At 39.7% G+C, this 67662-nt stretch overlaps 1 protein-coding gene across 2 annotated transcripts; it reads right to left on the bottom strand.

Moving 5' to 3' along the window:
• Positions 1–22151: 22151 nt before the first annotated feature.
• On the bottom strand, positions 22152–54016 carry itih5 (inter-alpha-trypsin inhibitor heavy chain 5). Of its 2 annotated transcripts, none has more exons than XM_017696920.2 (14): positions 53789–54016; positions 53659–53703; positions 46863–47026; positions 44186–44299; positions 40999–41258; positions 38661–38830; positions 36021–36137; positions 33870–34041; positions 31088–31400; positions 27751–28388; positions 25864–25914; positions 24471–24587; positions 23455–23832; positions 22152–23060 (listed from the first exon to the last, which is right to left on the bottom strand). In XM_017696920.2, exons 1-14 carry the CDS (start codon positions 53912–53914, stop codon positions 22753–22755), a joined length of 2973 nt encoding a protein of 990 aa, XP_017552409.1. In that variant the 5' UTR covers positions 53915–54016; the 3' UTR covers positions 22152–22752. The 2 variants fall into 2 exon arrangements, with proteins under 2 accessions (XP_017552409.1, XP_017552410.1); XM_017696921.2 differs by having other exon boundaries at positions 27766–28388.
• Positions 54017–67662: the final 13646 nt, after the last annotated feature.

Below are 67662 nucleotides of genomic sequence, written 5' to 3'. Positions count from 1 at the left end.
TTGGAAACAGGTGAGTGTCATGATTGGGTATAAAGGGAGCATCCCTGAAAGGCTCAGTCGTTCACAAGCAAGGATGAGGCGAGGTTCACCACTTTGTGAACAACTGCGTGAGCAAATAGTCCAACAGTTTAAGAACAACGTTTCTCAACGTGCAAGTGCAAGGAATTTAGGGATTTCATCATCTACAGTCCATAATATCATCAGAAGATTCAGAGAATCTGGAGAAATCTCTGCAAGTAAGCGGCAAGGCAGAAAACCAACATTGAATGCCCGTGACCTTCGATCCCTCAGGCGGCACTGCATTAAAAACCCACATCATTCTGTAATGGATATTATCACATGGGCTCAGGAACACTTCAGAAAACCACTGTCAGTGAACACAGTTCGTCGCTCCATCTACAAGTGCAAGTTAAAACTCTGCCATGCAAAGCGAAAGTGATATATCAACAACACCCAGAAACGCCGCCGGCTTCTCTGGCCCGAGCTCATCTGAGATGGACTGACGCAAAGTGAAAAAGTGTCCTGTGGTCTGACGAGTCCACATTACAAACTGTTTTTGGAAATCATGGACGTCGTGTCCTCCGGGCCAAAGAGGAAAAGGACTGTCTGGATTGTTATCAGCGCAAAGTTCAAAAGCCAGCATCTCTGATGGTGTGGGGGTGTGTTAGTGTCCATGGCATGGGTAACTTGCACATCTGTGAAGGCACCATTAATGCTGAAAGGTACATACAGGTTTTGGAGCAACATATGCTGCCATCCAAGCAACGTCTTTTTCAGGTACGTCCTGCTTATTTCAGCAAGACAATGCCAAGCCACATTCTGCACATGTTACAACAGCATGGCTTCATAGTAAAAGAGTGCGGGTACTAGACTGGCCTGCCTGCAGTCCAGACCTGTCGCCCATTGAAAATGTGTGGCGCATTATAAAGCGCAAAATACGACAACGGACACCCCGGACTGTTGAGCAACTGAAGTTCAAGTAAGTACATCAAGCAAGAAAGGGAAAGAATTCCACCTACAAAGCTTCAACAATTAGTGTCCTCAGTTCCCAAACGCTAATTGAGTGTTGTTAAACAAACAACAAACAATAAAGTTTATCCATTTGAACATTAAATATCTTGTCTTTGTAGTGTATTCAATTGAATGTAGGTTGAAAATAATTAGCAAATCATCGTATTCTGTTTTTTTTGTTTTACACAACGTCCCAACTTCATTGGAATTGGGGTTGTATATGAATTTCATACAATGTGCAATATTTGAAATAGGAATAATAATATAGATGTTAAAAATATATGCTTAAAATATATAAAAGTACATAGTACTGCACAATTTAGAAAAGTATATGGTACTTAATAATATAGTATAATATTTAATTTAAAAGCATACGATAATACTGTATAATGTAGAAAGTATATAGTACTTAGCACTGTATAATACATAAAAGTAGATAGAAATTGTGTAATGTATACAATGATATGTTTTATACTGATACTTCATGCTATAGAACATTTAAATGTATGCTTCTTAATACTGTATATTAAGTACTGTACATTATATGAAGTTATAAGTATAACATAAAAATACTGCTTAATAAAAGTACCTATAATCAATATGATATTCTGCATATGCTGCATTTTTGCCTTATTGCTTTTTCTTAAAATAAAATCCTTTCTCGGAATGACATTGACTCTGTAAGCGCTATGTCAACTCAGTGATAACCCTGACCTGTGATTCTATCCCATAACAACATATACAGACTCCTCTGCACTTTCTCTCATCTCCATAGCAACAGAGCGTCATTATCACATGATGGTCCTTTAAATTGATCTTCAGCCTAAGGGTATAGTTGAGAAAAGTTCAGTGGTGGACGAAGTACACAAACCATGTGCTTGAGTTAAAGTAGAGGTACCCAAGGTAAAATATTACTCCAGTAAAAGTAGAAGTTCCTCCCTTTAGACCTCCACTTGAGTAAAAGTACAAAAGTATATGCCTTCAAATGTACTTAAGTATCAAAAGTAAAAGTACTAAAAGATTAATTATGGCTCAAGTGTCCTATTATCATTCTTGTAAGAAGACTTGCTTCACTAACTCATTTTAGGTGAAAATACTCCAGTGTCACTCTTGGTAAACCAATCCTTTAATAGAATGTCATTAATAAGTCTGACAATGATGTCTATTAAAATTATCATAAGCACAAAACACTGAAGGCAAACAGTTTCCATTAGGTAGAAATGAGAAAGCTAACCTCACTCCCTGCAAACTATCAAATTATAGACCTATCTCGAATCTCCCCTTTATATCTAAGATTTGGAAAAAGCGGTAGCAAAACAAGTAAGCTCCTATTTCTATAGGAATCTTATACAAAAAAATTCAGTCTAGTTTTAGGCCACATCACAGGACAGAAACAGCACTAGTAAAAATTGTAAATGATCTTTTATCATTCTCTGACACAGGAAATGCATCTTTGCTAGTCCTCCTTGATCTTAGTACAGCATTTGACACAATAGACCAAGCTATCTTACTAGATAGACTAGAAAACCTTGTAGGGGTAACAGGAATAGCTCTTTCCTGGTTCAGGTCATACCTCACTGATCACTATCAGTTTGTTAATGTAAAGGGTGGATTATCTGTCCTTGTAAAAGTAAAGTATGGTGTTCCACAAGGCTCTGTTTTAGGACCTATATTATTCACAATATATATGTTACCACTGGGCACCATTATCAGTAAATGCAGCATAAATTACCACTGCTATGCCGATGACACTCAGTTATATATATCAAGCGAACCAGATGATAAAATTAAACTTAGCAAGAGTGAGGACTGTATAAAAGAATAAAAGACTGGATGTCAAGTAACTTCTCCTACTTAACTCGGATAAAACAGAGGTCCTGCTTCTTGGTCCAAAAGCAGCTAGAAACAAACTGTCTAACTTAACACTTAAACTTAACAATTTCTCAGTTGCATCAAGCTCATCTGTAAAAAATCTTGCTGTCGTGACAAACCATGATCTATCCTTCGACACACATATAACCAATATTACTACAATAGCCTTCCTGCATCTATGTAATATTGTTAAATTAAGAAATGCATTAACTCTACAGGACGCAGAAAAGTTAGTTCATGCATTTATTACTTCAAGGCTAGATTATTGTAATGCCCTGCTGTCTGGATGTCCCAGCAAAAGTTTTAACAACCTTCAGTTAGTCCAGAATGCTGCAGCCAGAGTTTCACAAGAACCAGAAAGTTTGACCATACTAGCCCAGTTCTATCAGCCCTGCACTGGTTACCAATTAAATTTCACTTTGATTATAAAATTCTATTACTGATTCTAAAGCTCTAAACAGACTTGCCCATCAGTAACTGCGTGAACCAACCATCACGCCTACTTAGATCACAAGGTGCTGGGTTACTACTGGTACCTAGAATTAATAAAGCTTCAGGGGGGAGAGCCTTCTCATACAAAGCCCCCCAGCTTTGGAATAATCTTCCTGTTAATGTTCGGGACTCAGGCACAGCCTCAGTTTTTAACTCTAGGCTAAAAACTTACTTGTACAGTCAAGCCTTTGGTAATTAGTCTTCCCTGTCAGATCTAGACCTGCCGGAGTCTCTGCTGTTCTGTTAATACTGTAATCCATGACCAGTCACTCATTACAGAACTAACTCTGTTTGTTTTTCTTTCCTTTCTTTGCTGAGTTGAACTGCTGCCCATAATGTGCGTCTGATGCTGTTGCCTCTTCTGCCTTGATTGGGTGCCACTGTTCGCCAACCATCTGGACCGGCTTGACCACCATTGAGCTTCTTGCTGTACAACGCTGTGCAATCCTCACCTCAGGTGCTGCCGCTGCCGCAGCATAATCATAAACTAATCAAATTCACCACTGCCCACCCGTTTTCCCGCTTTGTACTATAGTACTTTACACTAACAATGTTTGCTATCTGGTGTCGAACAGAGGAGGATGGGTTCCCCCTGGTTCCTCTCAAGGTTTCTTCATCTTGCCCTTAGGGAGTTTTTCCTTGCCACTGTTGCCACTGGCTTGCTCATGGGGACTTAGACCCAGATTTTTTTTTCTTTCTTTCTGTAATACTGATTGTTCTGTAAAGCTGCTTTATGACAACACCTGCTATAAAAAGTGCTGTATAAATAAACTTTGCTTGCTTGCTCTGAAATAACTATTTACAAACAAGCAAAGTTTCAGTTTAAGATTCAGTTTAAGATTTGCATCTGATTTACAAAAAAAAGTTAGAAGGTTTATGGATGTAGTTAAGGTGGACATGGACCTGGTTGGTGTGAAAGTAGAGGAGGCAATGGATAGGGCAAGATGGAGGCAGATGATCCGCTGTGGCGACCCCTAAAGGGAGCAGCCGATAGAAGAAGAAGTTTAATAAAAAGTTGCTTTAAACACAGGTTCACAAATGAGTTTTCCTTTAGTATATTGCATCTGTAAGTCCCTGTTCATAAACATAAACTAGCCAAAACAAATTTACTATAAAATGAAATTGTGTTTGTATGAATTCAGAAAAAAGACACACATCTGTCACAACTGCATATGTGTACATATTTCTATATTGTCGTCTATTTACACAAAGTTAGGTTAGTTCATTTATCTTGAATAGACACCCAAAGGTTTAGGCCACTGCACTGACATTGAACCTTACAGTTGCACTGGGTTGGTATGTCAAACAGGTCAAAACAAGCTCAAATTTCTCATCATATAGTGGAGTAAAAAGTAAGATATGTGACTTGAAATGTAGTGAAGTGAAAGTAAAAAGTTGCTCCAAATGGAAAAACTCAGTAAAGCACAGGTACACAAAAAAACTACTTAAGTACAGTAACAAATTACATTTACTTTGATACTGTCCACCACTGAAAAAGTTCTACTTGTTATTTAGTTATGACATGTCACATTTTATTAATTAGATAAAGACAACCAGAAGTCCTAAATAAACTGGACTGAACTGTTAAAAGAACTTTGCAGTGCTTCGACAAAAGACTTGTGTAACACACTTGTGAACAGGAGAACACTGGCTTTCAGAAATGATCGCTGTTTGATGAACATGTGAAAAAAATCTATTTTAGTTTCTTAGTAGTTTCTTATACATAACTCAAATAAATATAAATTGCACAATAAAATGTGCTGAAAAATGTCACATTTAAGTGTGTTGTCTGTAGACCACGTGATAACATATTTTCACTTGTAACCTGACTGGGGATGCTCAAATGTTTGCATATCATCAGTGCTTTAGTCCTAGTCAGTGCTACTTTCTCAGTGCAGTTTTTCACAAAGTACATTTGGTGGCCTGGAACATGCACAGTAATTCATAAGCCAAACGACAGTAAGCCTGTGACCTCTGACCTTTCTGAGGTTGTGCATTACCATGAATGCGCACTCAACCTGTCAATCATTAAGCCTTTGACAGCAGTCAGTAAGAAGAACCAGTAAGAGTCCATTTCCACATTTTCACAAAACTTTATTGAAATATTGTAAGCTTCATGTATCACATAAAACACATTTTTTTTTGTTTCTTTTTATGTATTCAAATGTTTTATTTTGTAGTCATTTTCATGTATATATATATATATATATATATATATATATATATATATATATATATATGTTGTTTATTGCTGATGTATCTTTTGTAATTTTCATTGACTTATATTTTCCATTGACTTATTTTTCCATAAAAAGCTGTTACTGCTAAAAAGCTGCTGTTTTGAGTCTGTACTGTAAGCTGAGTGGAGTGTGTGGCAGACTCAGCTTGGCACTTTATTATTTTCGAGATCATTTCCTGCCTCCACCCAAACATGCTGATGTTTTCGCAGAAGTGACTTCCTCATTGCTCTTCCGGAAATTTCCCGTCTCTGCTTACATCACCACTCTTACAAATATACAGAAAATTTTGGTGCGTTTTGAAGCTGAACCATGAGCTCATTAACTGCATGTATTATAAAGTCCTAAAGTTTAGCATATACTTTTAATGTTGTGCTACATTTTTGTACACCTCTGGTCAAACTGCATGTCCTCCACAGGAAGCAGACATCTGTACATCTAAATGCACAGTTACTATTTTAACACAGTGGGAAAAAAATAAAACAAAATGTGACAGGTGCAATACTGCGCTTCCTTGAGTAGAGGTGACAAAATAATTTAATGAACAATTCAATCTTTAAATCACTCTCATATATTGTATTAATGATATTTGTATGTATTTTAATGTTTTTTTTAATGAGAAAATAAATTTTTTCTAAACTGCACATTATATACTGTTGGAAGAAAAACTTGTATCTCCATTTTTGTCGTTTTTCAAGTTTTGGCATTTTTGAACATTTGAAAAAGAAATTAATAATCTGCACATATACAAAACCATAATTTGAAGGGCACTCTTTATTGGGAGGTGTCTGTCCCAAATTGTGAAAATAATATAAAAAATGTGGGTTTTTTTTTAATGAATTTTTTTTGAGTAAAGTAGATTTTGTTTTTAATTATCATGAGTTTAAATAAAAAAAATTTAAAAACCTCAAAAATGAAAAACAAAGCTTTCTCACGTGTTCACATCACTCCTGACATAGTCTATGGACAGAGCCTTATTTCAGCCACACCCCTACATTTTGCAGCAGGAAGTATGACTGCATCCCTGATCCTCATGGCCACAAGGTGAGCAGTTAGTCATGCACTGACTAGCATTTTTGAGTTGTGCTCAAAATGAGCTAAAATGGTCACTTTTGAAACATGTGGCAAAGTTTTTCAGTGACAATATGGAAGATTCAATCACTAATTACAATGCAAAACGCTGCTGTCGGAAGAAAACCTTGTATCTCCAAAATAGTAACTTTACAGGAGAAGGAAAAAACATACTTCATTTTCAATGTAAGTCAATGGAACCAGAATTTTTCCCATATCAGTTTGGGCAATTTATTTTAGGCCACTCATCACAAAATTTACAAAAAATGTAAAGAGTAACAGATACTTTCAAATTATGTCAAAAACTGAAAAATGCCAAAAATGGAGATACAAGGTTTTCTTCTTAAAGGAACGAAAAGTATTTTAAAGAAAAAATACAATGTACAGGGTATTCACAGCAAAAAAGATTTTAGTTCAAAATCGACATCAATTAAAAGTCTTGTGTGTTTCCACTCTCACTTTGAACTAATTTGGTAGAACAATCCATGCATACACACACACACACATTTATATAAATATATAATGTTACATAATAAAATCTTCTTCTTTCGGCTGCTCCCTTTAGCGGTCGCCACAGCGGATCATCTGCCTCCATCTTGCCCTATCCATTGCCTCCTCTACTTTCACACCAACCGTCTCCATGTCCACCTTCACTACATCCATAAACCTTCTCTGAGGTCTACCTCTTCTCCTTCTACCCGGCAGCTCCATCTCCAACATTCTTTGACCAATATATCCACTATTCCTCCTCAACACATGTCCAAACCATCTCAGCCTGGCCTCTCTGGCTTTATCTCCAAACTGCTCCACCTTCACTGTCCCTCTGATCTGCTCATTTCTAATCTTGTCCAGCCTTGTCACTCCCAACGAAAATCTCAGCATCTTAATCTCCGCCACCTCCAGCTCAGCCTCGTGTCTTTTAGACAGAGCCACAGTCTCCAAACCATACATCATAGCAGGATGCACTACTGTCTTGTAAACCTTCCCTTTCACTCTTGCTGCTATCCTTCTGTCACACATCAGCCCTGACACTCCACCCACTCCATCCTGCCTGCACCCTCTTCCTCACCTCTTTTTTGCACTGTCCATTGCTCTGGATGGTTGACCCAAGATATTTGAAGTCATCCACCTTTGCGACCTCTACTCCTTGCATCTTCACCTTTCCACCTGCCTCCCTCTCATTCACACACATGTATTCCGTCTTGTCTCTACTGACCTTCATTCCTCTCCTCTCCAGTGCGAACCTCCATCCCTCCAGATTCTCTTCCACCTGTTCTCTACTCTCACCACAGATTACAATGTAATCTGCAAACATCATGGTCCATGGAGCCTCCTGCCTGACCTTATCTGTCAACCTGTCCATCACCATTGCAAACAAGAAGGGGCTCAAAGCTGATCCCTGATGTAACCCTACCTTCACCCTTCACCCTACCTTTTACCTTCAATGTTACATAATAAAATGTTATTCTGAAAAGATCTTAATGCTTGGCCTACTATTATTAGTACAAAATGTACATAATTATCAATAACTGTACTTTATTATATGGCTAAATTTAATTTATTGACTTGCAAGTACATCAATAGCTTGTCTCTGAATGCTTATGCATTACATGTAATGTGACTTAATGTGAAAGTGTAATTCATTAAAAACCTGCATTGTAATGCTTTAAAGGCAAATTCAAAGCTGAGATACAAAGATACAAACATTCACTCACTGAATTTAAAAGCACAAAGGTGCCAACAAATTTCTTAATCTGCATTAATCTGGTTTGCTAACTGCTTACGTCATGTCCCTCAGCCTGCTGATTACATTACATTTGTGCTGTGATAAATAAATCTGTGCTCTGTGTTCACGTTTAGTTTAAAAGCCTCTGCACTCACTTAACATGTGACTGATATGGGCTGATATCGGCATTTAGAGAATGTAAGGTCAACATTGCATTTGATTACAATACAATATAACAATAACAGCACAGACACTGCAATTGACCTTTGAGGATCTGATAAGATGTGTAATATTCCTTGCAGGTTGCAGTTCAATATGCTTTTTAATTTTGTTACTTCACATGTACTTACAGTATCTGAGTAAATTATATTTTAGAAGTTAATTACATAAGTATAACATAAGTGTTTATTTGCTAAAAACAGAATAAATACTAATAATATTAATACAATAAATAGTGATTTAATGCCTTTCAATTGTTTAACTGCTAACAAATATTGTCTGTGTTACAGCCCAGCATAAATTGTAGGTAGTAAGTACCTGATTTATTCAACCAGTTATTCATTAAACTATCAAATTTGCTGCTGCAGGAATTTAACAAAGCCATATAATGGCTGGTGGCACCTGAGAAATCTGGAACCAAACTTGTGTTCGTTTAACTAACTCACAGTATCTACTTATAAATAAGATCTACTTACAATCACTGGCCACTTTATTAGGCACACCTTGCAAGTAAAAGGTTGGACCCTCTTTTGCCTTCAGAACTGCCTTAATTCTTTGTGGCATATTTTCAACAAGGTGTTGGAAACATTCCAATTTTGGTTGGTTATTTGAGTTCCTGTTGCCTTTCCATCATCTCGATCCAGTCTGCCCATTCTCCTCTGACCTCTCCCATCAACAAGGCATTTTCGTCCACACAGCTGCCGCTCGCTGGATATTTTCTCTTTTTCGGAGCGTTCTCTGTAAACCCTGGAGATGGTTGCGTGTGAAAATCCCAGGAGATCAGCAGTTTCTGAAATACTCAGACCAGCCCGTCTGGCACCAACAACCACGCCACGTTCAAAGCCACTTAATGCTGATGCTCGGTCTGCACTTCAGCAAGTTGTCTTGACCACCTCCACATGCCTAAATGCATTGAGTTGACATGTGATTGGCTGATTAGCTATTTGTGTTAACAAGCAATTGAATACACTTTATTGTACACCTATTGTACCTGGCCATTGAGTTTATATAATTACTATTTCTTATACAGCAAGATTTATGTATTTATGTATTTAATTTACTGCATTGGTGTTTGTATGTATTATAATATGATGTTTAAACAAGCAAAACCACATTTACTGTCCATATAAGTGGTTTTAATCAATTTTCTTTAAGGTGAATTTCATCTTTTTCTTTTTAATTTCTGCATAATTACCCTGTTGAGATGTAAACAAAGTCATTTACAGTGATTTGATCTAAAATACTTTGTTCTGGAAAAACTTGGGAGTCAGAGATGTTCACAGTGTTTGTGATAGGAAAACTGTGAAAAAAGATGACCTGAAATGGTTAAGAATACACTGTCTGATGTCTAATGATTGAAAGAATAGTTTTGCAACAGAGTTCTGATGTTATTCGTTTGTGGCCTCTTTTTTCCCCCATCAGTTTTTTTTTTTTTTAATTCTGTCTGTGTTTATGCTTATGAATACATTTGTTTTGTTCATGTTTATAATTACACAGCTAAAAGACATTGTGTGTGTAAATATGTTCTGGAAGTATATTAAATAAAGAAAACAACAGGGCCTGAATGCTTGTTTCCCCCCCTGGTTTGTTTGCTCAGTTTGTAACTAAACAGTGCAAAAATTAGAAACACTTGTATCTGATAACTGTGCGTGCAGTTTTTGAGGTCCACATTTGTTGTAAATTGAACACTGTGAAGAAACACACATAGGTTTGAACGCTCCTGGTGGGTTTCGTTCATTTTTAAGTGAAAATAAGTTAAAACATCCTCTAGACTTAAATATGTATTTACAATAAATGGCCATTTGCACAGGCCACCATTTACGTTTTAATATTTAAAATATGTTACATTTAATAAATACATTGTAATTTTGCGTTTAAATATGCAGAATGGTGCTCTCTATAAAGGATTTGCACTTATTTTTACTTAGAAAATCAATAACATACACTTTGACTGGGGGTGCCTAAACTTTGATTTTACCACCAGAGTGCGCTGTACATCATCATTTTCTTCTGAAGGAGAGGGCTGAGGGTTGATGTATGGGTCTTCATATGCCCCTCCTCCAGACAATATGGATACAAACAATAAGAAGTCAGGAAGTTCCGGATAAGATGCTTTTCAATGGATTTACTTAGAAATAATATCTCTCCTCTCTTTAACTTCTCTCTGTGTCTCTCTGTTTCATTTTGACCCTCCCTCTATGTCTCATATAGCTCCCACCCAAAATAATCATACACTATGTGTGCATGTGGGCACTTGTGTGCAGGTGTGTGTGTGTGGGTGTGTGTGGGTGGGTATAGGTGTGTGTGTTCTGGAGTTAGATCAAAGCTAGACGTTCCTGCCCGTAGAACAATAGAAAGCCTTTTAGGCCGGGTGTAGGGAGTACGTGGTGTGTGTGTGTGTGTGTGTGTGTGTGTGTGTGTGTGTGGGTGGGTGTGTGTGTGTGTGTGTGTGTGTGTGTGTGTGTGTGTGTGTGTGTGTGTGTGTGTGTGTAGGTGTGTTTCCATATAGATGGTTATTAGGGGTGAGGAGTTATAATTCAGCATATGTATGCAGGAAACTATGCATTATGTCAATAGAATCCAAAGAATCCTGCAGACCCTCTAGAAGCCATTCTGCTGGTGGAATAGAAGTTGAGTTGAATATTTGTAATTATTAATGTAATAAAAAATAAACTCTTTTCAGATTAACTTGGCACTCTTTGTGTGAAATGCTGTGGCACTGTGTTTAGCTACTGTAAGAGATAGTATACAGTTAAGGTGTCACAATTATTTGAATAAACCTTAGTTACTCATTTTAAACAAAAATAATCAAATGAACTCTGACCCAGATTGAATCAGCAGAGATTAACTGGAAGTCAGTGAGAATGTACTTCTGTTTCTCTCCTGTTTCTCTCTCTCTTACAGAAACAAAGCTGGATTTCCCACTCATTTGTGTTATAGATTTTTTCCGCGTAGAGTTCTTGTCTTATTCCTAAGTCCTTTTGAAAGTTTGCTTGTTCGTCTTTTACCAGCAAAGTATTTTGGAACATTTCAAAGGCTATGCATAATTAGTTTTAGCTCAGTTATATCTATTTGTTTTGTTTGGCCCTTACTGAAAATGCTTATGGATAGATTAATGGTCAACATATTGAGACAAGTGCTGTGGATTGATGAAGTGAAAATGGAGCTTTTTTGCCACAATCACCATTTGTGCATTTGAAGAAAAAACTGCATTTGGGAATAACATTTGATGAAAAACACACCTTTTAACATTTGATGAAAAACAAAGCATAAGAATCAATCTGTTATGCTTTTGGGTTGTTAGGCAGTTTTTTACTATAAGGCACTGTTTCTTACAGTAAGACTGTAAGCAAAGACTGATTTACACCCTCATTTATATCACCTTTTCACCACATGGAGTTTTTATATTATTCTTAAGTCTTTGAAGCCTCTTAAACTCATTGGAGCTACCTTTGGTTCCAAAACGTACTTCGTTATGTTCTTCATAACGTTAATAATTCATAAGCTACATTCAAAAAGGGAGGTGTCATATGAAAGCTTTCTTTCCAGTCAAATAGATGGATGATGTAATTTTAAACTCTTATAATAAAAGAAGCTGAACTTACAATTTTTTTTTCCTACTGAAAGTCGACCCATTTTTCCACAAATCTGGGTTTTGGCTTTCAGCAGTAAATTGTAAGTATATAGCAATATGTGTGTGATCATAAAACACATTTTCTGTTCATTTGAGGAGAGCTGTTACAAAATACCTACCTTCCACCCAATGACTGCTGGGATAGGCTCCAGTACCAAAAAAAAAATCAGTTTTGGTGTTAACAATGTTTTTTGCTTGGAGGAGATCCTTGCATTCAAAGCTTTGACAGCTGTGGAGAATCTCACAGAAACATCTGCATTGGATTCTACTGATACATGTGATTAGTAATCTAGCAATCTGGCTCTGGGAAACCAGCCCACAGTGTTTTGCAGACTGTATTACTGGTATAGATTTATTGAGTTACTTTGAACATTTGGATAATTCTTACTTGTGTTTAACTGAAAAAATTAACTGGTGAAGTGAACAGTGGGCTAGACTGACAGGAAACTGGCCGCTGATCAAATTTGCTGTCTATGCTTGTTTTTATTGCTTTTTGATTTATCACAGGATCAGGGACAAAATTTAGCAGTCTACAGTAAATGTTCTGATGGATTTAGTGCATTTAAGGGACTAAGGAAAAATTCAGTCAGATAATTCAGCAAATAAAATTAAGTTCACTCTATCCTTTACCCACATGCAATCACTCAGCAAATGCATGATTGATGTTTGAGGTTTGATTCTTTAGTTTTGCACTGGAGCCAAAGTAGAGACTATCAGAGTAATGGAATGGAATTACACTGAATGGAAATTTGAATACCCCCAGCCAGATGACATGTTTTGTAGATTTTCTAAGTGAAAGTACATTAACTCATGCATTAACCTCTGCACTCATGCAGGTTACCACATATCCTGCACTATTACAGACTGTAGTCCATCTGTTTCTCTTCATACTTTGATAGCCCCATTTCACCCTGTTCTTTAGTGGTCAGGACCCCAACAGGTCCACCAAAGAGTGGGTATTACGTGGGTGGTGGATCATTTTCAACACAGCAGTGACACTGGTGTGGTTGTGGTATGTTAGCAGGCATTAGTTAATTAGTTAAGGGGAGTAGTTAAGTAACGTGTTACTTTTTGTAGTTAGCTACAAATATTAGTAGCTAGTAGCTAGTAGCTAGTAGCTGTAGCCGCTACAGTTCTATGAAATAGAATAAAGTTAAAAGGGGCTAAAAAGGCAGAGTAAGAGGTAACACCCTGAAATGAAACATGGCCACACTTCTGACCACCCCAGTTACGGAAAGTGAGAAAGTCAGCCATCATTAGTGAAGCATCAGTTCTACTTTCTGGTGGAAATCTGACATCAGAACAGTTACCAGTTAGTTATGGGACTCTACTGAGGCTTATTAGGCTAATTTGAGGCTAATTTACTCAGCAAATAGGCGGGAGAATGTGTACGCTCCTGCTAACAAAGTATGCAGAGAAAAAAAGACTACAGTCTATAATTGCAGAACTATAAAGTGCACCTCTGTGGTAAGTGGACCTGATAAAATGCACAAAGAGTGTAGGTATAAGTTTTTTTTTAGCTATTTATATGATATGCTTTTGATATGAATTGTACTTTGGTACTTTTCTGAATTGCCACTAGAGGGAGATCTACAGTGCGATGACCCTCATTTTTTCCACTTATCTGATTTTCATGAGTGAACAAGTACAAAGTGCAGTGCATTATCTGAGACAGGCTTTGTTTGGCTGACAGCAAAGCCAGTGGCCATTTATTCTGTCTTAGTCTGATCCTGTTTGCATTTTGGTGTCTCATGCACTGACTACAATCTTACAACTGCGTTTCCACTTTCGCTGGGCAAAATGTAACTAAAACCAAAATGCAGTGATGTAAAGTTCATTTAAACCCTGTATTTAACTGAAAATAGTACATTTATTATCATCTGAAATATATGCTCATTTTGAATTTGATGCCAGTAGCACATTTAAAAAAGGGACGGGGCAACAAAAGACTGGGAAAGTTGTGTAATGCCAAAAAACCTTGGTGGTTAATTGCAACAAGTCAGTAACATGAGTGGGTTTAAAAGAGCATCTCAGAAAGTCTTTCAGAAATGAAGATGGGAGGAGTTCACCACTCTGTGAAACAGGGACATGTTTTTTCCATTACTAGTATATCCCCATCTGGGCTATTTGATCCATTATCTTATAATGAGAGAAAAAAGACAGATACTTTGCTGTCTTCCTATTTAAAGTCCAATTAAGTCAAATTATTAAGACAGCCCAGAAACCAGAAAGTACCTTTTTAAAGTTAAAACTCCAGTTTTGTTAACTAACAGTGCTGTCAAATGACACATTTTGTTGAACATAAATAAACACATGCCATGACTTAAAAAAATAAACAGGTGCCATAATGATATACTGGCTTGAGACATGCCTGAACAGACTTGGGACTTGAATTAAGATTTGACTGTACTGACTTGGGGCTCAACTTGAGTCTCCACTTTATTGACTTGGGACTCAACTTGAGACTTGTCTGCACTGATTTGGAATTTGAATCTAGACTTCCCTGTACTGACTTGGGACTTGAATCTAAACTTGCATGTACTGAATTGACACTTGAATTGAAATTTGTCTGTATTCACTTGGGACTTGACTTGAGACTTGCTTGTGTTGGCTAGGGATTTGACCTGAAATTTGTATTGACTCTGTTCTTAAATTGTGGCTTGACGAGATATGGGTCAAGAGATCAGGTTTTCTTACAGCAGTCACAATATACTTTATTCTTAAAAATGTCGCCTGGCAACAGAATAAAGCTGTAGATGAGCGTGGTGTTTGTCACATAGAGGGCAGTAAATAGAAGAAAACTTGATATGATGCTTTGATCAGTGTGGGAACAATTTGTGGAAACATATGGTTGACTGTGCTCAGCTGTGTGTGTGTGTAAGTGTGTGTGTGGGTGTGTGGGTGTGTGTGGGTGTGTGTTTTGGTCTGCTTTTCTCTTCACAGTTGTTGTGTGTGCTCATATTTTCCTGTAGTACATGCTGTATTTTGTACTAAAACATTTTATACCCTCACAAGCCCCCCTCCCCATCTGTGAGTTGATGAGGAATTTCCCTGTAATCATGAGGGACAGAGGCAGAGAGAGGGACACTGAGTGAAATAAAGCTTCAGTTGTGCTGTTATTTTTGTGTCTGCCTGATATTGTTTAAAAGTAAATTGATCAGAGTGGAAACCTTTCTAGGCTTTCAGAGAAGCCCTGATGATTTCTGGGAATTTAAAAAATCTGTAATTTTTAGTTGATGTTTGTTCAATAGAATCATACTTCTATTTAAACTCTGCACATACTGAAGTAATAATCTTATTTCATTGTTAAGGTTTTTTTGTAGAAACAAAATTGTTAATTCTTGAAACACTGCAGTGGAACTTCTTAGCACATGCAGTATCTATTAGCATAGGAACAACAGTTTGTTAGATGAGTTCCTTCTCTTTTTAATTCACACTTTGTCTTGGGAATTGCCATTAAAACAAGACTCAGCCAAGCACAAATCCACCAAAACTGACTTAATTTACTCACTACTCACCTCTGGTTATAATATTATATAATTTTACTTTTAAGAACAGCAGACTGAAGTCTGTCCACTGCACCTGTCACTCTAGTCCCAAACTGACCTCAATTTGCATATTAGTGTGTGTGTTTTTGGGTGTGTACATGTGAGTGTCTAAGTGTGTGAAAGACATTGTTGAATACCGATGACCAGTGTGGTCTGGTTCCAGGAAAAAATGAGTCAGCAAGAGATTCCTTATCCCCTTAAGCTCTCAGTCTCACTCTCTTTCTCTTTTCTATCTCTCTCTCTCTCTCTCTCTCTCTCTCTATCTGTCTGTCTTTCTCTCTTTCTGCACATGTCCATTTCTCTGCTTCTCCTTCTCTCTTTGTGTGTGTCAGTTTTCCATTCCCCCGGTTCTGAACCTGGGGTTCTCTCCATGAGTGGGTTGCCTTTCTCAACAGCTGGTAAGAAGCCGTTGCACCAGAGCTGTATTAAATCTTTTCATTTCCATGAGCTGAAGGAGATATGTGCCTCAAAATGGAGAGCTAATCTTTCTGTCCCTGAGGGTCTGTGGCTTTCATGGAGGCTCCTGTACAAATGCCCCTTACCTAAACGTTCCAGAGACCTCCAGTGGAGGATCCTTCATTGTGCAGTACCTACAAATGGGTTTGTGTCAATATGTAACCCTGCTGTTCAACCACTTTGCCTTTTCTGTAATAATCCTGATACTGTTTTTCATGCATTTTCCAACTGTCAAAGGGTAGGTCCTCTGTTCAAGCTCTAGGACAGATCACTTGGAGGACTGAGTCCTCTGTTCCATCTCCAGGACAGAGTGCTCAGGGGACTGAATCCTCTATTCGAGCTTCTAGACAGAGTGCTCAGAGGGCTGGGTCCTCTATTCGAGCTCTTGGACAGAGTGCTCAGAGGGCTGGGTCCTCTTTTTGAGCTCCTGGACAGAGTGCTCAGAGGGCTGGGTCCTCTATTCGAGCTCTTGGATAGAGTGCTCAGAGGGCTGGGTCCTCTATTCGAGCTCCTAGACAGAGTGCTCAGGGGGCTCGGTCCTCTTTTTGAGCTCCTGGACAGAGTGCTCAGAGGGCTGGGTCCTCTATTCGAGCTCTTGTATAGAGTGCTCAGAGGGCTGGGTCCTCTATTCGAGCTCCTAGACAGAGTGCTCAGGGGGCTCGGTCCTCTTTTTGAGCTCCTGGACAGAGTGCTCAGAGGGCTGGGTCCTCTATTCGAGCTCTTGGACAGAGTGCTCAGAGGGCTGGGTCCTCTTTTCGAGCTCCTGGACAGAGTGCTCAGAGGGCTGGGTCCTCTATTCGAGCTCCTGGACAGAGTGCTCAGAGGGCTGGGTCCTCTATTCGAGCTCTTGGATAGAGTGCTCAGAGGGCTGGGTCCTCTATTCGAGCTCCTAGACAGAGTGCTCAGGGGGCTCGGTCCTCTTTTTGAGCTCCTGGACAGAGTGCTCAGAGGGCTGGGTCCTCTATTCGAGCTCTTGGACAGAGTGCTCAGAGGGCTGGGTCCTCTTTTTGAGCTCCTGGACAGAGTGCTCAGAGGGCTGGGTCCTCTATTCGAGCTCCTGGACAGAGTGCTCAGAGGGCTGGGTCCTCTATTCGAGCTCTTGGATAGAGTGCTCAGAGGGCTGGGTCCTCTATTCGAGCTCCTAGACAGAGTGCTCAGGGGGCTCGGTCCTCTTTTTGAGCTCCTGGACAGAGTGCTCAGAGGGCTGGGTCCTCTATTCGAGCTCTTGGACAGAGTGCTCAGAGGGCTGGGTCCTCTATTCGAGCTCCTGGACAGAGTGCTCAGAGTGCTGGGTCCTCTTTTTGAGCTCCTGGACAGAGTGCTCAGAGGGCTGGGTCCTCTATTCGAGCTCCTGGACAGAGTGCTCAGAGGGCTGGGTCCTCTATTCGAGCTCCTGGACAGAGTGCTCAGAGGGCTGGGTCCTCTATTCGAGCTCCTGGACAGAGCGTAAAGGGGGCTGGGTCCTTTATTCAAGCTCCTGGACAGAGTGTTCAGAGGGCTGGGTCCTCTATTCAAGCTCCTGGACAGAGTGCTCAGAGGGCTGGGTCCTCTATTCAAGCTCCTGGACAGAGTGCTCAGAGGGCTGGGTCCTCTATTCAAGCTCCTGGACAGAGCGTTCAGGGAGCTGGGTCCTCTATTTGAGCTCCTGCACAGAGTGCTCATAGGGCTGGGTCCTCTTTTTCAAGCTCCTGGACAGAGCGTTCAGGGGGCTGGGTCCTCTATTCGACCTCCTGGATAGAGTTAACAATTTGGAAGTCCTTCAATGAATAATAAAGGGGGCTTTTTGGGATAATTTGCTATGAACAACTGTTGCTAAATTGGGAAAGTGATAAAAGTAGATAAAAGTCATATCATATAAAGGTAATACATGAACATTTCTCTCCTACATTTCTCTCACTCTTATATCTCTATCTCTCTCTTTCTCTCTCTCACTCACTCGCTCTTCCTCTCTATTTCTCTTTCTGCTCTCTTCCTCTGCCCGTGTCTTCTCTCTGTCCATCTTTCTTTTCATTTTTTGTCTATTTGCTAAATTGCATTTTATTGCTTTAGTTATAATTTGACCACTGTAGAATTCTAGAAATTGATGTTGTCTTTTGAAGTTTCCATTTTATTGTATTGTGTACTGAGAGCAGTGGATTGAAATGTTTTGTATTTGAATTATATTACTGTATAATATCACTGTATTATCTTCTACTTCAATAGTAGAATTGTCTGTATTGTATATCTATGAATGCAATGATAAAACAGAGACACTTTTCATTTCAGTACAGCATCTTCCCACAGATTGTGTATAAGTGTGTGTGTGTGTGTGTGTGTGTGTGTGTGTATGTGAGTCATCACAGTGACCTAGAGGGACAGAGAACTCCATTCCATTCCATAGGGAACATCTCTCTCTCTCTCTCTCTCTCTCTCTCTCTCTCTCTCTTTGTTCTTCACATTTCCTCTCCTCTTTTCTCCTCATCCCCTCTTCACATCCTCCTCCTCTCCTGGCCCGGTGCCAATCACTCACAAATCATCCATTTATTGAGCTTGGGCACTGACATTTGGAACATGTTTCCAGGAGCTGATGTTATGGAATATCAGAGAGGGAATATCTCACTGTGTGTGTGTGTGTGTGTATATGTGAAGGGCTGAGTTTTGACAATTTGTGATGGATGACAATTATTTGAATCAAAAGTATTAATGCAAGTACTGTAGCATTATTAAAAATACATGAACGTTTTAAGTAGGTACCGCATTTTCAACTGCATTTCAAGGAAAACTCCAGTGTTTGCCAACCTAATGTCAATAACCATTAATAAAAATTCTGATACATTTCTCTTTACTTTGAAAAAAACCCAACTGACTCAACAACCACTTAATTAGTAATTCAGAGTGAAGTGAATGGGCATTTACTGAATTCTTTAAATATGCAATACAAATTGTCGTACCAAAGCAGTTCTGTCTTATCTAAGTTTTATCTAACTTTTCATTACACTAAAAACGCAATCCCAGTTACTGTCTTCTCCCTAAAGGCCACTACACACTGGATGCTGTATCCAGAACATGCATAAGTGAGAGTGCTGACAAATATCAAGCTCAAGTTCATTGTTTGCTCTGAATGTATAGAGTTAATGCAATGAATCGTTCAACATCATTCACATCATCACGTATGAGTTAAATGTAAACTTGCTGTTTTCAAGCTAAAAGGTACAAGGTAAAAAAGACTAGACTAGTAACGCACCATTAGCTTCTGTCTGCTTATCATATAAATTTTAGACTGACTTTCATGAGGCGGTACTGTTCAAAAAAATGTTTTTTCGAGGGCTCTTTCGTAGAGGCAGTGGTTCTATTTATAACCATTATAGAGTCACTTCATGCTTAAATGAATCTTTGCATGGTGAAATCATTCTTCATATTGATGGAGAACATATTGTGAAAAAAAGGTTATGTGTAGAACCTTTTTAAAAATCATTCTATATAGCACCTAAAAGGGTTCTGCTACTGTTACAAGGTTGACACCGTATTTTTCTATTCTCTATCAGTCTCTATTCTCTGTTCACAAGAACCATTTCAGCATTCAAAGAACTATTTAAGCATGTAGTTGTTCTATATAAAACTGATGGCTCTAAATAGAACCATTGCTTTTACTAACAACACTTGATCATTTGTGAGCATCATCTTCCAATAATTTGTGTGGTCTGGTTCAGGGTTTAATTAATTGAGTAATAGTAAAATGCTGAGTGGTTTGCTGTGATGCTCAGAGAAACCGAGCATTGCTGGGACTGTTGATGCTGAATGTCGGCGGTGGTGTGTGCACCCTTGTTGAAAACACGGGTTTCTAATGTTTTTTTACATTGCACAATGCAGCACATTCAGTGTACAGTGACTTTAAGGTTTTCTTGTATCATTGGTAATAGCCTGAGTCTGTGAAAACTCTGCCCACACCACTAAACTGGTTATAAATATCCATAAATGATTCCCTCTGGAAGACTACTAAAAAATGAAAAAATAAAAAAGAAGCTAAGATTCTTCTGGTGTCCTCAGAACAATGCACTGGCCATCTCAGAGGTCAGACCCCACTATCATTGAATGTGTTTGTGGTTACTTGGATTAGAAAAGCAGAAAATGCAAGCAACTTCCAAGATTGAACTTTGGGGGTGTGGAAAAATATCTCTGCAGTTTTCTATGAGAAACTGAAAGCAAGAAAAGAATAGAAACTGCAATAAATGCAAAATCTTGACACACTAAGTATTGGGAAAATGTTATCATAGTTTGCAGGCCTCTGTCTAATTTTCTGCTAATATTCGTCCTCTGCTTTTTCATGACACAGAAAAATGAGCATATTGTAATGGCAGTTTTGACAGAAAATAAATTACATGTGGTCAGTGACTTTTGCACAGTACTGTATATGATGCTGAATCCCAGTCTGTTATAATGAGTGAGCTTGCATGCTTGAAAAATCAGATAATATGAATAGTGCTATTGTTTAAGTTACTGACCTTCATCTTGTGCCTTTCTTTTCATTCTCTTGTTTAGTGCCCCTTCTTTGCTTAATGCAACACACATAACTAAGTCTCCAGCTTAATATGAATCACTGGTTTAAATCATTGATGGGGAAGTCATTCATAGTGGTTTGATGTAAAACGGTTCATGGCAGAGAAACTTACTCTTTGTGAAATTGATTTCTTTAAATGGTCCCAACACCTACAATTCAGATAAACACATCTTATTTACTATCCAAAACCACCAGCCAAGGCTAAGTGCTATGCTGTATCTGTGTGTGTATGTGTGCACACATGTAGGTGGTTTGCTGTGTATGTGTGTTTTTACAGAAAGGCACGAAAGAGAATTATGTTTTACTACTCAGTATTTTCACATATTATGGGATGGTTTAATGATAGATTTAAAAGCAAAATAAGAAAATGAAAAGCATAAGCATCTTTATTTGAAGGCAGAGAACATTAACCACAAACCCAAAAGCTGATTTAGATGCGATTTTCTCAGAAGTGTTTGATTAAAAGGAGAGAAGCAGAAAAGGAGAAGGTGTATAATGTTTCTTTTAATCAAAGGCTTTTTCATGTGGCTCTAAGATGCCAGCATGTTCATTCTTTTGACAGACTTGGGTGGGGGTTGGGAGGGATAAGGGCTACATGATGCAGGTTAAAAAACTGTAAACAAATTATTTACTGTTCTAACTTTCACAAGCAAATAACTTGGTTATCTAAAAAAATTATTGTATTTCAAATATCCAACTTATGTAAGCTTGAAGTTCAATTGCTCTGTTAACTTAGCATTAGATCTTCCATGAACCCAGAATTGTAACCCCTTAAATAGCCAGGGCTCACTGGCAGGCCAAAGGTTTTATTACACTCTTCTATAACCTAAGAATAGCTTTACCAGTTTGCATAGAAGTCCCGGTAGTTACTGAATAACAAGCTTTTTTAAGGTGTGAAGGCAACTTGGTTACTTTCTTTTCTGAAGGTAAGTCACTGAATAATTTTTTAACAATGATTAAAAAGCAAAGGTTCAGCCTAAAAGCTGAAGGTTCTAAACAGGCTACATTGCTAAAATGTTAGTACTCTGGTGTTATTATTTTATAATTAACCTTTTTAAATCATACTTTGGTGTTTTATATGTTCATTTTTTCTGTTGTTTTGGATGTAAAATTTCTCCCATCCATAATTGTTTCTGTATGTATGAAAGTGCAGTATGGGTAGTTAAGGAGTGATTTTAATCGAGTGTGAATCTGCAGTGTGTGTAGTTTTTACAGTCTGACAGTAATAACTGTGGAGTAATTTTAATCCAGTATAATTCCTGGAATGGTCAATCAAGAAAACTGTAAACTTTGAGCACTTCTGCTATAAAGAGCCTTCCTCATCATACTTGGCAACACATGATACAGCTTATAGTTGCCACCTTTTGGTTTATTTTTAAAATTTGTAAATAGAACAGCAACAAAATCCTCCATATTTGTTCTTTTGTTAAGATTTAAATTACAGTACCAGTATAAAACAATTAAAACATGATTTTCATCATATTACATGAGATTTCAGAAAGGTACAACGTACAGAAATATATAAACACTTAATTTATGCAGTAGTATTAAGTTGCAGTGTTACACAGATATAACTCATATGCTGTATATTGTCACTAACGTAACAAAACCTCATCTCGCTGAAATGTTAACTTCTCAGGAGAAGGAAAAACATTCTTAACTTTAATATACATTAAAAGTACTTCTGAATAATTTCTATCAGTCCATTCATCTTGAAATTTTACAGGTTGTACAGGAAAGCTAGTGTTTTCAAATGAGGTAAAAAAAATTGTATTAAAAAAGAAAAGAAAAAATGAGAATGCTTTGATGTGACGACAATGTTGTAGAACATAAACATAGTGAAGTGGTTGCTAGGAAGCCTCCCATGGATTTGTGTGTAGGTACCCGTTAATCCAGAAGGAGACATCATTTTGTGTGATGGTGTTTAAGTGAGTGAGTATGCGTTTCCCTTAGTGCGTATTAGTCCCATGTGGCCAGTCCCCTGTGTCGAACAGGTGCGACACTACATAGTCCTGGTACTGCCCATCAATCAGTTTAGCGGCATTGTTTCTGGCAAACCAGCAGTCCACTATCTGACTGCCAGAGTAGATGCGTCTGCTCTTCTTTACCACGGCAATGGTACGCTCCTTCACCTTCAGTGCCAGGGGTCTGGGCTCTAGGTTGCCAGTAATGCTTGCTTCCTGTGTGTCATTTCCTTTTGCCGCAGTGATGTTTCCAGAAAGTTGTGTTAGTCCAACTTCTTCAAACAGAAACTGGCCTGAAAGGACACATGTACTCATTAGGGACACATGAAAACTTTTCAGCTTTGGATTTCGATTTCAGTTTTCAGCACAAACTTTGGCTTTGGTTTCAGGCAAGAATTTTCATTTCAGTGCATCAGTAATACTAATTAGTGTTTATGTGTGTGTTTCCTTCATAATTTAGGCCATGACTATTCATTTAATGGGCACATATTCCACATTACACATGTATTTGTTAATGTTCACCTGATTTTATGTAGCAGAAAAATGGGTTTTAACCTCTCTTCAGCTCTTACAATTAAAGAGGTTGTGTGTTGTTACTGTGTCTTTAAGATTCATGTTTGTACATGACATTTGTGCTTTGCTTTAATCACCATGTAACAAATGCAAGGTATTTATGTGTGTACTTACCTAACAGTCCATGTGTACTGTTGCTAAGTCCTTGGCTGTTTGCTATGTAGAAGCCCAGGTGGTCTCGCTGGTAAGGGGCGGGGTTTTTATAAGTATGCAACAGGATGATGAACCGGATCGTCTTCTGAATGGTTACTGTGACGTTGGCGTTAGCAACAATGGCCACACCAAGACTTTCACTTTCCACTGAGATGCTGGAGCTGCAGGGAAGGATCATGCGGTCACGTCCATCCAGGATAACCTTACGCGGGGTCACCTCAATGTACGAGCGCCGGGGTTTATCCACAACTACAATGATGGAGCTGAAATACGTGCGCTGCTGTTTGTGGCTACCGGCTGGGGCTGGAGCTCCAATCAGCTTACCGTTTACGGTCACACCTTAAGAAACACACACACACACACACACACACACACACACACACACACACACACACACACCAGTAGATAAAGTGAAAGACAGAATCTTGGTGAAACGTGGTACAATATTTTAAAGTGAAAAGTAAATTCAATTGACAACTTTTTTTTTCCAGAGTGCTGTGGAAAGTTATATGGTGAAAGTGTCAAGCACATTCAAGCTTGTGGTACTCCAGGAATACATTAACATCAGAAGCATTAATATTAGCATTTATAACATTACTGTCCTGTGTAACTAGATTGTATGCTTACCATTTCAACTTATTTGTAAATTCTTTAATTTACAGGCATTGGTTCAACTAGGGTAAATTGTTCAGCATTGATTAAAAAAATTGATTATACAGAAATTACTATGAATTGCTTAGTAACTGCTATAAATAGTGCAGTAACTGCTATAAATTAATCAGTAACTCCTATCACTTATCACATATTATGAATTATTCCATACTTACTGAATTATTCAGTAAATACTACAAAATGGCAATGTACACCATGAGTGAAAAAATGTAAAGCCTGGACACACCAGTGTGAGCCTTTTAAGGGGTTAAAGGTCTTTTCTGTAAATGTTTATTATTGTATAAATAGTACATGTTGTTGTTTACCAGACTGTTTGTGGTCAGTCACTAGTCGAAGGACGTCTCCAGCCTGTCCGTTGATGTTGAAACACACAGTCAGTTTGCTGAGAGGGAAATCCACCACAAAGTGAGGATCTCCATCCGCTACAGGCACAAAGACATAAAACAATTAGAAACTCATAAGTTACTCAGTACATATGCATAGTTGCTTCATATGCACAAAGTACAAACAGGATGATCCCTGTAACTACATTTATTCTGGGAAATCATGACAGACATGAAGCTATTTGTGAGAAGTCTGGCTGCACTTCACTCGCACTGTGAGTCAATTGCTTAAAGCGAGGCCTTTTCTCTTAATCTACGAGCCAGCAGTCCTCTCCTTTTCTATCTGATACCAAATGATCTCTAAGAGATTGAGGCATGGTGGTATATGGTTCTGCTTGGGCAGTGCTGCATGGTCACACAGCATAACAGCAGAGAGAAGTGCAGGTCAGAGCTCTGAGGCTTTGTTCACAGAAAACCCTTTCATTCCGTTAGTGTAGTAATCTCTGAGATGCCATCTCAAATTACCACTTAAATGGTGCTCTTTTCTAGAAAAGACCCTTTCTTTGGACTCATAATAACTAGCACAAAGCTTTGCACACACACACACACGTGTTTTTATATCTTGTCAGGACGTAGTGTCATGTATGTGTGCCTAATGTATTTTAAATGATAAAGTACTTACATGTAATAATGTGCTCCATGTGTATATGCAAGTTCCTAAATGTAATATTTCCTATGATTGTTATATATAGGAGGAAAAACTTCTTAACTTGAAATGAATGTAAAAAGATTTTTTTTCACAGAAATATACTTTGAACCTATTTCTATTGGTCCATTCATCATGCAATTTCACAGTGTGAAGGTGAGCCAATGTTTACAAATTATATGCAAAAGATGTCAAAAGTGGAGATCCGAGGTTTTGTCCTGAAAGCAATGATATGGATTTATAGACATATAATATGTATTTTCTAAACCTATAAATGATGCTAATCATAATCTCAGGAAGCAAAAAGGAATGGTTTTGTTCTTTTGATTTAAAAATTAAACATCTAGCTTTTTGCTCTGGTTTTACTAAGTGCACTCCTCAACACACCTCACACACAATCTCACACACGCCCCCATAATCTCTCAGGCTTTTCTCACCCTCTACTGCACTGCCTCAATTAGAGCCTGCAGTCAGCACTTGGTAGTACTTAACTTCGCTCTGATGAGGCCCCTCTACTCACATGAGCTAAATTACAAGCTGTTTTGACAGACACTTCTTCTGTTACACCGCTCTGTTCTTTCTGTTGCCTCACTAGTTACACACAAATACTGAGATGACATGTATTGTACCAACAGATGTTTCAGATGATCCACAAAGGCGAGGAATTACCGGATGTTTTAGAGAGGGTGACAGACTTTTTGGCAGTGTTTTTAACTCCATCTGCAGACAAAACACAAGGGTAACAGTGGTCAGCTTCAAATGAGTTACAGAGGCTGTTTAAAGGAGGCATATTTTACTTTTATCATAGTTTGTCTTTTATTTGTTTTGTTTATTTTTCCTGAAGACAACTTTTAATGTTTCAGTAATCACACATGCCAGAAACAATCATACACACACACACACACACACACACACACATATATATATATATATATATATATATATATATATATATATATATATATTTTTTTTTTTTTTTTTTTTTTTTTTTTCCAACCTCTCTTTATCCCTTGCAATTAAACAGGCTGTTTCTTACTGTTACTGTAACTTTTCCTTAATATCTTGACTTGGAAGCCAAAGCCAGCACTGACGGCTCATATACAATACATTATAGTATATACCCATTACTCCCAGAGTTAACATTAGCTTAGTGAGAAGGCCAACTCACCAGCAATTCTGGCTCACTGGTGCTGCAGAGGCAAGTTTAGAAGATAAATACTCAAATCTGAGCGAGTGAAATCAAGTGACTGGTGCTGGAGTGATAGAAAGACAGAATGTTTCTGATGATTTAAGTTACAGTTGGAGCTTTGTTTCTGCTCTGTTTCATCTGTTCATTTGCTAGAGCTGGCATGCAGGGTAGCTGGGGGGTGGAGTTTTGAAGCAGGGAGTCAAGGGACTGTTTACACCTTCCATAATCATGCATATTCATAAATCCTCACATTCTTAACCTTCCATAATCATGCATATTCATAAATCCTCACATTCTTATTAAGTATTGAGTTCAGGAACGCTCGTATGCCAGTTTGAAAATATGATATTAAGAAGCACTTTAAACAGATTGCCTAATGTTACTAAATATTAAAAGTTCAATTCTAGAGCACAACAGAAACACCTATTTTTTAATCTACAAAATTGTCAATGTGGCTCACAACTCACATCTAGCAGTCAGGTATTTAGCATCTAGCTAAATAAGTATTTAGTGTTCATCTACAGAAGAAACAGCCATGGATCTAATGAGTGCATATGTTTACAGAGTTTATCACTAAGCGACTGAACACAGCTGCAGAGGGCGGTGTTTGAGTGTTTCACCGTTGATCTTTTGTTGCTCAAACTGTTTGAACATGTCAGCAATGTCTGGCACAGAAACCATCTGTTTAATCATATTTTGATTATCATTTAACCTTCCTGTGGTGTTCGCGTCAAATCTGATCGATTTACAACTTAAAACACTCATAAATATTGTGTTTTACATCTGATTGCCTCAAGGCCTTATCATATCCTCCACACTATGCACTTGCACATATAAAAGTGATGATCACCTCTTTCATTGAATTTTGAGTGTTTAATCAATCGATTGTTACACCTGTGGTGTTCCCGGTCAAAAGTGACCGCCATAGGAAATGAATGGGTATCCAGATTATATTCATCCATCAGAGAGAAAACATCCTTATACACACCACCCCAACTCACTCACTCTCTTTGTATTTGCACTGCAGTTATTTTATGTCTAATTCTATAAATTCAGGTTAAACACTACTTTAAGACATTGTTCACAGCTAAAGAATGTTGAATAAAAATATGGTGGTGAAATTTTTTTTTTTTGCGCTAATTTAAGAGAAGTTAAAACAGACCGGTCAATTTTGACCGGGAACACTAAAGTAAGGGGTGGGAGGTGAAGAGGACAGGAGGGTTAAATTAGGTGTTCAGATTAGATTAGATATTAGATTACAGTATCACAGACCTAGTTAAGCATTTGCTTTTTTCAGGCTGAAAATATCTCATATAAAGTGCTACTACCATCTAACTTCAGTGGCTCAAAGGCTGGTGCATCCCTACCCAACAACTTCTCACTTTTTGCCATGCTGGCTGCTGGTCTCCGTGCAGGCTGCTCCTTCTTCCTGTGCAGGCTCTGGGGTATGCCTCCAGTGGACTCCTGATCTGGCAGCTGATTGGCTGCTTCTGAGTCTGTGGCCATTGGTGCTTCTGTAGGCTCCGCTAAAGTGCCAGCGGATAACACCTGTGGCGTTTCCACTACCATTTGTGTGAGTGGCGTAAGGAAGTTGTACTCTAGTGAGAGATTGGCGGCTTGCTGCGTGAATTTCTCTCTCTCGCTGCTCGTCTGGCTCCGCAGTCGTCCCTTTAGACCGTCCTTCACGCTCAGGAAACCCCACAGACGCTCAACGTATCCATCTGAATCAGGCCCTGCCTCAGCCTCCGCCAGCCGCTGCTTCGTCTCTTGCTCGCGCTGAGTCAGCAACACATCCTTCTCCAGGCGCAGGCTGCGGTCGCTGTTGCTGGCCGTCACCTGAATGTGGAGTGAGTCTGAGTTGTGATTGGCCAGCTTGCCAGCCACCACGATTTCAGAGCCGTTGAAGTAGTTGGGGAAAAAGTGCTGTGTGACGTATTCAACAGCATCTTCTGAGTAGTCCACGCGGATGTCTGACAGAAGAGGAGTGCCGATCTCATCGTAGAAGCTGCAAAGAAATAGTGGCAGATTCTGTTAAGTAACCTCAGTTGTCAATTAAAAGGCCAATTTTCCCCTAATGCCCAGTGTGTTTTTGTGTGTGTTTATGCACCAAAAACTGTCATCATTTATTATCACACCATCATTTTCCAAGTGAAAATCACTTAAGATTTTTCGACAATGCCATCTATCACATTAACATCACTCACAGCCTCTAAAAGAAGCTCCAGCTTGTTTGTCTCAAATGCAAAATCAGTATCAGTGCCTATAATAACATCCGCATAGGACACGTCCTTCACCAAGGTCTGACTTGTCAGACCTCTGTCTCATCAGATTCATCTGCTTGGGGGAGACGGAACCACAACTGGCACAACAAAAATGTTCTCCTTCACACTTGTGCAATTACACATTTTTACCAGAGAGGTCTCAAAATCCCCAGAATATACATAGTGTAGCTTTAAATGTGCAATTTTCTGCACATTTTTGTGCACAACTTATATTTGCTTTTTACAAATCAATTATTTGTGCATTAACACCGTCACATTTTTACCGTCTGTTGAGGACGCGCTCACTTACTTTCACCTAGAAAATGAACAAAACTTTTTGCAAAATTTGAGACATTTGTGAAAAAAAAGCCAATAAAGTTCAAATTTCTACTCCTGACATCTGTTTTGACTGGGTTTTTCATCACTTTCATGGTGTGAAGCAGCGATGTAGACTGCTGGATGTGTCAGGTGACTCACTTATTCCACAGCTAACGTGAATTCAAATAGAGATTCTTAAGCCTGAACCCGTTGACTCTCCCAGTGAACCTTTGTTATGAAACCCCATGAACGGGATGTGGACCAATCCTATGACTTTTTTGTGCTTGACATTCGACCTCAAGATATGCAGCAGTTCAGTTTGGGCTCATAGGTAAACAGCAGGACACACTCTTCAAACATGATGCTGAAGTGACTGAATAACAATTCACTCAACTCTCTTCCTCTCCTTCTCGTATCTCTCTCTCTCTCTCTCTCTCTCTCTCTCTCTCACACACACACACACACACATATTGCTTAGATCATGCAATGCAGTCATAGGGTGTGGGAGTCCTCATAAGGAGCTCCAAAATTTCACCATGCCTTTGCTAGTCACCCAACATTCAAAGCATTACTCAGGTTGTAAAAAAGCAGATCATACACCTTTAAAAATCAAACTGTTCTTTGAGAGTTCTTTAGTAAAGAGTTATATAACTATGACAACCCAAAGAACTATGTGAATGCTTAAATCAGGAGTACCCAGTCCTGGTTCTGGAGACCCTGCAGAGTCATCACCTGATCTAATACACCTGATCCAGGTGATGTCGGCCTTCAGGAGCTTCTGACAACCAGGACCAGGTGCGCTGGGTCTGAAAACTCCAGGACCAGGATTAAGCTTAAATGCTTCATTGCATGAATAAAAAGTTCTACTCTGTGATGTACAGGGTGAGTCAAGAGTCACAGGACACGGTTTTATTTGATTTTTTATTCTATTATCGACTTTGATCTCTGGGGTCATCTCAAACAAATTGTGTATGCTGAGAAAATCCGCAACAAACACCACCTTCAGCACCACATTGTGGAGGCTTGTAACAGCATAAAAAATCAAAATGGTGTCCTCTGACTTTTGACTCACACTGTAGACACTGATGTGTATAGACATAAAGAACCTTAGTACTTAGGTTTAGTATGGCACCAAAAAGGGTTCAGCTGGGCTATTTTTTCATGCAATATAGAGCCCCTTTGATCATTTTGTAAGCTGGTCAAATCAAAACTGGAAGCCATCAAGTATTACCATTTGGTCTCATCAATGAAAATGAACCAAAAAACCTTTCAGTTTGGTCATGCAGTAAATACTGACAGACAATGGAATCTGAGTTTTTTTTAAAGAAAACTGCAGGAATTTTTCCACATATCCAAAGTTCAGTCTTAGGTGTTTGTTGCATTTTCTGCTTTCTCACATTTGAAATGAACTTCGAATGTCAGTCCATTAAACTACATTTCAGATGTCTAGTTTTGGTGCTGATTAGTCTTTTTTGTGTTTCCTTTTCTCAGCAACAGATTCTTAACAGCTATTCATCCTTTCAGATCCAGTGTTGAGTTGAATGTGAGTCAAAATCAAAATGTGTTTTTTATTCAGAACTGAAGCAAGAAGGAAGCTTGATTTTTTCCTGTCTCTCAAAGATGAAAGCTTCAAGTACTGCTTTGATCATGTAGAAGGTCTTATATCGTTGTTCCATTTTCTCTTTATCTTTTAATAAACTCCAGTTTTGTGCACAAGATGCACGAGAAATCTGCAAGGCAGCTAAGGTGTGTTTGGGTAGTTGTTTGTGTAAATGTTATTGTCTCTGTGCAAGGGAGACATAAGGTCAGTCACAGCTTTAGGAACGGCTTTTGTCTCGAGGACACAGCTATGTGGCTTGAAAGTAAAGTGGACAAATTAAATATTGACAGATTCAATACTGTTCTTCGCATTTGAGGTATTTGTGTAATTTTCTGTTAAATATTTCTTCTGAAATTTTTTTATGGAGAATATACTGTGCTACAATACAAAAGTGTGGAATCACTTCAAAAGTGGGGAATCAAAGTGTTTAATTCATTTCTTCTTGTTTACTACAGGTGATTCCCAACTTTGAATGATAGTGTACATGGATATATACATTCACATAGACACACACCCCTTCCTCACCCTTTCAGCATGGCACTAGCATCCGCCTCCTCTGGAATTCTCCTCATGGTGCCACAGTTCTCTAGAGCCATTCGCTCCAGAAGCCTGTAGTCCACATCGTTACCCATGCCTATGGTAAAGATGCAGAATTTCTCTTGCACTGCAGTTTTGGTGTTGCCGAGGATGCTGGGGGTCTGTAGCTCGCCCACTGTGGGCCGACCATCTGTCAGGAAGATGATGAGGGATACACTGTTGTGATTGGACTCTGCACTTGTCGACAGGTAGTCACGCAGCAGCGAGGAGCCAGTCTGGATGGCATTGTTAATGTCTGTGCCTGGGAGCGGCGGACAGAGAAAGAGCAACAAAACACAGAGTAAAAGGTGAAATGATAGAAACTGGGTTAATGGCAATCTCTGAATTATTATGCTTGAAAATTATGAGGAGTCTCAATTTACAAAATGCCCACCAATTCAAATATATTCAAATAACCAGAAATGTTTTGGCTGATTGATCACAGGGAGAGAATGGCGTACATCAGATTTTATGTTAAACTTTTAAAGTTCATAGTGCTATCTGCACACCTAATTATACACTGCTCAAAAAAATAAAGGGAACACTTAAACAACACAATATAACTCCAAGTAAATCAAACTTCTGTGAAATCAAACTGTCCACTGAGGAAGCAACACTGATTGACAATCAATTTCACAGCTGTTGTGCAAATGGAATAGACAACAGGTGGAAATTATTGGCAATTAGCAAGACACACTCAGTAAAGGAGTGGTTCTGCAGGTGGGGACCACAGGCCACTTCTCAGTACCTTTCTGCTTTCTGGCTGATGTTTTAGTCACTTTTGAATGTTGGTGGTGCTTTCACACTCGTGGTAGCATGAGACGGACTCTACAACCCACACAAGTGGCTCAGGTAGCGCAGCTCATCCAGGATGGCACATCAATGCGAGCTGTGGCAAGAAGGTTTGCTGTGTCTGTCAGTATAGTGTCCAGAGGCTGGAGGCGCTACCAGGAGACAGGCCAGTACACCAGGAGACATGGAGGAGGCCGTAGGAAGGCAACAACCCAGCAGCAGGACCGCTACCTCCACCTTTGTGCAAGGAGGAACAGGAGGAGCACTGCCAGAGCTCTGCAAAATGACCTCCAGCAGGCCACAAATGTGCATGTGTCTGCACAAACGGTTAGAAACCGACTCCATGAGGATGGTATGAGGGCCCGATGTCCACAGATGGGAGTTGTACCAGACAGAGTCTGGAGACGCCGTGGAGAGCGATCTGCTGCCTGCAACATCCTTCAGCATGACCGGTTTGGCAGTGGGTCAGTAATGGTGTGGGGTGGCATTTCTTTGGAGCGCCGCACAGCCCTCCATGTACTCTCCATGTACCATGTAGCCTGACTGTCATTAGGTACTGAGATGAGATCCTCAGACCCCTTGTGAGACCATATGCTGGTGCCGTTGGCCCTGGGTTCCTTCTAATGCAGGACAATGCCAGACCTCATGTGGCTGGAGTGTGTCAGCAGTTCCTGCAAGATGAAGGGACTGAATCTATGGACTGGCCCGCCCGTTCCCCAGACCCGAATCCGATTGAGCACATCTGGGACATCATGTCTCGCTCCATCCACCAACGCCACGTTGCACCACAGACTGTCAAGGAGTTGGCAGATGCTTTAGTCCAGGTCTGGGAGGAGATCTCTCAGGAGACCATCCGCCACCTCATCAGGAACTTGCCCAGGCATTGTAGGGAGGTCATACAGGCACGTGGAGGCCACACACAACACTGAGCCTCATTTTGACTTGTTTTAAGGACATCACATCAAAGTTGGATCAGCCTGTAGTGTGTTTTTCCACTTTAATTTTGTGTGTCACTCCAAATCCAGGCCTCCTTGTGTGATTTTGTCAGCAAATTCAACTTTGTACAGAACAAAGTATTTAATGAGAATATTTCATTCATTCAAATCTAGGATGTTATTTGAGTGTTCCCTTTATTTTTTGAGCAGTGTAAATAGTTTTGCTTATGTGGTTTCTGATACTGTATGACACCCTGTTACCTATAAACATAGACAGACAAAATTCTGCTACTGTTTTCATAATGATATGTTTTCTAACAGTATCTCATCCAGTGTTAGGAAACAAATAAGCAAAAAAAAAAAGTCTGCAACTGCTTCTGCTGGCTTCAGTCTGAACATCATTTCTGAAATATGTGTCGGGCTCAGGTCAGGTTCAAATATTATAATCGTCTTCTCACACTTCCCCTTTCACAGATTTACCTGCTTTAGTTGCTTTTCATTCTTTATTCTTCCCTCCTATGCTCATTATTTTAAATTGTTTTTTAAGTCCACACATGTGAGACGGATGCAATAAAATGTGAATCAATTCATGAAAGTATAGTTTGGGGCAGCCAGAAAGACGTTTGTATGAAATTGTTTGGACAGGAATATATTTTCATATTATACGTAATATGTTCTATGTACAGAAAGAGTTTAGAACTAAAGAAGTGAAGGCTATTAACTTGCTCACATTTCATATATATATATATATATATATATATATATATATATATATATATATATATATATATATATATATATATATCCTGTAATACAGTAGATCTAATTGTTGGTATTTTGGTATAACTGTATGTGAAGGGCCTTCCACCCAGTGACTGCTGTGATAGGCTCCAGCTCCACTACGACCCAGAGGGATAAGCAGCTTAGAAGATGTGTGTGCGTATGTAAGGGTGTGGCAGAGAGAGAGAGAGAGGGAGTGTGAGGGACAGTGTATGGTGTGGCACCTCCAGTGGGTGAGATCATGTAGATGAACTTCTTGGCATCCCTCACGCTGTTGGGTGTAACGGGCACCAGCTGGCCTGGCTGCCAGACTCGTATGCGGTTGGAGAAAGTTACAAAGTTGAACCGATCACTTGGACGCAAGTCCCTCAGAATGGTGAACAGAGCCTCTTTAGTCTGCCAGAGTGAAAAAGGGGTGAATAACAAAAAGAACAACTGGAATAATATTAAAACAAACTAGCATGCAAGTCAAAATGGATCATAGATCTATACTCAAAATTCCTATGAAATGCAGTATCAAGCAGGGTCTCCAAGCTGGCTGAGCATTTTCTCTTGATGATAGGTGGGTGTGGTGGGGAGGGTGAAACTATAGTGGTCACTATAGTGATATTATAGCGGTTAATTATTTATCAGGATGAATTCATTACTTTTCAATGCAAGATTACAGGAAACCAAGAATTATGTCTATATCATATGATATTATGAATTATGCTTAATATGAAAAGGTATACAAACTAACAAAATAAAAATGGTCAATTTAGATTTCAAGGTAACTTTAATTCTCATCTTCATTCATTTTAGACAACCTCTGATAGGCTTGTAACATTAGTCACTGGTTTTCACTGATCAATCAGAAAACCTCTGTTTAATGATCACACCAATTTGCTTACATTACATTACAATACATTATTATATATTTATTAGTCATTTTTGTTCACTATTCTAATAACTCTTTTTGCTTTTGTTATGTTACTGTTTGCTCTCTGATTCTGACCAGAGGAGGACAGGTTCCAGTAAGTTTTGAACCCTGTTTTAAATCTTTCCTTGACTAACCCCAACTTATTGCCCACTTTGACTCACCACTTGGATTTTCATCACTCCTCCATTACACATGTGGCCACTCAGTGCAGAAAGGGAGGAGCCAACAGTGAGGAGTGGATGACACAAGTGGAATGCATTTGCCATCAGAAAGTCTCAGTGAGCTAAAAGGCTAGCAAAATTTTGCAATACAAAAGATTTTTAAGAAGTCTGAGCATAATGTACATAATGTGTGTGAGTAATGTCTTTGTTGCTTTAAACCTGGAGGAAGACCATGGTGTAGTGCCTTTCTTGTGTTTTGTTAGCTGTGCAGCCTTTAGCATGCTAACAAGTCAGGTAGCAGAGTAAAGTGATGGAGTTGTATAAGCCATCATGGAAAACAGATGGAGTAGTTGGTAACCTAAAGCCCAGCAAATCGAATGTCATGGTTTTAAAATGTTAAGCACTTTGAAGCAGCCTATTTGAAAAGGGAAATGCATCAGGACACAATGATTTCTGGGAAGTTCTGGGACACTGGTGCTTGCTTGAATCCCTGCTCCTCTGAGGCCTCATCTTAAACTCCTCACTTGAGTTAATAAAGAATTGAAACATGGCATGTGGGGATTCCCCTGCAGGGAAATGATGAGTCCAAGTGGACACAGGCTTCTTAAAACCAGTACTGAAATAGGAGGTTGTGTCCTCTCAAGTTTTCACTCTCTTGCTTTTAGTGAGTTTTTCCTTGCTTCTGTTGTCCTTGGCTTGCTCACTAGAGGCTTGGACCCAGATGATTCTGAAAAGCTGTCTTGTGACAAGGCACATTATAAAAAGTGCTATACAGATAAAATAAATGTGAACGGCTTGGCAACACATTAGTTATTTAGGTTGCTAGTATTAGCTTAGCTAGGCATAAGGGAATAGTTTACACAATTTTCTTTCCAAATGTAGTCGATCAGTTAGGACATATTTGAAGCACTTCTTTAGCTTTGCACTGGGGTAATAAGGCTAATGTAGCTAATGTACCCAATAATAGAAGCTTACACCTTACCAGTTAGCATCATGCAAACCACATGAAGACATTTGCAGACATCACACATGTCTTGGCTGATTGATTACACTTGAGGTAAGGGGAAAACTCTGCAAGTCAATTTTTTTGATAGAACTTTCCTTATAGCAACTGTAGTATGAAAAAGAAAGAAGAGACACACACTGACTAATACTAAATGCATTCCTGAATTGCTGCATCGGTAAAGAACAAGCCACGACAGACTATGGGTTCATTTAAAGGTGTTGATGTCATTACTCCATTTCAAAAGCAGCCGTTCAGAGTGTGAGTCTTTAATAGTCACTGTTTGTGTTACCTGTCTGATTTTGGTCCCAACCATAGAGGCACTGGTGTCAATCACAAACACAACATTCTTGGGTACAACAGGCAGGTCTTTGGGGGCAAAATAATGTACAAAATGTCCATCCAGAACCTGGGGAAAGAGGAGCTGTTAGTGACCTTTACTTCTTTGTGTGTGTGTGTGTGTGTTTGTGTAGTGTGTAGTGTATGTGAATGAGCCCAGAGTGATACAGCACAGCTGTGGGTGGAAGCGTTTAGGGAATAAACTATGTGAACTAATCAGTTCCTGAGGAGAGAGGTAATTACATTCAGTGTGGCTTGTTATATAAATATAAAAAGGAGTTCCTGTGAAGTTCATGTGAAAAAACGTTTTTTCATATTACAAAATCTGAAGCAGGTTCATAACATAAAACCCAATTTGTTGAAGGTACATCATTTTATAGGTACATAATATTATAAAATGATTCTAATATGATGCTAGTGCTTAACATCTTTATACAGGGAGGAAAATAAGTATTTGAACACCCTGCGACTTTGCAAGTTCTCCCACTTAGAAATCATGGTAGGGACTTCACAGTAGGGATGGTGTTTTTGGGATGGTACTCATCATTCTTCGTCCTCCAAACACGGCAAGTGGAATTAAGACCCAAAAGTTCTATTTTGGTCTCATCTGACCACAGAACTTTCTCCCATGACTCCTCTGGATCATCCAAATGGTCATGGGCAAACTTAAGACGGGCCTGGACGTGTGCTAATTTAAGCTGGGGAACCTTCCGTGCCATGCATGGCTTTAAACTATGATGTCTTAGTGTATTACCCACAGTAACCTTGGAAACAGTGGTGCCAGCTCTCTTCAGGTCATTGACCAGCTCCTCCTGTGTAGTTCTGGGCTGATTCCTCACCTTTCTTAGGATCATTGATACGCCACGAGGTGAGATCTTGCATGGAGCCCCAGTCCGAGGGAGATTGACAGTCATGTTTAGCTTCTTCCATTTTCTAATAATTGCTCCAACAGTTGATCTTTTTTCATCAAGCTGCTTGGCAATTGCCCCGTAGCCCTTTCCAGCCTTGTGCAGGTCTACAATTTAGGCTCTGTTGTCTTTGGACAGCTCTTTGGTCTTAGCCATGTTAGTAGTTGGAGTCTTACTGACTGTGTGGGGTGGACAGGTGTCTTTATGCAGCTAATGACCTCAAACAGGTGCTTCTAATGTAGAATAATAAGTGGAGTGGAGGTGGTTTCTTTAAGACTAACAGGTCTTTGAGGGCCAGAATTTTTGCTGATTGACAGGTGTTCAAATACATATTTGCAGCAGTAACACACAAATAAATTATTAAAAAATCATACATTGTGATTTCCGGATTTTTTTTAGATTATGTCTCTCACAGTGGACATGCACCTAAGATGAAAATTTCAGACACCTCCATGATTTCTAAGTGGGAGAACTTGCAAAGTCGCAGGGTGTTCAAATACTTATTTTCCTCACTGTAGGTCTTAAATAATTGAGTGGGAAGCTGTAAAAATTGTAAAATGATTGTTAAACAGAACGATGAACAGAGCTGTAGATGTTTTTAAAATGACAGAGAAAGCTGTAAAACACTGACAGTCAAGTTATAATACAATTTATATCCAAGATGCCTCCATTTTTAAACATAGAAAACATAAAACATAATTATTAACATGAAATAACTGCACTACATTCAGTAACTTCTTAGTGTTCCCTAAAACTAGAAATATTGAAAAAAGGAATCCTTAATACCTCCTAGAGACCAGATTATAATATTTCAGTCTACATTGTATAAGTTAAAATTAAGTAACATAACAACAGCAGTTATTAATATGACTAGTTACTCCAAACTTGTGAATGCTAATATATTTTAAGGCCTTCCTAGTTTAACTTATTCCAGTAAAGTGATTTCTTTTTTAATTAGTTTTTCAATTTAGTTCATTTTTAATTTTTGGCCTTTTTTTTTTTAAGTCTGATTACTTGACTAATCATTAAAGTAATAAGTAGACTACTCAAATACTAATAATCTGCCATGATATTCCTAATCTTCACATCACATTTTTAGAAGGTGAGAAGCAATTTCATTTATTACTACCACTTCCTTGTTAAAATTGTCATTGTTTGATGTGTAAATACATTCACTGAAATTTCCTACAGAATGCATTGATATGCTGTATATCACATGTAATGACACATTACATGCCACAATAGTATTATAGACTGTGTCCACAGAAACAGAGTGGATGCATGAAAGTACATGTTCTCTACAGGCCAAATAAAAGGGTCCTAACTTTGTCAGTGTTCCATTTGTGTAAGAGCCGTTTCTATTTGGTTCCTGAGGGTTAGGCTTATGATTAGACTTATCTGCATAACACAGAGCATTTTAATTCATTAGTTCAAACTGCAGGCCCACAGTAAAAAAAAAAAAAAAAACAACAACAAAAACAACATTTAATATCAGATATGTGCACAGATTTGATTATGATCTATTTAAGCCCAAGGCATTAATCGAGATCACAATAAGCTAAATCTATACAGAATTAACAGGGTACTTTCTATTGGGAGGTGACTTTCCCAAACATTGATCCCAACTTGGGAAAATAATACATATTTTTTTGTCTTTGATTCAATGTTTGTGTGTGTATCTGTACCTGAATGTCCCCAATCCCTATTTCTCTGTCCACATCATAGCGAACCACGAAGTCTCCCAGCATTCCATTGTTGGCGATTTTGACCTGCTGAACAATATTGGGGGTGAAGGTGATCTTGCAGAAAGTTTTGTTCTGTCTGATCACCGTGGAAACAGGCATAGACTCTTTACCTAAGGGAATATACAGACTGTAAGTTTGTGTGTGTATTTGGTTAATATTTCAGTTCTGCTGTACTGTGTAAGCATCAACTGTGTAAGCATTAATGAATACACTGAGTAAAGTACTGCGCTGAATTGAGTTGATTTCAATATGTGCATCATTTCCAATTGAATGAAATATATTACGTCATCTTTTTTTTTCCAGTTTACTTACTTTTGGCAGTAATTCGGTTCATGTAATGTGTTTTGTTGTTATGTTTTTAAGTAAAATTAGTGCATTAAGTAAGTTTGAGACTAGAAGAGAGAGAGAGAGAGAGAGAGAGAGCATATCCTGAAACTGTTGAATGGGTGTGGACCATCCCTAAGGAGAAGTTTCTGGTATGAGGTTCCAATTGCATTAGAGCATAGCGTGGCTTTTTGTCAAAACAGTATCAGGCAAATGATTGCTATGGCAGACCAGTTGGAATTATGTGCTGGATCAAACTAACGCATTACAACACGTAGTAACGTAAAACAGCAGAGGAAGCTTCAGACAGCTGCACCGCTCTGTTCTGTCTCTTGTTGTGGGCTAAAGAGGACAAGGTGGTTATTGTAGGCAGTAATTGCTGGGGCAGTTGTGAAATGCCAGTTTTGAGCTTTACCTCTTTTAGGTCCTCCATTGATGTAAATGAGTTTTTAAGGAATACACCAGATTTTTTCAACATAATCTCTATGACGTCCCACACCTGAAGCATATAGTTGATTATCATGAACAGCAGTGTAATTGAGCATATATATATATATGCTGTATACTGACTTTGTATATCATACTCCTTCCACATATGGACTCTTAAAGATGCGTTCTTGTGCGTACACTTACCTTTTTCATTCCAAACCCATATTTTCATTCCAAACCCACCTCACAGGTCAGGGTGACCAATGTAATCATTTAAGTCCATAAATAATAAACAATTTTGATGGTTCATCAAAACTGGGTTTTGGTTCATTTTCCTCTGGATGTATTTGTATGGACACCACCACAGTATCCTGCAGTCAGTCATAGACATGCCAGTATGATTAGAGATAAAAACAGACAGAAGGTGATTTTTAAACTCCTCTGAATGTTGATTCTAAAAAATTTGAATGTATCACAGTACAGGAAAACCTATCAAAATGATAGTCTGTGATTTTCGACCACATGATACAGATACAGCAGATAGAGATTACTTTAAAAATGCTGAAATATTCCTTTAAAATGCTTCTTGCAGCATTATATGTATATATTTACTTACATGTATAATTATTTCTCATTTGTACAGTACTGTGCAAAAGTTTTAGGCATCTAAGCAAATTTTTAAACAATTTACCTCAGCAGTGAGCTTATCACAATATACATTAGAAAAAAGTCATATTCATAATTCAAATAAACATAAAAACAATAAAAAAGTAACAAGAATTTCTTCTGTCCATATTTTTCCTAGACACCTTCACAGCAGCCACAGAGACTTGTCAATATCATCAGTTACATCATGAGCACAATTTACTGAAGCACTGATTCATCAAACCAGGAGTTGCTTTTTATCTGCATAAAATAGTGGGCTTCCTCGAGGAGAGGCTTGAAAATGGTGAAACAAACACACTGACATCCAGAAAATCACTATTTGTTATATATATATATATATATATATATATATATATATATATATATATATATATAAAATCATTATTAATTTACAAATTCTACAAATTTTGTTTATTCCAATATTAACACTTTTCTCAGCAAATAAACACATAATACACAAATAAATAGATTTTGAAAATCTGTCTTGGGTGCCTAAGACTTTCACACAGTACAGAAATTTGGCTGAAAGTGTGAATTCTTAAACTTTCATTAGTGTTTAAGAAGAAGAGGAGACAATTTATTATAATCTGAATTCGAACAACAGCTGCCTTTTACATTGTGTAAACATTTCATGATGAATTTCCCAATAGAAACTGCAAAATTACTTGGAATAAAAAATCCTTATATTCACTTAAATGAGATTTTGTTCCCACGACCCTGAGGGAGAAGCGGCTTAGAAAATGTGTGTGTGTGTGAGAGATTTTGAGATTCCAATATAAATAATTCTGTAAAGTAAGCTGAATTTATAGCATAAGCACAATAATATATCTAACTTTAATGGTTAAAGAGATTGATGTACCGTCCGTCTTGCTGCTGCTGCTGGAGGTCGACGTTCTGCTGTTACGTAAAGGAAGCACCTCGAGGTATTTGATGTGTGAATGCTCCACTATGGTAACACCAACACTGAGCTTGCTAACCAACTGCATGGGCCGGATGCTAGTCACATGTTCATAGTAACCCAACCGTCTCTGCAGTAGCTCCTCATAGGTCAGCAGGAAAATAGCACGGTTCCGTCCTGGGATGGTGACAGCCATGCGGAACAACTCCATCTCACCATCACTGAGAACAAAGAAAGAGGGCAGAGTAGAGAGAAGCAGAGAGGGGTCATTATCTGTCTGGAAACAGGATTGTTTTGTCCGATGATTCTGTCAGTATGCCCACTCAAGCATACTTAAATAGAGTTTACATTGCGGGGATGGAAAATGTGTCTAATATCTATCCTTCTTTGTCCACTCTTGTCAATATGCCTCCTCTCGCATTCTCTCCCAATTAACATTTGTTTCCAAGGCTGACATTTCTGTGTAAAATGAATGTGGAAAACAAAACGAGAACAGAACTGCCACTGTTTTTATATAGGTTAAAGCAGTGACTTCACTGTAAAAAATGAGAGGTCAGTTAAACTTAAAATGATTTAGTAACTGATTACATGGCTTTTCTTGAGTTGAGTCAACTTGAGTTCACATAACTCAAAGGTCTTAGTTGAGTCAAAAATTCTCCAAGCTGCTGTTTCTAGATCTGCATCTCGGTTAGATAAACTAAACTGAAAGTGTTTTTTTTTTTTAACTCAGCTTCCCCACTAGCTGGCGCTCCTTCTATCACACAGTCCCATCTGGCATATTCTCCTCTGGACCGCTGTGGTATTGCTGGGATTCAAACTCACAAACTCCTGATGTTGGGATGAATTATTACACAGCTGCACCACATGAGATGTCACTTCAAGTCAAGTCAAAACAACAAATATTTTCTCCAGTGTATTAAACAATTGTAGACACAAAATCTGAGTTGCTTCATGTGTTCCTAAGCGGTGCAGTGGACTGAGCCGTCTACCCAACAGGAGGTTGTGAGTTTGAGTCCCAGAGATGCCATAGCCATCCATGAGTGTGTACTCAATGTCTCGCAGGATGGTGTGATGGAGAGAGTCTTGGCTGGTGAGGAAGTTGAGTATAAATAAACAAGTTAATTTTATTTACATAGCTGAGATACAGAACTAAAAGCATTAAGAGAACTTTTGACTCAACTAAGAAATTTGAGTTGTGTGTCCTCAAGTTGAGTCAACTCAAGAAAAGCCATGTAATCAGTTACTATATCATTTTGAGCTGAGCTGTCCTGTAATTTCTTACAGTGTTGGTAAAACATTTCATTTGCCCATTTTCTCCCCTTTGCTACTAGATAAACTCACGTCAACTCCATGGTAGACCTTGCCTATAAATAACATAAATGAATAGCTAGTGGAATTAGCCCACTTACTGTTGGTCATATTTATTTTGCCACTTTGCCCATAGTACCTCCCAAAAATTCAGCAAGAAATAATTCAGATGAAAACACTTCCAAATTTTCTTCATTACACACTTGTTATTTTATTACACTGGTTAAGTATACTTGCTATTACTTAGCCAGACAATATCTTCTGAGGCAAGTATAGTTTGCACAACACTAATGTGGTGGGGTATAAGCTGTTATTACTTGTTAGTGTTACTTGTTTTGACTTATGCTGGCAAGAGTCGGTTTCTTGAAGAATCAGGAGTGGAGAGTCGAAGAAAAAGAAGTTTAATAAACGCACGTCTTCCCAACCAAGCAAGTCTGACTAAGCTTCCAAAAGCTTATGGACTTATAGTCAACCATGTAAATCATGCCCTGTAGTTGTCCCTTTGTCTAAACGACCCAGATGGCTGAGACCCACCCAGGAATTTATAGTCTCATCCATCTAGGAGCTAGGATGCCCCCGAGATATCCCTTCAGCAAAAGGCATTGCTAGATTGGGTTGCCATAGATAACCAGATGTGAAATAGGTTAACCATGCCAAAGGGACTGCTCTCCACAGCCCCCACACATCACATCAGAGAGATATAAAAAATGCAAACGAGATTAATACACAAGGCCAGGTAAACAGAAGGTTTAAGAGAAGTTACAAAGTTAATAAAAGCAAATAAAGTAAAATTATATTTAACACTCCCCCTTCTTGACCTACAGAAGTGTGGTCAACATAGGTTCATTATTCATATACCCGTCTGGACATCAGATACAGGCATTTTAACTTAAATGTAATCATTTGCCACCACAGAAATATCCCTTACTATGGTAAGTCTGACATCTGTTTGTGCTATATGTACATGTTGCATATTCCTAGCTGTACAGATACAACAACATCATATCATGGAATAAATTATCAGTACAATAACAGTAAAATAATATTTAACACTTGTTAGCTGCTATTATAAGTTAGCGTTACTTGTTAGCCTCCTCCTCTTTAAATAAGCAGCGAATAAGTTGGATAACTAATGTTAACCACTAAATTTGATTCTATGCCAAACTGTTCCACTGACCTGTGTAAAGGCCTTAACTACTGAAAAAGAAAACACCATAGACTAGCATGATTTCTATGCTAGTGTAAGCTGGTTTATGCTGGTGTGGCGCTGGTTTAGCTGGTCACCCAGCATGGTCATACTGGTACACCATCATACAAGTATCCAAAACACAACATATGAGTCTCTGTTGTTCTTTACTGTTATTTCTAGCAGGGTTGGGGACTGATTGCTTTAAGGCCCATATATCATATGCCTGCAGGCCAAGTCAGGTCTGTGACACAGTCCTATTCGGCCCTTGAAATTATTTGAATTTTCTATTCTTATTAGCCCGTTTCACTCAGAGATGCACTACAGTCCCCCTTTCCCAACAATTTAAGGCTTATCGGTGACACAAAATGAAAAGATGTCTGGTGTCTAGTTCAAGCAAATAAGCAGTTTTAAAAGAACAACCTAAAACAGTTTGTTTTTGTTTAGAATTATTTTTGAATGAGTATTCAATGCCTTTTTTGCTGTTGCAGTTTTGGCATATTTTGAATAAACGATGGCCTGTTTGGATCGTAAAAAGTAAAAATGAAATAAAAACACAGCTGGCCAACAGATTTGCTGAGATTTCTTAATGTGGCCCATATTTAGCCTCTGTAGATGTAGTATGTAATATACGTGCACTACTTGTCTCCTTACCTGACCTCCGTTGACTCCTTGCTCTTCGGTTTGCCGTTGTTCTCCCCTTTGTCCTTTTTCACTTTCTTCTCTTTTGCTTTGATTTGACTGGGGAACACTCTTCCTCCAACAATCCTGTTACCAACATCAACACAAAGTGGTTTTCAAACTTTGATGCCATGAACTTTTGTTTTCTATAAATAAACAAATTTTGCTACAATTAAATGGAGCCATATATTGTTCCTCTGCCCAGTGTGTTTGTGTAGTTAATACTAATCTAAACTCTCACAGGCCCTATGGTAACCTCTCTCATACAACAAATAAAACAGAATCCAAAATAGCTCAGTCAGTCATGGAAAATGATCCAAGTTGTGTTTGACAAAATTTACAATATATTGACACTCGATTAAAATAAGATATAGTTTCATATGTACTGACTGATACATTCTCATTATACTACCGACAGACTGTTCTGTACTCTTTGAGGTGCATGGATTGTTTAGAGCAGCATTTTCAACCCTGGTCCTGGAGACCACTGCCCTGCTCACTTTAGTGGTTGCCATGTACTGCAACACACCTGATCCAATCAGTTCATCATAACCTCTTAACTGAAGTTGAAGTGGATGTCTTATAACTGAAGAAGCACTAAAATGTTCAGTGCAGAGCCTCCAGGATCAGAGTTGGGAAACAGTGGTTTAGAGTTCTCTCTAGGGTAAACAATAATGGGAAAAAAAGTTACTGTGATATTTCAGGTTTTTGCAATAAAAACTGAGATACTTGGAACCAGATACATGAACCAGATGAAATACAAACCTCAGTGGCAAAAACATTGGGTCAGTATGTGAAATACAAACAAGAATAGAAAGCAGTGATTAGTGAATTCTACACTAAAATTGAAATGCTATGTGATCAATTTGATTGTATTTCTGTAAATATATGCTCATTCTAAATTTAATGTCTGCCATATGTATCAAAAAGATGGGACAGTTTGCTTCAGTCTAACATTAGCCTTATGTCTAATATTTTATAATCTTTTAGACTGAAGACACCACTTGATCCAGTTTTGAAAGCATAATTTTTTGTCATTCCACTGTCAGCTGCACAATTTTATCGGGCATTTTTTGATGTATTTTGTGCTTCATAGCGCACTGTGTTTTCAACGGTAGACTACTGGGACAGCAGACTAGTACCTGTACACTCTGATGATGCAGCCATGTTGTTGTTGCATGTTTTTTTAATTGGTATATATGGATAATTGTGCCTTCACAGACATACAAGTTACTCATGTCAAAAGCACTACCAGTCTCCCATACCATAGACAGACCCTGGCTTTTGAACTTTATGCGGATACAATCAAACATGTATTTGTTAATGCATCAACAAATGGTGTTTAGTGACAGTGTTCTTTTGAAGTATTCTTGTTTTGATGTCCTTTGGAGAGACATGTTAGGTTTTAATGCAGTGCTGTCTGAAAGACTGAAGATCACAGTTGGTGTTTGGTTTTGCGTTTTTACACTCCTGAATCTTTTGTTAATATTATGTGCCTTAAAGGTTGAACTACCTAAAATCCTAGAAATCACTCTTTGAGAAACATTTCTCCTGCTTGATTCATTCTTGCTCATCTTTCCTGAATGCTGTTTTTATTCCCAAGCATGGCTGCATCACCTGCTTCACAACATTCCCACTATGAAATTGCCCCTGTCCTATTTTGATTTTAAAGAATTAAAAAGTTAATAAGATAAAAATTAAATATCTTGTTGTTAAACTGTCTCTATACTTTAAATTTGGGTCAAAGTTGATTTAGAAATCACTGCTTTCTGTTTTTGATTTCACATTCTGTCCCAACCTTTTTGGAATTCAGGTTTGTGCAACTGAGTGAAGAAACTGCCTGGAATTATATTAAACACACACTGCTGAACCTCTGACAGCACATTTATTCACATATTTTGGATCATGTGAAAGCTTTATTCACCCAATCTCATGTGGAACAGTTGAGCTTGGTCAGAATGCTCACTGCACACAATTAAACTGTAATTATTGCCAAGTGCATCTTGCAGCCATCTGTAATATCAGCCTTCTGCAATATCAAGTGTTGCAATAATGATTAACAAATGATCTAGTTCTCCTCCAAATCACCCAGCTGCTCTACAGTGCTTCATAAGCCTCAGTGATTTGTTCCTTTTATCACTAAAAAGTACAATGTACTGTAGTGTAACTGCAGGTTCCCCTGGCTTCCTCATGCTCTAAGAGAGGTTTTCGTGGTTCTTCCCATTAGTTCTTCCCCATGCACATATGGTTTCCCTTTTGAATCTTGGTTCCTCTCACTGGTTCTCCTACATGCTCTAAGTGAGTTTCTGTTTTTTAAGTATTGGATCCTCTCACTGGTTCTTCTCAGTGCATTTTGAGATGCACTGTGGCACAGCATTAAAATATAAACCAAACATTTTTTCTGTGGCATCATTCTAGACAACCCTTTTGAGCATTTTAAAGAGCATATCAAATGAAGTTAAATTCATCTAAAGTGAACAGAACTGATATTTTATAAGGGGGCTTGTGTGGCCCCCTCATTGTTCCCTACTCCTGCTAGTCTAGCAATATTCTGTACCAGTGATCAAAGTAAAGTTAAAGTAGTTGTAAACAAATAACATGAATAGATGCTCTAGTTTCCTTGTGCTGACTTAAACTAATGCTTACTTACATGGTGAAGTTAGAGACGTAGGCGGCCGCTGGCACTTGGAATTGGAAAACCCCCTGAGTGGCAGCGCTGTGCCTGTTGAACATTGTGCAGGACACAGCAGTAAAAGCATACCGGGAGATGATAGTGGTCTGCACTGAGTACTCCTGAATATGTGGTTTGGTTTCCTGAAAAAGGGGAAATTGTGGGTTTATACAGAAAAATCTGTAATTACAAAAACTGATCATTATGTTACTCAAATTAGGGGTCATTTATGCAGTATTTATGCACAAATACTGTTTATATGCTGAATTTAACATATTGGAAACAAAGTGAAACAAAAGCTGTGCAAAATGTATTTTCAGTGGTGGACAGTATCAAAGTAAATGTGTACCTGCACTTTACTGGAGTTTTTCCATTTTGAGCGAATTTTTCCTTTGACTCCACTACATTTCAAAGTCAAAATAACTTTTTATTCCACTACATTGTGTGAAATCTGTCGTTCCTTTTGGTTTATGTGTGTATAAAAATGTAACATGTCAAAACGAAAGAATCGCAAAGCAAGAACATCAATCAGGGCACAGTGGCACTTTGTTTTGAGCTTGTTTTGACCTGTTGGACATACCGACCCAGTGCAAGCACACGGTTCAATGTCAGTGCAGCAGTGTTAAAGTTTGGGAGAGTCTGTTCAACATAAATGATGAACTAACCTAACTTTGTGTAAATAGACCACAACATAGAAATATGTACACATATGCAGTTGTGATTGGCCTGTCTTTTTTCAAATTTTACTATAAAAACATTTTAATTTTATAGTAAATTTGTTTTGGCTAGTTTATGTTTATGAACAGGGACCAATTTAGTAAAGGAAAACTCATTTGTGAACCTGTGTTTAAAGCAAGCATTTATTAATCTTAAACTTGTAATTAAGTTGCAAATAAATCTCAAACTGAAACGTTGCTTGTTTGTAAAAAGTGATTTCAGAGCCACTCAGTTCTCCCTGATGGAAACTGTTTGCATTCGGTGTTTTGTGCTTATGATCATTTTAACAGACATCACTGACTAATTAATGACATTCCATTAAAATACTGGTTTATCAAGAGTGACACTGGAGTATTTTCACCTAAAATGAGTTAATGAAGCAAAAGTCCTGTTACAAAAATTATAATAGGACATTAAAGTCATAAATAATCTTTTAGTACTTTTACTTTCAGTACTTAAGTACATCTGAAGGCAAATACTTTTGTACTTTTACTCAAGTGGAGGTCTAAAGGGAGGAAATCTACTTTTACTGGAGTAATATTTTACCTATCTCTACTTTAACTCAATCCCATGATTTATATACTTCATTCACCACTATACATTTTATATTTAAAGTTTTAATATGCTAATCTCCTCTCCATGGATCACCACCTTATCGTGGTGGAGGGGTTTGTGTGCTTGAATGATCCTAGGAGCTATGTTGTCTGGAGCAAAAGCTCCTGGTAGGGTCTCCCATGGCAAACTGGTCCTAGGTGACAGGCCAGACAAAGTGTGATCCATAAGCACCCCTATGAAAACCAGAAAGCAGGACTTGTGTACCCTGCCTGGATCAGGGTTACCGGGGCCCCACCCTGGAGCCAGGCCTGGGGAGGGGTTCGCCAGCAAGCGTCTGGTGGCTGGGCATTCACTCATGGTGCCCAGCCGGGCCCAGCCCGAAGGAGCCACATGAGTCCCCCCTCCCATCAACCCACCACCGATGGGAAGGGCAGTAGTAGGGGTTCGGTGCTTTGTGGATCGGGCAGTGTCCGAAGGCATGGGTCTTGGCGTTCTGATCCTCGGTTGCTGAAACTGGCTTTTGGAAGTTGGAATGTTACCTCACTGACGGGGAAGGAGCCTGAGTTGGTGCGCGAGGTTGAGAGATATAGTCGGGCTCACCTCAACACACAGCTGAGGCTCTGGGTCCAATCTCCTTGAGAGGGGCTGGACTTTATTCTTTTCTGGAGTTGCCCATGGTGAGAGGCGGCGTGCAGGTGTGGGTTTTCTCATAGCCCCTTGACTCGTATGCGCCTGTATGTTGGGGTTTTCCCCGGTGGACGAGAGGGTAGCTTCCTTACGCCTTCGGGTTGGGGAACGGGTCCTGACTGTTGTCTATGCTTATGCACCGAACAGCAGTTCAGAGTACCCAGCCTTCCTAGAGTCCTTGGGAAGGGTGCTTGAAAGTGCTCCTCCTGGAGACTCTATTGTCCTACTGGGGGACTTCAACGCTCACGTGGGCAACAACAGTAAGACCTGGAGGGGTGTGATTGGGAGGAATGGCCTCTCTGATCTGAAGCCGAGTGGTGTTCAGTTTTTGGACTTCTGTGCAAACCACAGTTTGTCCATAACAAACACCATGTTTGAACACAAGGATGTCCATAAGTGCACAATGCACCAGGACACCCTAGGCCGCAGTTCAATGATTGACTTTGTAGTCGTGTCATCGGACCTGCGGCCATGTGTTTTGGACACTCGGGTAAAGAGAGGAGCTGAGCTGTCAACTGATCACCATCTGGTGGTGAGTTGGATCAGGTGGTGGGGGAAGATGCCGGTCAGACCAGGCAAACCCAAACGTATAGTGAGGGTTTGCTGGGAACGTCTGGCAGAAGAACCTGTCAGATTGATCTTCAACTCACACCTCCGTCAGAACTTTGACCAGATATCGGGGGAGGTGAGGGACATTGACTCAGAATGGGCCATGTTCCGCTCCTCCATTGTTGAAGCAGCTGACTGTAGCTGTGGTCGCAAGGTAGTTGGTGCCTGTTGGGGCGGTAATCCTAAAACCCGGTGGTGGACACCCCAGGTGCGAGATGCCATCAAGCTGAAGAAGGAGTCCTACCGGGCATGGTTGGCCTGTAGGACACCAGAGGCAGCTGGCAGGTATCAACAGGCCAAGCGATCTGCGGCTTCAGTTGTTGCCAAGGCAAAAACCCGGGTGTGGGAAAAGTTTGGTGAGGCCTTGGAAAGTGACTTTAAGTCGGCTCCTGAAAGATTCTGGCAAACCGTCAGGCGACTCAGAAGGGGAAAGCAGTGTGCCACTAGCACTGTATATAGTGGAGATGGTGTGCTGCTGACTTCGACTGAAGATGTCATTGGGCGGTGGAAGGAATACTTTGAGGACCTTCTCAATCCCACCGACATGTTCTCCAGTGAGGAGGCAGAGTCTGGGGACACGGGAATAGGCCTGTCCATTACTGAGGCCGAAGTCGCTAAGGTAGTTAAAAAGCTCCTTGGTGGCAGGGCTCCAGGGGTGGATGAGAAGAGAGTCCGGCTTATAGTCGAACCTCGGATTCAGGAGGAGCAGTGCGGGTTCCGCCCTGGTCGTGGAACACTGGACCAGCTCTTTACCTTCCTCAGGATTCTCGAGGGTTCATGGGAGTTTGCCCAACCAGTCCACATGTGCTTTGTGGATTTGGAAAAGGCATTTGACTGTGTTCCACGGGGTGTTCTGTGGGAGGTGATTCGGGAGTACGGGGTACATGGCTCTTTGGTACGAGCCATTCAGGCCCTGTACAAGCAAAGCAGAAGTTTGGTTCGCATGGCCGGCAGTAAGTCAGAGAGAGTTGGACTCCGTCAGGGCTGCCCTTTGTCACCGATTCTATTCATAATTTTTATGGATAGAATTTCTAGGCACAGTCAGCTGATGGAGGGTGTCCGGTTTGGTGACCTCAAGGTCACAATGCTGCTGTTTGCAGATGATGTGGTCCTATTGGGGACATCAGGCCGTGAACTTCAGCTTTCGCTGGATCGGTTTGCAGCCGAGTGTGAAGCGGCCGGGATGAGGATCAGTACCTCCAAATCCGAGGCCATGGTTCTCACACGGGAAAGGGTGGAGAGCCCTCTCTGGGTCGGGGATGAGCTCTTGCCTCAAGTGGAGGAGTTTAAGTATCCTGGGGTCTTGTTCATGAGTGATGGTATAAGGGAGCGGGAGATTGACAGGCGGATTGGTGCTGGGTCAGCAGTGATGTGGGCTCTTTACCGGTCTGTTGTGGTAAAGAAAGAGCTGAGCCATAAGGCAAGGTTCTCGATTTACTGGTCGATCTATGTTCCCACCCTCACCTATGGTCATGAGCTTTGGGTAATGACCAAAAGAACGAGATCGCGAATACAAGCGGCCGGAATGAGTTTCCTCCGCAGGGTGTCTGGACTCTCCCTTAGAGATTGGGTGAGCCAAAGCATTTTTTCTAAACCTAGTGAACTGAGCCACACCTCCTTTCTCAACTAATTTCTTCAATATTTCATCTAACACTTGATAGTTGCCAATCAACATTAGCTAACTCTTTAGGTAAACAGAAAATGTTTTTTAGTGTTTTATTATGTTGCATTATATTACAAAATAAAACAAAACAGACAGGCATTTACTAGTGTATTACATATGTTTTCATTTATAATGATCTGGTTAGTATAATCCTGTGGGCCACAGAAGCTTCAGCATTTGCTTGTGTGGGTCACAAGTTAGAAAAGTTGGGAACCTCTGCTGTAGAGCATTCCTGGCATAAAGCAAACTATTTTACCAAAGTGCATGTTTCTGCAGAGAGGTGTGTGAAGAGTTTTGAAAACGTGAACTTGGCCCTGAAAATTTTTGCTTGGTTTTAGCAGTTAAACATTAACAGAAATGTAACAAGAGTAAAATGGCACAGGCTTGTTTTATGAACCAAAACGTTCCTCCTGACAGAACATCTCAAGATGCATGTATTTCCAAATGAGTTGCACTAAGCTACGCCAAATCCAAGCCACTGGTATGCACCCATATAACCAATGCCTGACAGCTGCTTGCACAATGCTTCATCCCAAAATAACAAGTGTAATCCACCTCGTATGCGCACATAAAAGCAGTGCATGCAAGACAGTAGCAGTATTTCACACATTAAGTGACATCACAACTTAACTATAGCATATGATTCCAGTAAAAAATGTAGCAAAAGCCAATATTGCTGGTTGCCATTAACAGTATACACCAGTTGTCAGGTAGCTGAAGCAGAAGGCCTATTTTGTTTGATGGCATTAATTTGAAGATCAGCTGTCTAGTATCCTCTTCACTTTCCCTTTTAAAAGAGGACCAGATATGCTCTCTGTGTAAGGAAACATGAAGTAGTTCAGTGCTCTTTAAAAGGCCTATATCATAAAAAAGATTTCCATTGCTTTTTTGAAATTTAAAGTAATAAACATTGTTAAAGTTTCAAAACCACTCACGACCCAATCTATGCTGTCCATTTACGGAAACTATGATGAGTTTTTAACTCATTGTTCCTCCAATGTCACAACAACCAACCTATTTACATATACCCACCTATTCCACCTGTAGTAGTTTGGCCCAATGAAGGGCAGCCATTCAGAGCAGAGCTCGTTTACATATATCAGTCTTAAAGGCACAGTAACAAAAAAGAGCCGGTTTAATTCTAGATGTTCGAGACAGAATGAAAATTGGGCAGGATTTGGTACATAAAATCACACAAATGTTATAAGTGGAAAATTAAAATACAAGAAAATAAACTATGCAAGTCAGGACGACATCCACAGCATGCTTAGAAACACGTATTTATCTCAACACCACAATTAATCATGTTGTTATATATGCCCACCTCTAAATTTTTCAGTGCTACATGATAAATATAACTGTAACTATATTAAACTAACGGATTCTATTTTTCCATATAATGCTATAATAAACCATCACACACAGACACACTGTCATACATGTCAGGTTGTAATGCACTGAGACAAAAAGTGATGTACTGCTTTTAGTTGGTTCAAATGTGTTTATCATTTCAACATGGATAGAATATATAATGTCAGTTTTGCCTACTCATACTTGTGTTTCACAATAATGATGCAGACACACACACACACACACACACACACACACACACACACACACAGACACACACATCTTCTAAGCCGCTTCTCCTTCTAGGTCGCGGTGGGGTGTTTGAGCCTATCCTAGCTGTCATCGGGCAGAAGGCAGGATACACCCTGGACAGGTCACCAATCCATCACAGGGCAGACAGACATACACATTCATTCACATACTCATACCTGGGGGCAATTTACTATGTCCAATTAACCTGACTGCATGTCTTTGGGCTGTGGAAGGAACCTGGAGTACCCAGAGGAAGCCCACGCAGACACTAGGAGAACATGCAAACTCCACACACATAATTCATAATCTTTCTTTTAGTGTAACTGTGTAGGACCCCATAGTATCCAACAGCAATTGTCTCAACTTGCTTTTGGGCTCTACAGAAGTCCCTGTAGCATTTATTTATATATCAATGCAACATAAAAATAAATCAATAAACAATTCTGTGTACCCACCACTTCCATAGCAGCAACATGGGCGTCTGGAAAAATCTCAAGAGCAACTTTAAATGAGCATTTGATTTATATTTTTCCTCTTCAAACACAGTGCTACACCATTCAAAATGATGGTTTCTCAAAGGTTCTTCAGTAAAAGCAATAATTCTATATAGCACTACGTGTTCTACACACAACCATATGAATGCGTAAATGGTTCTTTGAGACTATATAGAACAATTTTCAAAGAAACAACACATTGTCCATTAATCTGAAGAACCATTTCACCATGCAAAGAATCGCTTAAGCATGCAAACGCATGGTGTTATATAGAACCATTGCACGGTGTTATATAGAGCCATTGCCCTCGCTAAAGGACCCCTGAAGAACTGTCTTTAATTTAATGCTACACCAAGTGTGTGAGGGTCACTCTGCCAGGTACAAACGTCACCCATGCGCGCAAAACGAGAGAGCGTAGTGCTCAAAAGGCGCGCGCGCCAGTGCCCACCTTGGTCAGAAGCGTCTTCACCTGGCGCGCGACTCTGCGAGGAACCTGCACAAAGAAGGAAAAGCAGTAATGACGCAGTGCACGGGTTAAAACGGCGCTTCCACAGACAGTCCGCAAAACTGCGACTCACGGTGGCGATGTCCGCTTTGGAGAGCGCGTAGTCCTCCAACTGCACCATCTCTGCGACCTCAGCATCCTCGCTCAGAGCGGAGTTAGCCGCCTGGCTGAGACACAGCGCTAACGCCAGAAACAGCATGGTTCATGGGTGGAGGGGCTTCCTACGGTAGCACGAGACACCCTGTTTGGTGGGTGTTTGCGCACGAGCTGGACTGGAGCGCAATGGAGCTGGAGCTGGAGCTGGAGGACGAAAACTGCGAGCGATCCGCCCACCAGCCATGCCCTGCTGCTCACACGGACAAACAGGGGCTGTGTCTCAAGTCAGCAACTGTAGGAAGGGCAATTCCACCCACTTTTTAAAATTTCTCAGTACTGAAGTGGTGAAAAGTTAGAGTCATTCAGAGTGCTCTGATGTGAGATGCTTCATTCTAGAGAAACTGACCGGGTCAGAATTGTTCAGAGTGAGCTCTTAGGGGCCGTGGTTAAAGAAAAACAGGAATGACACTGTGATCAGTGGCAATAATCTAGCAGCCCCTTGCAGATGGGTTGTTCCCTCGCAAATAAGTTAAGTGATACTCTTTTTTTTTAATCCCACAACCAGGGAAATTAGACCTCCGCATTTAACCCATCCGTGAAGTGAAACACCACGTACACACTAGTGAATACACACACACTAGGGGCAGTGAGCACACCTGCCCGGAGCGGTGGGCAGCCCTATCCACGGCACCCGGGGAACAATTGGGGGTTAGGTGTCTTGCTCAAGGACACCTCAGTCATGGACTGTCGGTGCTGGGGATCAAACCGGCAACCTTCCGGTCACAGTGCCAGTTCCCGAACCTCCAGCCCACAACTGCCCAAATGCGGTTGATTTTGCATGGAAATGCAACGTCGTTGCAATTTCTTTTTCTAAGAAAGGCAGTTTAGGGGCTCCATAGGAAACACACGTCTGAAGAGTTTAAGAACCAGAAAGTTTGACCATATCAGCCCAGTTTTCTCACTGGTTGCCAGTTAAATTACACATTGATTACAAAATCCTTTCACTGATGTACAAACAGACTCACAGTACCTTCTCTCATACTATCTCAACCCATCACATCTACTTAGATCACAAGGCACTGATGCCTGCAATTAATAAAGTTACATCAGGGGGGAGAGCCTTCTCATACAAAGCCCCCCAGCTTTGGAATAACCTTCCAGTCAGTGTTGAGGATTTAGACACAGCCTGTTTTTAAGTCTAGGCTAAAAACCTACATGTTTAGTCAAGCCTTTGGTAATTAGTTTTCCGTGTCAGTTAAAAGGTGCAGATCTGGGGGTTCATAATCATAGAGTATTATGGTAAACTTGGAGCATTGGTGCTGTCGTCCCGCTCTCACGCGTTCGCTCAGATTTGTTGACAGTGGAGCAGAGGGGTGTTGACATCTCAGGGAGCCCTCATATCTCTTTTACCTTTCTGGCTCTCCCTCTTAGTTCGGCTGTAATAACTACACCTGCCAGAGTCTCTGCTGCACCTTCTGGACCGGTTTGATTATTGTGGAGCTTCTTACTCTACAGCACTGTGTAAACCTCACCTGCATGAACTGACCTTTCTGATAATGCTGCTGCTGCACAGACTCAAACTATCTCATTAGAACCATTGCTTCTCCTGTTTCCCCCGTTTCTGTATTTTAAGAGTTTATATTAACGTTTGCTATTCGTTGTCGAGCAGAGGAAGATGGGCTCCCCTTCTGAGTCTTGGTTCCTCTCAAGGTTTCTTCTTCTTGCTTTTAGGGATTTTTTCCTTGCCACTGTTGCCATTAGTGATGCTCATGGGCCTTGAACCTGGATTTTTCTGTACAGCTGCTTTGTGACAATGCCTGTTGTAAAAAGTGCTGTATAAAAAGGTTTTTAAAAATTGACTTAAATTCCTCTAAAAGCTCAACAAACCTCAAACACAATTAGAATATGAAATAGTTATGAGTACATTCCCTGATGTCTGAGGCATTGTGTTCCGATAGTTCTGAGAACATTTTGGCCCAAATCATATATTTTTTTAGATTTGTTACTATTTTACTATTAACAATATTACATACAAAAACATGCATAGGCTTACTAGTTGTTTTGGATAGTAAATAAAATGGCTACACTTGTGTTGTAGAGATGGCCATCCATGCTTCCTATTGGTAAGTTTCTCCACATTTTCATGGCGATGTACGAGTACGACTATGTTGAGTGTTCTAGCATTCTCTAAAGTCAAGTTGCATTACATTCACCACATTCAAATGTCAAATCATTTCCATGCAAATAAAATATATTACACCAAAGCAGGAGAGCAAGTTGGATCTGACAAGATACCACATCTTACGCACAGCAATTCAAACATAAAACTGGGTAAATAAAGCACACCCACAGTTACACAAAGTTACTCAAAGGAGTTCTACAGAAGTGCCTGTAGCATTTCTTCATATTTTAAAGCTACATAAAATTAAAACAATAAACAATTCACTGTATGCACTCACTTACACACACTGGAGGAAATCTCTAAAGCAGCTTTAAACGAGCATTCATTTTATATTTTTACACTTCAACGCAATGCTACAGCCGGCCCTTCCATTAGGCGATAGGCAAATGCTAGGGGCGCCGTCTGTCCAGGGGGGCGCGCACGTGCATGTTTTTTTTTTTTTTACAAATGAACAATTAATAAATATGAAAACAAGCAAAATCCACACAATCATAACTTCATTGTTTAATAATATTCATCAAATTAATAATTATTATAATAAGAACACACAACACCTATCACCTGCGCAATCACCCCGATGATTGATGAGGCAGGGGGCACCAACCAAAATCTCGCCTAGGGCACCACATTGGTCAGGGCCGGCTCTCGCTCCAGCCTTAAAAATGATGATTCTTCAAGGGTTCTTTAGTAAAGGCATATATAGCACAACATGCATGCTTAAATCATTCTTTCCATGGTAAAATGATTCATCCATCCTCAACCGCCAAAAGTATCTTACCTAATTTCAACAAGTGAGTTGGGGGGGAGCGGTCCTTAGTGGTGTTTGTTGGAGACTGTAAGTGCTTGATAGAAAATGTTGTTTGATAGAAAGTGTTGATTTTTGTTGGAGAATGATGGTGTTTGTCGAAAAATGTAGATGTTTATTAAAGAATTAGGGTGTTTTTGGTTGAGAACAATGGTGTTTGATGCTGAGCAGTGCTGCCTGTTGGAGAATGTTGGTTTTTGGTGGATAATGTTGGTGCATGTTGGAGATTGATGGTGTTTAATGGAGAATGAAGGTGTATATTGGAGATTGTGCTTGTTGGGGACTGAAGGTGTTTGTTGGAGAACGATGGTGTTTGTTGGAGACTGAAGGTGTTTGTTGGAGAACGATGGTGTTTGTTGGAAACTGAAGGTGTTTGTTGGAGAACGATGGTGTTTGTTGGAGACTGAAGGCGTTTGTTGGAGAACGATGGTGTTTGTTGGAGACTGAAGGTGTTTGTTGGAGAACGATGGTGTTTGTTGGAAACTGAAGGTGTTTGTTGGAGAATGATGGTGTTTGTTGGAGACTGAAGGCGTTTGTTGGAGAACGATGGTGTTTGTTGGAGACTGAAGGCGTTTGTTGGAGAACGATGGTGTTTGTTGGAGACTGAAGGTGTTTGTTGGAGAACGATGGTGTTTGTTGGAGACTGAAGGTGTTTGTTGGAGAACGATGGTGTTTGTTGGAGACTGAAGGTGTTTGTTGGAGAATGATGGTGTTTGTTGGAGAATATTTGTACTCAATGGAGAATTATGGGGTGTGACTGAGAATAATGATGTTTGATGGAGAAAATGGTGGTTTCTGGTTTAGAACAATGGTTCTATATAAGATGCTAACTAATAAGAGCTGAGTGAGAATGAGAAAGAGGCAGAGAATGATGGTGTTTGTTGGAAAATGATGATGTTTGGTAAATAATGGTGGTGTTTGGTGGAGAAAAATGGTAAAGGTTGGAGAATGATATTTGTGGGACCACGACAGTGTTTTATAGAGAATGAATGTTGTTGGACAATGATGGTGTTTGTTGGGAAAAGGTATTTGTTGGAGAGGGATGGACAGTGATGGTGCATTAAGTAGGCTAATGTTAATGGCATGCACCTACTACTGAATATTTATTTTTAATTTAAAATAGAAGTTAGATGCTAGCTAATAAGAGATGTAGGGAATCCAGTGAATCTAAACTGATTCTACAATGGAATAACAATGTTCCAATGCTCTTTTAACCATACACCTATCAGCAAGAGCTTTCTCGAGCTCTTTTTAGTGGAGATTGAACCAATGAGTCTTGGTTCCTATACTTAGGAACCAAACACAGGAGTATACATAATGTTCAGTTAACCTACTTTCATTTCTACATGGTGAACAGCCTACAAACAAGTCTTTGGTTAGTTTACTACATATGTAAAAAGGAACTCATGTGAGACAAAGCCGGACACTGGATGTAAGAACTAATATCTACCTGTCTGTAAACACCCACAATTACACTCCACAGACACAAACACAGAGTGCTTTAAAATTGACCCTTGAGCCTCAACCCCTTCATTTAGGACCCCTAGCTCCAACAGATGGAGACAGCACTTAAATGTACGCAGCTTAACAGGGTTTTGAATACTGGTTGGGTTTGAATGACATTATACATCTTTTGGACAAACTGCAGTATTATTTTGTTTATTTTGTATTAGAGAGTGCAAGTTTCACTTTAATAAAGAAAACCTTGCTAAATAACTTATTATTTAGTGTCACCCTGAAGACTCAGAGAAGATCTAAAACAACACAAATGGCTAGAGCAGGAACTTTGGGGAATATGGTTTATTAGTGCAAGGAACCATGAATAGTAACGGACAGGATGTATCTGACAACGGCAATCAACTGACACTAAGACCAGATGTGAGCAACGAATGCCAGCCACAGACACCATCTGCTATTAATGGAGAGACAGGGACCCCTAGTGGCCACCTTGGCAATTCAAAGGTAAGAATGTGTTAGAGAATATGTTACATATTAGTTTGCATAATGTTTGATTAGATTAACCTTATCGGCCATGATAATGAAAAATTAGCTTTAGATTTGCTTTTGCTTCTCTTGATATGAATCAGCCTACAGAATTAGATTAAAGTGCAATATCACAGTACGTAAGCAATTAATTAGGCAAATACATAATTAAAAAAAAATATTTAGATCTTAGAGGAGTGGCCTCACGGCGAGGCGGGCCTGGGTTTGGTTCCCTGGCTGGGAGACCGGGGTCCTCTCTGTGTGGAGTTTGCATGTTCTCCCCATGTCTGCGTGGGTTCTCCGGTTTCCTCCCACAGTCCAAAGACATGCAGTCAGGCCAACTGGACATGCTGAATTGCCCCTGGGTGGGAGTGTGTGAGTAACTGTCTGTCTGTGTCTGCCTGCCCTGCGATGGACTGGCAACCTGTCCAGGGTGTATTCTGCCTTCTGCCCAAAGACTGCTGGGATAGGCTCCAGCACCCCCCGTGACCCTGAGGGAGAAGTGGCTTAGAAAATGGATGGATGGATTTAGATATTTACAAAAAATTATGTTAAGACAGCATGGTGGCACAATGGGTGGTGCTCAAAGCAAGAAGGGCTTGGGTTAGATTCTCCAGCTGGGTGACCCAGAATCCTTTCTGTGTAGAGTTTGCATGTTTGTCTGTGTCTGTTTCCTCCCACAGTCCAGAGATATGCAGTTAGGTGAAGATATTAAATTCCTAGGGTGTATGTGTCTGTGTCACTCGATGTATATGTCTGTGTGTCTACCCTATAATGTTTTAAAATAAACATGATTAGTGTATATAGTGATTTAAAACTGATTTAAAACTATTGGAAATATCAAAGTTCTCATAGAAATTATGTTTTCCACTCCTCCCTTGTCGCATTAACTATCACAGGTTCTCGCACTAATACAGTTAAATGAACTAGTTTTATTCAACTAAAAAAAAAGACTTTGTTTAAAAGAATCTTTAATATAAAGACTTTATTAAGGCACATTAAGTTACCACATTGAGTATTTTTAGGTTGAATTGATGAGCCATTCTTAAACTGATGTTCAACCAATTTGGTAGAATGATCCAGAGAAATAACAGAATAACCTACATAAGACACAACACATGCTGAAAACATACAAAAGAGCCAGTAGTGCAATTCAGCAATCAAGCAGTAATATAGGCTGTTTAAGATAAAAAAAATGCTTCATGTGGTAACAAGAAATTAGTTTTATTCAGCTAAAGAAATTACTTTAAATGAAACAATTGTTAATTCGAAGTATCTATTTGGTTTGAATAAAACTAGTTAATTTACTTGTTTCCACATGAAGACATTTATTTAGTGTGGGGTACAGTTTCAGCATAGGTAGCAGATAATATACATACTATTTTTATTATGTTACAGATAAACACATAGTATTGGTTGAATCACTGATTAAGCCGCATATTACAGAAGCATCAGTGTGTCTGGCTGCCCTCTAATGGCTGTAGTATGCAACTGACCTTGAGGCTTTGAGGCTCTGTGTAGGAGTAGAGGTAGGTAGGAGAAATAGATGCAGCTTTGTTGAACATTCCAGCTCTTTAAAGTGAGTCAGATATGTTGGCTCAGCTGGCTCTACCAACTCCCAAATGACTCTTGGGAAACCATGACATTTTATGTCCAATTTACAAACTTGGCTGTAAATATGTCTCAGTATGTGCTAATGTACTAGTACAGGCTAAAAATATAAAATAAACAAAAACACAGACTTACTGTGCTCTACTTTAAGCTTTCTCACAGGAAACTCTTCCACAAAAGTAGAGTAGTTTCTTGTAAAATGTCTCTCAACTTTAGATTTTTTACAAGGCTAAAGTCGCTTCTCATTTGCAGCCTCTTGGTTCGAATTTCCCCGTTTCATCTTCAACTGTGTCTGCGGTACCAGAACCTAACTGCTGCACCATTTAAGCTGGAACGGGAGAATTCAAAAAGAAGCTGGCGAAAGAAAGACTGACTTCAGCTTTGTGACTTAGTGTTTAAAAGTTTCTCGTTTCAGATTAAACGTATCAAGATACCAGTCAAACTCAAAGTCTATTCTCTCCTAATTATCGATGTTCGTCTTAAATCTTTCTCTGTGCTGTTTCATAGGGACTAGCTAGGCGAGACTGGCTGTCTGTGTTGCTGTGTGACCAGCAGTCTGCGCGCCAAACCTTCAGGGTTAAAGGTTGGTGAATTAATGTTGCCAGTTATACATTAACTCCAACCAAGATAGCAGACAGTTCCGGGTCAATTCTGGCTTACATTCATGAGTGTTGGTTGAGTTCTGGATGTGGGCCACAACTGGGCCAGATGCTGGACAGCTGTGTAAGGTTTTGACTCATTTACGTTTAAGGGCCAATTCTGGTATGTGTGTTGTGGCCCAACAATGTGGTTGAAGGAAAAGCTCCACAGCACAATTATGTTGCTCAGTTGACTTACACTTCAGTACTTTTGGCCCAAGTCTGGCATGTCATAAGTGGCCCACTGGAATAGCAGACCATTGACATAAATGTTGTGGCCCAACAATGTGGATAAAGGAAGAGGGCCGCACCTTAATGCTGTGGCAGACTCAGTATTTTTGGCCCAAGTCTAGGGTTGGGATAGCTACTGAAAAATGAGTAGTTAGCTACTTTGTAGCTACGTTCCCAAAATTTGTAGCTAACTACAATTTAGCTACTTTTCCAGAAAGAGTAGTGGCTGCTTTTTAGCTACTTTCAAGGCACGAGTGTCAGAACGTTTGTGAATCTCCACCTGACACACCAAATAAGCCCAACTGACAGTGTGAACAAGACACTGCATTTAATCCTGCACCAGAAAGAAACATATAATTGAAAAGCTGAAATATACAAAACGATCACCAAAAAGTGTAACACACAATCAAACTTGCACACCCAAAGGCATGATATCCAACAAAAATGGAGACTAAACGCAGTCAGTCATTCCAGGTTTTCCTAACAAAAATCAACAATAACCAAAAACAAACCAGAGAATTTTGTGCAAAGCATTGTCAACTGTTGAAATAAAACTGCTCCAATTTAAACATTTCAGCAGGATACACTGATCATAACATTATGACCTTGTTTTGATGCCCATTGTCCATTTTATCAGCTCCACTTACTGTATAGGTGCACTTTGTAGTTCTACAGTCACAGACTGTAGTAAATAGTACCTGCTCTGTGAGGGTCCATGGGGGTCCTGACCACTGAACAACAGGGTAAAAGGGGGGCTAACAAAGTATCAGAGAAACAGATGGACTACAGTCACACAGTGCACCTATATAAGGTAAGTGGGGCTGATAAAATGGACAAGCATACATACAAGGAGGTGGTCATAATGATATGTCTGATTGGTTTATGAACAGACACGACATTCAGAGTCTTTATTAAACTTCAGCAAAACTTTAGCCTCAAAACCCTCATCAGTGACTCTGACTCTGTTTGGGGTGAGAATCAGGCCTGAATAATCTCTGCACTGCTGCTGCGGCTCCACAGCAGAACTAGACTTGGCGCAGAAGGACAATGTGGCGCCTCAAGCTCTATTTAAGGTGGAACGGGACAATTCAAACGAGAAGCTGGAGGATGAGAAGCGACTTCAACCTTATAAAAAGTCAAACAGGACAATTCAAACGAGAAGCTGGAGGATGAGAAGCGACTTCAACCTCATAAAAAGTCAAACGGGACAATTCAAACGAGAAGCTGGAGGATGAGAAGCGACTTCAACCTTATAAAAAGTCAAACATTGAGAGACATTTTACAAGAAACTTGCGGAGAAGTGTCCCGAGATGCGAGAAAAGCGGCTACAGCTGAACTGAAGGTTAAAGCAGGGCAAAGTCAGTCTGGGTTTGGGTTTATATGTTCAGTCTGTATCACACCAGCTCATACTGAGATATACTTACAGCCAAGATGGTAAAATGGACAGAAAATGTTGTGGCTGCCAAGGTGGCTTGATTTTTGTTGAAAGGACAAAACAGCTCTTCTTAACATTTAAGCTAGTTCTTAACATTTAAACTAGTAGGCTTAACTTAAGCCCGTCTGCTCGTGCTGTCCGCGGCTCAGTCAGGATTGCACAGTAGTGATGGGTTCGGCAACACTGATGCGTCGGCATATGCGCCGAGCTCCTAGAGCAAACCCCGCGTCTCACTTTCAGCAAGTCACATGGCCGATACAGGAACTGGAAATTACACTAACACGCCAAACTGTGTTTATATGGAAGCGCATCTGTCACGATGAATCTGCCAAAAAAAAATCACTGAACTTTAGCGGTACGTCGTCTTTTTCATCCAAAACTATGGAACAGCCTCAAGGAAAAAGAAAGTTGTCTGCTGTGTGGGACCATTTTGATCTTACATCGGAAAATAAGGTATTTGTTTTAATTGCGTTGTTTCACCTGGTTCCTTTCAGAGCTTCCACTTGATCTATGTGAATCCAAATTCATCTCAAATCGACTCTTAGTTTACTGTTCATATTATGGTCTGCAGGTTAAATGTCGCATTTGTTTGACAGAACTGTCATACAAATCCACCTCCTCAATGCTGAGGCATTATAGGGCCAGTATATACACCCAGGATAAACTCAGGTATACAACCATTCTACAAATTACTCACAGTTGTTTTTTTTTTTTTAATTAATTTTTATAAATGTATTCTTTACTTTTTAACCATCAAGCTTCCAGGAAGCAGATGCTGGATGAGGCTCTGCTGAATTTCATCTTGATGGATTGCCAGCCCCTCAGCATTGTGGAGAGTGAAGGGTTCAAGGAACTGGTTCAAGTCCCTGAGCCCTCATGTGTTTTACCAACCAGAAAGGTTTGTGTGGAAATGATCTAAAGTAGTAGTTGATAAATCCAATTTATGTAATCTTTAATTTAAAAGTATTTATTTATTTATTTTTGGTTTGACTAATTTTCAGACCATCAAACAAATGGTGGCCAAAAAGTACGAGGAGGAACGTGAACGAGTGAAAATGGAAGTACAGCAAGCTGTGGCACATATGAATTGCTGTCATGGCTGCATGATGAGAGGGAACCTGTGTGGGTATCTCTGGCCTCTCTAAAAACAGATTTGTCTCCACTTACAGCTGATGAGCATACCTTCATAGGAGAAACACTTCTTGTGCTTGCTCCTTTCCATCAAGCTATAGTGGAGTTGTCTGAAGAGAGGCGAGTGTCAGGGTCAAAGGTCATCCCGATGATGAAAATGCTCTATCTTGCACTAGAGCGTAATGCCTCAAACCTGCACACACAGGCAGCCATACACCTACATGAACACCTGAAGCGTCGGGTCACAGACACTGCTTCCAATCTGGAGTCATTAAGTGTGTTGACCCTAGCAACACTTCTAGACCCCAGATTTAAATCACTCGGGTTCCGCAGTTCCTCCAAGGGCAATGAGGCAGTAGACCGCGGCCTGAATGTGCATCTGTAATCGGACGCACAAATGAGCCCCAGCCTGGACCGTCTTCACAACAGTTGTCTGCATCCACATCAGGCATGTTATTCAGCATTATTTGTTTGTTGTTGTTTGGACATCATGTACTTAAATGCCAATTTGTTGTTTTTAGATAACCTTTGGCACCATCTTGATGTTCAAATAAGCTGACAAACCAAAAGTGCCACTGCTGATGCCATCCAGGAGGTGCAGAAATACCTGGCAGAGGGTAATATTGCCAGGTCTCAGGATCCTATGATATACTGGCAGAACCAAAAGACTATTTATCCAAATCTCTTCCGGCTGTCCTTACAATATCTTTGCACTCCAGCCACATCTGTCCCGTGTGAGCGAGTGTTTTCTACAGCTGGAGAAGTTGTTTCAAAAAAGCGTAACAGACTAAAATTCAAAATGTTGGAAAAACTTCTTTTTTTGAATAAAAATTAGTGAAAAAAAAACAGTCCACAAGCATCCTCATTCCAAACACATTCACTTAGATTTTCACGTTGTTACATGTTCACATTATTTATTGACTGTATCTAAGAATATCAAAGATTTTTTAAATGTAAGTGAATATATGAAATAATATAATACACAATAAAATACAATGACTTAAAACATATTTTGTATAGACTAGGTCATCAAATCAGTCCGTCAACTAGGTTGCCTGTAGGGATTTTTAAGGTCCAGTAGGTGTCAATATTCAGTGACACAGTATCGACACAGTATCAATACAGTTTTCCTATGGGTCGAAACGCTTCAGGACGCCTCATCTACCCATCACTACTGCACAGTCGCCACCAGCCCAGTTAACGACCGCGTTCTGTGCTTCATTTTCCCCCAGATTGACTGAAGCCTGTAGCGAAATTGTAGTGAAAATTTTTGTTATAGCTACGCAAAAATATGTAGGTGCTACAGCTACTAGCTACATTTCATAAAACTGTAGCGGCTACAGCTACTAAAATTTGTAGCTAACTACAGAAAGTAGTGCGCTACTTAGCGTTAGCTGCTCCCCCTTCCCTGCCCAAGTCTGGCATGTCCATTACTGAAACAGCGGACTCTCGCTGTAAGGGTTAAACGGATTTTCCCGCCCAAGTTTTCATTTTCAAATGGACAAGACAGCAGCCAGGACCGAAGAGAAGACACATTTTCATCAAGAAGACAGAGGACATTAAGAGGGTAAGAAATACTTTTAAAAATCACATGTACATACGCTACCATGATCGGTGATGTGTAGGTTCAGTTCAGTGAGATTAAATATTTCGAATTATTGTTCCAGTATGGACACTAAGTTATAACAATTCGGTTTTGGCACAGCACTTGAAAAGCACAGGCTAGTTAGATTAATGAAATGGTGACCAGTTCAAGGTTTAGTTACGTTACCCCTCTTGCTAATTCGCCGTGAATAATGTTAACTAGCGAATTACTTTTAGCTAAATATTCAGAGTAGTTAGACGTTAGCTCGGAGCTAAACCAGGCTAAAGCGCTAACCGCGAGCTAACCTCATAACTTCTCTGAGCGTTTAGGTTAAAGCCGGTTAATAGACGGTGCTTTTCAAGTGTTACTCCATAGCGGGGCAGCATGTTTGCGGCTAGCGCGTTAGCTCGGAGCTAGCGGGTTGCCTTGACAGCAGTGTTAGTCCTCTAATGTGCACACAGCGTCCTTCTGTGTCAGTCAGTGTCTGTGTTTACATGCAAAGATTTTTGCCAATCCGATTGAATACAGACTCGGACTGAGGTGTTTATGCTCACTCTACTCAACAGTCTGATGAAAATCTTCGTTTACGTGCCCACTACAAGTAATCCGATGCAAAATGCCGCGCATGCGTGGAGCAGCGCTTAGAGTGACCGTTACCATGACAGCGAGCATCACGTGAGGTCCAGTCGGCGTGAGACAGGTTTCCAGTTGGCGCGCTTTTGTTACTGGCTTTAAACTGATGTCAGACTCAGAAAAACGTCCTTCACACGTACTTATAAAGGAAGACACAGAAGCTGGCCGTCCGTCCCACCGCCGTCTTTTAAAGCTCAGAGTATAAACCTCGTCTCCTCTGCAGACCCGCTTCTGCTCCCCCACGTTGACCGGTATAAACCTTTCGCTGTGACGCGCCGCGCATGCGCAGAGCGTTCTTACACCGTCCGACTGGAGTGTAATCGGATTCAGGCGTTTATACGGATATTATTATTCTATTTAACTGATTATTTAGAGGCTTTTCCACGTTCTTCGATCGGATAGACATTGTATTCCGAATGGCCTCAATCGGATTAGTCTATTCCGATTGAGGTGTTTACTTGGACGTATTCTCACTTTACAGTATGGGCCAGATCTATTAGTTATACTCAATTTACAGTATATGGGCCAGAGCTGGGCCACATCCATTAGTTATAATAATTTTATAGTGTGTGTGGGCCTCATCCACTAGTTCTTGTTTTACAGTATACGGGCCAGATGAATTTTAATAAACTGGAAAAGTTTCAGACCATTTATTGTTAAAACAATCAGCAGAGCTTTTTTATACTCCAAATGAGGATTATTTTAATTTTGCTTAAAAATCTAATTCTGCAGTTGAGCCACAACAGGGTGGTAAAAGACTTGTGGCTTGGCATGCTGCCAGCCCCTGGTCTAATGATTTCTGGGAACTAAAAATGCACATCTGCAATTTTCAATTCAATTCAATTCAAGTTTATTTATATAGCGCTTTTTACAACAAGGTTGTCACAAAGCAGCTTTACAGAAAAAACAGGTCCACGCCTCTTATGAGCATCACCACAGTGAAGCCAATTTTGTGGTGACTACAGTGGTAAGGAAAAACTCCAAAAAAATTTTGCTCATTTTTATTTATCAGAATCATGTATTCAAACTCTGCAGTACTACTCTTGTTTCATAGTTAAGTATAGATTGAAAAAAGGGTTAACACTTGAAACACTGAGCGGAAAACTGGCCAATCAGGAATCGTTTTTCTCAATAGTAGGTAGATGTAGCTAAGTAAGTCATCCTATTGGTTACAGTTCAAGAGCTGAAGTAAAGTTCTAACACATTAGATTAACTATCCACATAATTACAAAGTGATGGAGGAATCAATCAGTTGTTTCCAATTAGGCCAAAGGATTTCCAATGGATGGGACCAACGTCATAAGAAAAAAACACTCTAAGCGCCCTGGAACAGGATTGAGTCTGAGTCTGAGTACTGAGTCACTGTGCTAATATGCTAATATGTCAGTCATAAAGTTTCAGGTAAAACCTGCAATGCCTTTAAGAAGCTTCAAATATTCTGTCCCACCTTAAAAGACGCAGCAGCTACATTCTGTTGCTGCATCATTTAAGGTGGAATGGAAACTTTAGAAGGTATTCTGTCAAATTGCCGTTGGCTTAGCTAAACTACTAGGATCCTACAGGGACGCTATCAGAAGTTAGCACTGGGTTTTTTGTATTGGCTGAGTTTTTATATTT

The sequence above is a fragment of the Pygocentrus nattereri genome, chromosome 1 (assembly GCF_015220715.1).
Source record: "Pygocentrus nattereri isolate fPygNat1 chromosome 1, fPygNat1.pri, whole genome shotgun sequence".
In the NCBI taxonomy this organism is placed as follows: Eukaryota; Metazoa; Chordata; class Actinopteri; order Characiformes; family Serrasalmidae; genus Pygocentrus; species Pygocentrus nattereri.
Note: the sequence above shows the minus strand (reverse complement) of the source record. Positions and strands in the feature narration are given on the sequence as shown.

What these genes read in the sequence shown, in the direction of transcription:
- itih5 (XM_017696920.2), bottom strand. Translation starts at nt 53,914, where the DNA reads ATGCTGTTTCTGGCGTTAGCGCTGTGTCTCAGCCAGGCGGCTAACTCC. An exon ending in TAGGGATTGGGGACATTCAG is followed by an intron (nt 36,138 to 38,660) that starts GTACAGATACAC and finishes CTCTTTCCCCAG; the next exon opens with GTTCTGGATGGACATTTTGT. An exon ending in CACCCTCTCTAAAACATCCG is followed by an intron (nt 24,588 to 25,863) that starts GTAATTCCTCGC and finishes TTGTGCCTGTAG; the next exon opens with CGGATGGAGATCCTCACTTT.